General features: G+C 52.3%; 3 protein-coding genes across 5 annotated transcripts in view; 2 read left to right on the top strand and 1 right to left on the bottom strand.

The window, feature by feature from the left end:
- The window catches only part of LOC147646718 (maestro heat-like repeat-containing protein family member 6), a 19,725-nt gene extending 16,014 nt beyond the window's left edge, over nucleotides 1-3,711 (bottom strand). The window contains exons 1-9 of the mRNA XM_086873024.1: nucleotides 2,866-3,711; nucleotides 2,532-2,596; nucleotides 2,273-2,422; nucleotides 1,935-2,083; nucleotides 1,483-1,630; nucleotides 1,046-1,233; nucleotides 819-956; nucleotides 426-540; nucleotides 116-253 (exon numbers count right to left, since the gene is read on the bottom strand). Coding sequence (XP_086729150.1) covers nucleotides 116-253; nucleotides 426-540; nucleotides 819-956; nucleotides 1,046-1,233; nucleotides 1,483-1,630; nucleotides 1,935-2,083; nucleotides 2,273-2,422; nucleotides 2,532-2,596; nucleotides 2,866-3,247 — 1,473 coding nt within the window. The 5' untranslated portion in view covers nucleotides 3,248-3,711. The remainder of the gene's footprint in view (nucleotides 1-115; nucleotides 254-425; nucleotides 541-818; nucleotides 957-1,045; nucleotides 1,234-1,482; nucleotides 1,631-1,934; nucleotides 2,084-2,272; nucleotides 2,423-2,531; nucleotides 2,597-2,865) is intronic.
- Nucleotides 3,712-16,381: 12,670 nt separating this feature from the next.
- Nucleotides 16,382-22,941, top strand: LOC147646717 (uncharacterized). Of its 2 annotated transcripts, XM_086873044.1 has the most exons (14): nucleotides 16,382-16,663; nucleotides 17,020-17,091; nucleotides 17,463-17,534; nucleotides 17,737-17,808; nucleotides 17,896-17,997; nucleotides 18,414-18,521; nucleotides 19,208-19,279; nucleotides 19,470-19,541; nucleotides 19,629-19,730; nucleotides 19,939-20,082; nucleotides 20,452-20,523; nucleotides 20,827-20,928; nucleotides 21,558-21,723; nucleotides 22,255-22,941. In XM_086873044.1, the coding sequence occupies exons 1-14, from the start codon at nucleotides 16,567-16,569 to the stop codon at nucleotides 22,478-22,480; spliced, it is 1,479 nt and encodes a 492-aa protein (XP_086729170.1). In that variant the 5' UTR covers nucleotides 16,382-16,566; the 3' UTR covers nucleotides 22,481-22,941. The 2 variants fall into 2 exon arrangements, with proteins under 2 accessions (XP_086729170.1, XP_086729169.1); XM_086873043.1 differs by lacking the exon at nucleotides 17,463-17,534 and having other exon boundaries at nucleotides 16,418-16,663.
- Nucleotides 22,942-28,460: 5,519 nt separating this feature from the next.
- Nucleotides 28,461-62,477, top strand: LOC147646716 (maestro heat-like repeat-containing protein family member 7). 2 transcript variants are annotated; one of them, XM_086873039.1, is made up of 17 exons: nucleotides 28,461-29,266; nucleotides 29,395-29,445; nucleotides 29,650-30,443; nucleotides 30,713-30,777; nucleotides 30,887-31,036; nucleotides 31,226-31,374; nucleotides 31,679-31,826; nucleotides 32,076-32,263; nucleotides 32,353-32,490; nucleotides 32,770-32,884; nucleotides 33,057-33,194; nucleotides 60,196-60,372; nucleotides 60,509-60,664; nucleotides 60,823-60,924; nucleotides 61,306-61,408; nucleotides 61,689-61,745; nucleotides 62,036-62,477. In XM_086873039.1, the coding sequence occupies exons 3-17, from the start codon at nucleotides 30,065-30,067 to the stop codon at nucleotides 62,233-62,235; spliced, it is 2,265 nt and encodes a 754-aa protein (XP_086729165.1). In that variant the 5' UTR covers nucleotides 28,461-29,266; nucleotides 29,395-29,445; nucleotides 29,650-30,064; the 3' UTR covers nucleotides 62,236-62,477. The 2 variants fall into 2 exon arrangements, with proteins under 2 accessions (XP_086729165.1, XP_086729166.1); XM_086873040.1 differs by lacking the exons at nucleotides 28,461-29,266; nucleotides 29,395-29,445; nucleotides 29,650-30,443; ... (6 more) ...; nucleotides 32,770-32,884; nucleotides 33,057-33,194 and adding exons at nucleotides 55,285-56,234; nucleotides 56,439-56,977; nucleotides 57,077-57,232; ... (6 more) ...; nucleotides 59,558-59,672; nucleotides 59,845-59,982.
- Nucleotides 62,478-67,912: the final 5,435 nt, after the last annotated feature.

Raw genomic sequence — 67,912 nt, 5'->3', positions numbered from 1 at the left:
CAGGAGAGCTGGGAGGAGCTGCCTCAGCGCCCAAGGCAAAGGCCAGCCAAGGCAAGTGACAGCATTGCCCAGCCTCATGCTGCCCACACGGTTTCAGCTGCTGCCCCCTTCTCACCATGGAGGGACGGTCCCTTAGCAGGAGGAGAGCCCTGAGCACCTGGTGATGCATCTCTGTGGAGTTGTACCACAGGTACTTATACAAGATCTCCATTAGGCTGTCACCACAGTCACTCAAGTCCAGGCAATCTAGGAGCTGAAAGGCACAGGGCAGTGAGAGGGGAGCCGGCCGGCAGGAGCCTGGAAGTGCGCAGGGCTGGGCCCAGGCAGCAGCACAGGGCGCGGGTGCCGTCCCAGGCAGCTGTGGCTATGCCAGGGGATAGGGCTGGCAGGGAGCTGAGCGAGGTAGTGCTGGCCATCAGGCTCACCTCCACAAGGAATGCCATGGCAGAGACATCCCAGTGTGGCAACGGTTTGCTGAGCACCTCAAGCAGGTAGCTTAAGATGCCTTTACACAAGTGGGCGGATGCACGGCACATTACCCTGGAAGGCGGAAAACGGCACAAAGAGTCTCAGCAAGGGTGCGAAAAACCTCTCCCAGGACTGACTGACGCAGTTGTCATATTGCCCCAGCACCCTGTGAGGGGATTTGGGCCCTTGAGATGTGGCTGCTCCTGGGCACCCTCCTCTCGCAGCCTTTTGCAGTCTCCTTGGCCATCCCTCGGTGACGAGGCCCTCAAGCCCATGGCCACGGGGACTGTGGGGGACATCCCGGGCAGGCGGCACAAATGTCAGAGGCAGTGGGGAGAAGGGGGGCTCACCTGGCCAGCAGACCCATGGCATAGTGGTGGGTGTCAGCACAGAGCAGCGTGTCCCAGCCACGCTTGCGTTCCATTGCCACCACCACATGCTCCAAGTGGAGACTGCAGAGCAGGGCCTTCAGGGTCTGCACTGCAAACCTGTGTGCACAGCAAAGCCCAGGTGACGCTGGGAGCGCTGGCTCTGAGGCTGGGGAAGTGGCAGGGACAGGAGGAGTGGCATGGAGCACCTGTTGGGGCTGGTGGAGAGGCCGTGTTGCTCCTGGCATTCCTTCCAGAAGGTATGGACGTCTTCTGTCATATACAAAGTACTGAAGTACGTTTGGAAGAGGAGATGCACAAAGAGGCGGGGGAAATAGACTGTGAGGATCTGTGGGCAACAGGGCCCCTGGAGGATCTTCCACATCACCAGAGTTGCCTGTAGAGGACAAAGCAGCCCGAGACAGCGCTCAGTGCCGGGGCGTCCGTGTGGCAGGGCCTGAGCGTGGCAGGGAGAGGCCAGGGGAGACGCAGGGGGAGCAGCGGGCCTGGTGGCCCTGAAGCTGCCCCTAGGCCAGGTTTGTGGCCAGTGCCTGAAGCAGGGAGATGCAGTGGGGGAAGGAGGCAACAGAGCTGCTGGAGAGGCGGCCGGCCTTGCGGTGAGCAAAGGCCAGCTCCAGAAACTCACAGTCAGGGAAAAGACAGCCGTCTTGTCCCCATCAGAGGTGCCCAGGTTTTTCTGCGGCCAGCTCCCCACCACATTGATGAGGAGCGGTGTCACTTCCTCTGAAATCCAGGGCGAGAGCAAGATGGTCGTCCACATGGCCATAGCAGCTCTGCGGGGTCAGACACATCACCGTGGGCTGGGCAGCAGCGGGGAGCTGAGCTGGCCGCCAGCTCTGCCTGTGCCCACTGGCCCTGAGCGGCAGCAGCAGCCAGGCAGCCCAGCCCTGTGGGGACAGGCCCCTGAGGGGCAGGCTGGCAGCACCGCAGCAGGCTCGGGGGCCGACTTTGTAGCAGGGCTGGCAAAGGGAGCAGCCAGAGGGCCCTGGAAGTCTGTGTTGCTCACAGCCCAGGGCCGGGCTGTACAGGGTGATGGGCTGGGGAGCCCTGAGGCCTCGGGGCAGCTGGGCCCCATACCTGTCACACGTTGGGGCCACCCGCAGGAGAGTGATGGCCACATCATCGGGCTCTGCCTCGGCCACTTGCATCAGGGCCCAGTCCATCCTGTGCTCAGCAGCCTCATTGGCCATGAGCCACTGGTGGATGTACCTCACCACGCCGGGCACCTGGAGAAGGCACAGGGAGACTTGGAATGCTAGCAGAGGGAGTCAGCAACGTGCCCAGCTTCTTCCCCAGACAAGTGCTTATCTTCCAGCCCACTGCCATGGCCTCAAAAGCTTCAAGTGAGCAGCAGGCGTGGCTTGGGAAAGCCAAGCAATTGCTGGAGGATCAAAGGCTGGCCACAGGCTGCTTACTTGCTCTGGATTGAAAAGAGCCGTCTCTACAAGCAGATCCAGCTGGGCAGCGCTGCTCTGTTCTGCCAAGACCTCTGAGGATGCCTTGACCTCAGTGTCCATAGGTCTGGTGTCTTCCTTGCCAATTCTCTTGATGTATTGGTAAAGAAACTGTAGGAGAAGGGCAGGAAGACAGGGAAGTTGCATGGAGTGCTCCAAGTGCGGTGCTGGGCTGAGCAGTGCCAGCAGGCCCAGCGCAGGTGGGGATGGCTGCAGGTACCTGCGCTGCTCTGCGGAAGCGGCCACGGGCGGTGTCCTGCTCTTGTGTGCCGTCCATGGCTGCATCTGGCAAAGAGCAGCCAGAGCTGAGGGGCTGCGGGAGAGGCCGGAGAGCACAGCCCAGCCCTGCGTTCCCCAGGCAGGGACAGTCCTGGGATGCCCCAGGGGATGCAGCACGGCCACTGCTGCGGGGGCAGCCCCAGCCCCTTTTTTGTGCTGTCCATGGGTGTGTGTCCACAGGACAGTGTGGGATGGGATGAGATGGGATGCAATGGGATGGGATGGGGCCAAGATGGCCGCAGGCACCAGCCCTGTGGCCCAGCTCTGCCACTCACCCTCCTCCAGCGGCTGCAACTGCTGCACCTCTTCGGTCTCTGGTGCTGGGGCAGTTCCAGGGCCTTCTTCCTCGACCTCCTCCTCTTCCTCCTCCACCCAGGCCAGCTTGGGCACTCTTGGGGGTCGCTGCTCCCTATCTTCTTTCGGACTCTCCCATCCTTTCCATAGGAACAGCACCAGGGGATGGCATGGCATGGAATGGGATGGGGCCAAGCTGGCAACAGGCACTAGCCCTAAGGCCGAGCTCTGCAACTCACCCTCCTGTGGTGCCTGGAACTCCTGCACCTCTTCAGACTCCTGTGCCAGGACAGCTCCAGAGCCTTCTTCTTCCACCTCCTCAAGCCAGGCCAACTTGGCCACTCTTGGGGGTCGCTGCTCCATGGCAGTGACTGGATTTATGGCTGCTTGCAGGAGTGATGGCTCGGAAAAGCTCGGAGTCAGCAAGTCCTGCAGTCGTGCCTGGAAGGCACCTGCAAGACTCAAGTCCTGGCAAGACTGCAAGACAGCGAGTCCTGCACTTGGGTCTTGAGGGCTCCTGCCAGAAGGACAGGAGGCTCCTCGACAGGGATTGTGGTCTGGTCTCAAGGGCAGAGACTGCAGGGATGGGCGACACGTCGGAAAAGCTCCGGGTCACCAAGTCCCACGGTCTGCCCTCAAGAGAACCTTAAGAAGGAAGGCTCAGCAAGGCCACAGGTCAGCAAGACCTGTGGTCTGGCCTCGAGGTCACCTGTAGGAATAATCCTTCAGAAAAGCTCCAGGTCCGACACAAAGGAGTGCACTGTGCGGGGGCTCCTCACAGCACCGCTCTGGCGCGTCCTGACCCGTCGCGTGCACCGAGCACTGTGGCGTGGCCCTGTCACCGCCAGCTCCTATGGCAGCACGTGTCACAAAGGGCCCTTTGACATCTGCTCCCGTTGCCACCATCCCACGGTGACCGTGCTGCAGCGTGTCACAAAGGGCCCTTGCACACCCTGCCCTCCGCCCTGGGGTCGCCCCCATCCCCCCCAAGTGGCCCAGCTTGGAAGGAATCCCTTGCCCAAAGTGTCTAAGACAGCCTGACGGGATCTTTAGGAACAGCTTGTTAGAAATGAAATGGAGGCAAATTTATCAATAAGAATTTTATTGAAAACTTTGTAAAATTTTCTCATGCAAATGTCTTGGTTTTTGGAGACAGGTGTCTGCTAGGGAGGGCAGGAGCCTCCCTTGGAATGAAAAATGTAGACCCCCTCCCTCCGAATTATGATAATCTTGAAATCAAGGGGCTCTCAGGCAGAGATCTGGGGATAGGAATGACAGTTTTTTACTAATATTTATAACCAGGCAAACAAACAACAATAACTACAGCGTTAGCAAGGAAACAGAGCCAGGGACCCTGTGACAGCTTTCTGGGCTGAGACGGGAAAGGATGGAGGAGAGGCTTTGTTTCACAAACCCCCTCGGGTTGGCAGTCAGTGCTGGTGCTCCTGCAGGGCTCTGAGGAACACTCAGCTGGAACAGCAGGGATGAGCTGAGATCCCGGGCCAGTGGCTGAGGTGGATCAGCAGCTCCGTGGCGGTGGCTGGCACTGCCACACGTCCCGGCAGGACAGGGGGTGCGAGGCCACCAATGAAGAGGGAAGAAGGAGAAGAAGCAGCAGCTCCATCTGGGTGATGGCGAAATTCCCTTCTCCCCACCACAACAGCTCTGCACCCAAAGTGTTCTTCTCAGAAGCTGAAGAAGCCACCAAACTGTCCCCACCCTCCCCTTTTCCTGCCCCCTTCCCCCCCTGGGCCCAGCCAAACTCTTTATCTTTCCTCAAGCACCCACCAGGTACCTGCAGTTAAGTTTTCCCTGCAAGTCATGAGTAAAAATTCCACAGGCAAGCCAGAACTAAATAGAAAATAAAGGACACCTAACCCCCAACACCTGTAAGTTGTATCTTGAGAGTCAGCCAGGATCTTTGTTTGCCAGAAACACCTCTGAAGTTTAATCAAGGCATTAGTCATCAAAATTATTTTGAAAATTTAAAGATCAAAGTAGCCAAAATACTCAATGTAACTAATTGCTGGGTATGTTCTCAGCTCAGGTTGGGAGGAATGGGGTTCCCTCGGAGGGCTCACCCTGTGGGGTGGCCAAAACTCTGTCAATGGGCTCTGACTCGTAACGGATCCAGTGCAGGGACACTGACAGAAAACTGTGCTGTGGAACACAGGAATGCAATTATCAGTTTTACAGGATTGACTGAGATTTCCCTTCATGAGAAACCAAGCACTGTTCTAGTTGGAGGCCACAATGTGAAAGGATTTCTGTGCTTTACCATCACAAGCTTACTCATTCTTTTTCCCTCACCCTCATTCACGGTAGGAACAATAATTCTGTTGTCCATGGAGCTGGCACCTTTTGAATTCCAGAATAATGTCCCCAAGGTCCTTTGCTGTTCAGCTTTACTGCGCTGTCTGTGGCTAACAAGGCTTGCTGGGGTCCTTTTCCCTTCGGCTGGAGAGGTGCCGGGTCCCAGTCCCTGAGGGACAGCCAGGCTCCTGGCTGGAATTGGTGTGGAAGTCCCTCAGGGTCACATCAGCCTTCACATGGAGCCCTGTGGATCTGAGCATTTTCCAAAGGGGCCGTTGGGGCAAACAGGGAGGTTTGGTCTGGCAGGGTCTGTAAAACAATATCCCATCCCATCGACTTGTTCTGGCAGAGAACACTTGGCTGCAGGGACATATTCCCATTGTTCCTGCTCAGGTCTCAGGATTCCAACAGTGTTGTCTTTGCCCAGAGCTGTTCCTTCAGCTGGCTTGGGAGGGCCATTTGGCCTCTGGACCCACACTGTGGCTCCTTTATTAGGACTGCTGGGTCCAAACTCCTTTTATCCACAAATGGAGGCAATTTGAAGTGGATATCCTTTCTTCACAATTATTTTTCAAATTGCGATATCAATATTTCTTCTACCTTGTCATGGGGTTGAATAATCAAATCTTGTTCACTATTGTTTAACAGACTTACTTCAATTTCTCCTTGATAATCTGCATCAATTCCTCCTCCCATGACATGAACACTTTGCAAGGCCAAGCTCCAATGAGCAGTTATCAAACCAAAGTGTCCTGGAGGAATCTGAATTCTTATTCCTGTATTGTAAACTCTCATTTGCTTCTGATTTCTCCTAATGAATTCCAGTGCATGAAGGTCCAGCCCTGCAGCCTCTGGGCTGGCCCTGGCAGGGGCCATCACAGCCAGAACAATTTCCCAGGCAGTCCAAGTCTCACTGTCCATGGCTGTGTTTGCAAATTGGGTGCAGCCGTGCACACCCAGGGGTTTCCATTTCCCAGTGGGCCCATTGTTAAGGGCATGGAGCCCATCTGGGAGATGGGTTCTCCACCGGGACAGGTTCCCATCTCCTCGTTTTATCAGCTGCTCTTTGAACAGCCTCTTCAGCCATGGAACCAATCCTGCCATTTGTGGATAGTGTGGTACATGAAAAACCCAGCAGTTTTAATCACTGTATTTTTCACAGGAACAGACAAAGCATTCCACATCACAGCATCAGCAAGCCATATAAAAACAGCCAACTTCACCCCTTCCTCCTTTATTCTGTGTATACAATTCACAAAGTTTACCATTGACATTTGGGTCTTTGCTAGTCCTTTTTTGTAGGGTATTTAGTGTTACAGTGAGCAACCAAAGCTCACAGATTAGTATTGTCAACATTTTTTCACATTATCAATTTTTAATTTTGGATATAAATATATATTACTGATTATTATTGTTATCATTATTATAATTATTACTATTATTATCATTATTATTATCATTATCATCATCATCATTGTTGTTTTTGTTGTTTCACTTGCACAAACAAACCTGAGCTCAAGACTAAAACCTGCTGTACCTTCACATGGGAGCATTCCAAAAACAATTGTTCCTTCTCTTGGTGCTGTTTCCAATGTGCTGTTAACAAAATCCATCCTCATCTTCCCAAACTTACAAGTTCTTTTCCTTTTTCCACATGCAATTTTTGGCTGCATTCTAAGACTGATTTACTAAAATATGGATATGATCTGGTATCACTATCCAACTGAGACAAAGACTCTTGAACTGGTTTAGGGTTAAAAAGTGTATGATTATTAGCAGCGCTGGGCCGATGTGTCAGATCACCCCTTAATACACACGGCCCCGAATACAGGTGAATACAGGCTTTTTATTTCCAGAAATATGGAACACAAATGCATATTCATAACCCCGTTGCCACCCACACTCTGCTTCCTATGCTAATTAGGAAAAAAGCAATTAAGCATGCGTAGTTTGTTCCTTGAAATGGGTTGGTGGTCCTTTTATGAGGAGGGGTGAGAGAAGGGAGGGAAGGGATATGGCTCTTCCTCCTTCTGACCTTTCTACCTTTTCAATGCAAAGTGACAAATGGACCCTTGGCTGGGCTCCTAGTTTCATGTCTTCCAGGAGTTTCTGATTTCCAATTCTCTTCTGTTCTTCAAGTTCCTTACCAGATTCATTGCTTCTCATTATAAGCCCAGCTGAACAAGCATAGAGTTGACAGACAATTAGTTATTAGCCAACGATTAACCTCTAATTTTAGCAAAGTTTCTCTAGCTCCCTTTAATTTTAGCAAGGCCCATCTATTTATTTTGTTTAGATTTAGCAAGGCTTCTTTCTAATGAAGGCCTCGGCTTCTCTAAATTCTTAAATTCTTCAAAGTTTATGTCTCAGAGTTTTGACTGCTTTAAGGATCCAATGGAACCTCCATAGCCCCTGGCACCCCCAGAGTTCTGGCTGAGATGAAAAGATGAATGGGGAAATAAAGAAACACCTTCTGAAGCTGGTGATAGAAACTAAGATGCCGGCTCTTGCCACTGGCTTGGGCAAGAAGAAGGGCCAGACCCAGTGGGGATACTCAATTATCTCCCTTTGAACTGATGTTTAGAATTCCTTATCCTGGTAATCCTCAGCCTTGAGAATTACCTGGGGGTAGGGATAAAGGATATCTATTGGAAACAATATGTAGCCTGGATAGTGTCTCTTGTAAAAGCTCTTTGACAAGAAGCTCAGCTAGCACAGAGCCTGCCTTTAGACTTTGCTGTTCACAACATCCAGCCAGGAGATTGAGTCCTAGTGAAGGAGTAGAGAGAAGCAGCAGCAGCAGCAGCAAAGTAGGGTAGACCTGTGCAAGTGTTGCTGAGCACAGAAACAGCCGTCAGGAGAGCTGAACACGGGTAGAGCCATCCCTCTCGAGTCAAGGTCTCTAAGGCCCCAGAAATTCAGACATCTCAGCTAGAGGAGAAGCTCGGCAGGCTGCCACTGATGCTCCACAAGAGGGGACTGGAGCAGTAGCCAGGCCATCAACATCAGGGGAAGCCCCGTGTGCCTCCCACAGCCTGGCTGCTGAAATAGTTTGTGTGGGCATCCCTTCTCTCAAATCTCCAGTCATTAGAGGCCAATCCTCACTGTCATTGTTTTCTTTATGTTAAAGCTCTTTCTGTGCCTTCACTCGCCTCTACAGGTCGTGTAAAGACAACATGAAAGTAAAAGTTAAGTTAGGAAATTAAATTACACCATTAAAATGTCTGCCTTAATAATCTTACCTTGATATTGTCAGCCACTTGAAGTTGAAACCAAAAGTAGAAAAGTAATTTTTAACCATAAGAGAAGAAGTAGCAAATCCTTTTACCTGAAAAATTGTGAAGTCTGTGGAAGGCCAGGAAGATCTGAAGACTGGCCGTGGCTGCCCAGCACAGTCAAACCTAAACAACGAGTTAAGTCCATAATAAACAAGATTTTGAGATGAAGAACGAAGTCTATGGTGGCTTCATTCTTCTGAAAAAAGCATTTATTGTCTAAATAGAACAAGAAGCACATACGTGGGAAAAAGCATTTCTGACTAGACTTTAGGTTCAGAGTGTTAGACCCCCAGCTTCCCTCCTTATAATTGTTTCAGATATCAAGGCAAATAGAATCAAATGTTTGTTAAGTTCACCACCAGCAGCTAAGCAAGGTGTTCCTTTAATAATTACCAAAAAGATTTTGAAGGCTATAAAGCAGAGGGAAAAGAGAAGGTTTTTTGGAGCCCTTATTTTTAAGCTGCCCCCAAAACAATTCCATAAGCAGGACACGTGTTGTCCGTGATGATCAGTAGAAGTAGCAACACTGAAACAAAACTCAAATCCTTTGTAATAGGTTCTGGTCCAGATCCAACAAAACAGATTTAAATGGAACTGCAGGTAGAAGCCTCGTGTGAGAGCTTAGAAATGCAAACACTGTCAGCAGAAGAAGGGAGAGTGTGGCAAATTAACTGATAGCTAAAAGGTGGTGAAACAAATTACAAAAGCAATAGGAAAGTTAACTCATGTATCAGTCCAAACATGGAAAGAATGAGAATAAGATATGTTTTCGTGGTTATCTAGTAAACTGTGGGTTTAAGAAATGCTTTTCTTGTGCTGTAGCAACTCTAATCTTTTTAGCATGCATGATCCCTTGCTTAGTACAATTTCTTAAACGTGTGCTAAAAAGGATGCAGGTAGTAGCCATAGCTACTAATCCAGGAATAGCTACAAAAGGACAGAAATTGATGTCACTGCAAATAATTGCAAAACAAAAAAAAAATCGAGGAATAGGAAATAAAGTCAATGATAACTAAAGTTTGTAAAGACAATTAGTAAGAAATTTTTTTTAAAAAGAGAGGTTGAGAGGAATGAGAGATTTGTCTTTAGAAACAAGCTGTGGGTCTGCTGGTAAATAAAACTAGCACTGAGAGATAAAAGAAACAATGGGAAGGATTCCTCTGATTGATGAATGGAAAAAAGATATTTGCCTTTACAAACAAACTGTAAGTTTGCTGATAAATGAAATTTGATATTGAAAGATGAAAGAATCAATGGGGGAAAACCATAAATTCCATAAGAATTAAAAATGAAGAAGGAGGGTTATACATTAGAGGGGAATCTTCGGTATCAGGGAGTCCGGGGAGTCTGGACCTCTCAAGTACCTCAGCCAATGGGGAAAGAGACAGGGACGTGGCTGGGAAATTCGGATAAAAAGGAGGCTGTGTCCTCCAAAAATTTGAGAGACCCCAGGAGAATGGCCCATGGCCTCTCCCTTTATTCAAATCAAGTAAAAGGACTCCTCTGTCTCCTTTTCAGACATAAACCTCTGGTGTTTGTAGATGAATTTTCCTGACAAGGCCAACAACAGACTGGAATGGAAAAATCAGCATCAGAAACGTGTGAGATGGAAAAGTTTTGGCTGTTTGAGATAAAAAATGTGGACTAAAAATCTCTATGGCAAAGAACAACCTTTCTCACAAGGATTACTGTAGAAAAAGTGATGCAGGTGTTGGAATGACAGCCAGTGCCCTCAGCAAAGACAATTCCCTGTCCTGTGGGCTCCATAAACCACACGTGAACGTGGCACTCATCCTGATTAATCCCAAAGCACTTCTCTGCAAGAAGCACTAGAGAAGTGCATGGGGCAAGAGTTCTGCAAGTGCCAGGTTCTCGTGCAGCAGAAAAGTTGTAAAATCTGAAAGATTCTAGCAACCACAAAAAATCCATCATTTATGGCTTGTAAATATTTCAGTGAATCTCAGTTACTTCTGGGTAAAATCAAACACCAAGTAAGTTTCATAACAAAATCCCAGTTTGTCTGTTCCTGTTTGTGGCAGAGGATGAGGTTACAAGCTGGCCAGCTGAAGAAGCCAAGGAAAATCTCCACTTCCCTGTCATATTTTCCTACTGACACAGGAATGAAGACCAAGAATTTGGCTCAATGGAGGGGTAAAACCAGAGGATGGGTGAGGTTTTGCATCCTAAGACTTCCTTTGCTAGAGTACAAAGAGTTTAGCTGTGCGTGGATCTCCTTGCTAAACCTCTTTGTTTCCAAACTCCATTCCTCCATGGCAGAACTGAACAAGCTCCGTATGTCAGAGCTTCAAGTTCCAAGCTGTGCGCTGAGTTAATTGTAATGGATCCATTAGCAGTGCGTGGGGTTGCTGCCATGAGGAGCTCAGGTGGCTTCTTGAGATGAAAATCAATGTGCCGTTTGTCCCAGCTCCATGTGTCCTGGGACAGCCCTGGCTCCACGGGAGCACACGGAGTGTTCTCGTGCCATTTCTAAATGAAAACTGAACCTCCTCAAGAAGCCAGGCCAAAGTCACCAGACAGCAGTCACAAAAAGGAATTTAGGCACTTTGCTGGGTGTTGATCTAACAGCTACCACCTTCCCAAAGTCCAGGCTCCACTAAACAAGGCTCTTTCCTCTGTCAGCAGCCTTGCACTTGGTTGTGTTTGATACACGTACAGAAGAAGAAAAAGCCACTTGCACTGTGGAAACATGAGCTGCAGCTGTGCAGTAAGTTGTGCTCAGTAGCTGACCAGCTGATTTAATTCTGAGTGGGTATTAGACAGAACATACTACAATAAAATTTCACAGGACAGCTATCAAGTATCCAAAAAATGCAGTATTATGTTATTTTCTACCTCCAGTATTGCCAGCACACAGCTCAAGGAAGAAAGGTATTTACCAACCAGCACAAAAGAAAAAAATAAAAATGAAAAAAGGATTTTTAAGGATATCACAGCAATGGCCACCAGGCATTTTCCAGCTTTGCAGGATATCAGTTCAAAGTCAATCTAAACAAGCCAGCATATGTCTAGCAAGAAAGAAATCACAGTTCATGTGTGTTCCTAAACCTAAGCTTTGCTATATCAAGCATGGATGGTATCATTTTCCAGCTCTCAATAGAAGTGTCATAATTTATAAATAAACAAAACCTCATGCATAGAAATAGATTAGTAAGGTAGGTAGGTAGGTAGATAGATAGATAGATAGATAGATAGATAGATAGATAGATAGATAGTTATAGAAAGAAACATAGTTTGACATGGCAGATAGAGATATTTGAATGCACTTGCCTGTATAACTTTGTACAGAAAGGGATGGAGAAGTGAGAGGTTATTCTTTTCCACACATGGAAAACCCTCTTTTGTCCAGTAGAATCAGCTTCCTCCCTCAATGACCACCAGGCTCCCTGAAGACCCCACCAAGAAGGCCCTGTGATCCCCATGGTCTGTGTATGCAGCACTTCAAGAAAGTAATGCCTGCCTCTTAATACTACAGGGGTGTTCAAGAGATTTATTCCCAGACATGGTGACAAGATGAACGAACTGAAGCCAGTTACTGTAAAAGGCCTGAACCAGCAGCACCACAAAGCACAGCCAAAAGCAGCAGGTCCCACACGGTGTCCCACAATCATGGCCCGAGCGGCTGCAGATCCTCCTTCAACCCCGGCTGCATTGCAGTCCCACTGAGCACCAAGAAGAAAAGGGCCTTTGTGAGAGCAAGCAAACTTAACCCTCTGCCAGGACACAAATTCAGAGGGCAAAAAATTGAAAAACCCCACAGCATCAGCCACACTTCCCAATGAGAAGGGTTGGAACTCTCTGCCCCTCCACACTTCCCCAGCAGGTTTACAAAAGGAACTGGGATCTAAGCTGTGCCCTCCAAACCAAGAGAGCCAGCCTCCCTTCAGGGTGAGAAGTCATGGCCTCAGTTCTAGCCCTGGGGGCCTCCTGTGCCCCAGAGAATGGCTGTGGCTGTAAATGTGTGTTTGGCTGCAGCACAGGGCCAGGGTGAAGCTCGGCAGCCTCATCAGAGCCCACGGCCATGGCCCTTCCCTGCCGGGGCCCTCACCTGGCCCGGCCCGGCCCGGCCCGAGCAGCCCGGACTGGCCTCAAGGGATGGGCTCTGCCTGCCCGCTGTGCCCACAGGCCGGGCCCAAGGGCTCGCAAGAGGCTTCCTCCCAGCTCTGCAAAACCTCAGCCAAGAGTGTCCCCTTTGCTGTGCTGAGAAGAGGAAAAAACCCTCTCAATTTCACCCCACTGCACACCTCATGGGGGATCCCTGCACACCTTAGCAGAGAGCCCAAATTAGCCCTGGGTGCCTCATGAGGTGCAGGCCCAGGTGATGCCACTGAAGGAAATGTGCCCTCACAGCCCAGGGACGCTCAGCATGGGCTCCCCCAGCCCCTCATGGCCCCACCACTGGTCATGGCAGCCCCTGCCTGGCTCCTGCCTGCCCACACTGTGGGCACACCCGCCTGCTCCTGGACATGGAGCTCAGCAGGGGCTGGTGCCATGAGGGCTTTGCTGGTGGTACCAGCCAGACACTGAGGTGAAATCTCCATCTCTTTATTGGAACAAAAACCATAGGCCAAGCCCTGCTCTGGTGGACAGGGGCTGCCCAATTTCAGTCCTGGCCAGGTACCAGGGCCAGGGGGCTCAGGGGCAGAGGGTCTCACTTTGCAGGTGTGGGTCTTGGGACGCACTCAAGATGGGGATGGAGCCGCAGCAGAGCAGAGGGAGACAGAGGTGAAGAGTGGGGATGAGAGGTCAGCTTCTCGGTGATTAAAGTCTTTGGCTATTCTTCTGAAGGTGCAGAGGTGCTCCTGTGGAGAGAGGAGGTGGCTGAGGCCCCCAGCTGCTGCTGGCACGCAGGGACCCTCCTGCACAGCAGGGCCCAGAGCGGCCAAGGCTCCCCAGCACGGCTGGAGCTGCTGGCACAGCTTGGCCCAGCTGGACAGCTGCCCCTCAAGGCCCCGGCGAGCAGGGGATGGCTCTGGGCAGGGTCCCTGGCCAGGAGCGGGCCCCAGAGCGCCTCTGCCTTTCAAGGGCAATCTCGTCCCCGCTCTTTCTCCTGCCCACCTTGCTTTGCCTCTGCCCGCTGCTCCTGGGGCTGCTCTTGGCCAGGCAGCCTCAGTGGCAGCCAGCACTGGCTGCAGCCCCAGCGGGCTCCCCAGGACAAGGCCCAGCAATTAAGAGGCCAATTAAAGGCCTGGGCAGCAGCAGAACTCTTGGCAGAGTTATTTGGGCAACTAAGGACTAGTCACAAGTGCACAGCAGCCTCACTGGGAGTGCTTCCCGACTGCTTGAGGCCGAGATCAGCAAAACACTCACCGTTTTCTCTTCCAGCAATACCAGATTCCAGCATAGCACATCAGCAGGAAAAGTGCTCCACCAGCCACAATGGCCATTAACTTAGTCAAACCATGTGTTCCCTGGTAGAAAACTCTTCTCATGCTCTCCCAGATCTTCTGAGCATGTCTTGTGGTGCCGGCTGCATCTGTGGGAGCAATGGGCAGCGTGAGCCTGTGCTGTGCTCCACTGCTGAGCTGGCAGCACGCTGGATACGGCCAGGACGTTCTCTGTTTCCCCCAGAGCTGGGGCCTGCAGGCACCTTGCCACCCCTTGGCACAGGCTGTGCCCCCCAACAGAGCCCAGAAAGCTGAGAGCAGAGCCCGGGGGCTGCACAGCTGATTTGGGCAGTGGCTCCTTCCAGGGACACGGGCCAAACCCATCCCTGAGCAGCCACTGCCACTCCTGACCCTCCCTTCCCTGTGACAGCTCCCCCAGCCCAAGGAGAAAAAAAACCTGTCCAAAAGTTCCTTTGTTTATTCCCATTACCTGGAGGGTCCTGTATGTAGTAATGGTTGAGGATCTGATTCTTTTCAATGGTGTTTGTTTTTGGTTTTTTTTGATATTGAGACAGATGAGGCAGCCTTATTGGTTTTAGATTTTGTAGGTCTATTTTTTCTTAGTATGTTTGTTTTCTTATAAATCCACATGTTAACTTATTTTTATTTAGATATTTTTGTTTCCTAAGCAATTATCTTGACAATCTGTTGTTCACTTCTTAGTTAATGTTCTATCTATAAACAATTTTGACTCTGTTTTTATAGGAATAAAAAAGATCTCAGAAAGCTGTATTCTTAATTTTGTTCACATTCTCTCTCCCCGCTCCCAACATTTACTATGATACTTTTGGAAACATCCCTGACGGTAACTAGAGTTATTTGGGAAATGCTTGGCTTAACCTGGGAAATGGATTATTATTTTTGCTGCTCTAAACCTACATTGTTCCAAGCTTCACAGCCACTGTCCTGATGGATGCCTGTGTGAATTAAAACAATGTCTGTGAGGCAGCTGAAGAGCTCAGACTTCAGGGATTAAAATACCTTGGAGAAGGAGGAGGAGGAAAGGATAGAACAGCCTGTTTCCATGGCTGTTTTTTCATTTCTAGTATGCCAGAAGTATGGTAGGCTACACCTGTCTTCAAATGTCATTGAATTAGAGAAAAACTCTCTCCAGGGCAAATGATGCAACATTTTGCCTCACAATCCATCAGCCTTAATTACAATTAATTATATGGTCTTAATTATACTCTGATAAATTACGGTCTTAATTATAATCGGATTAGTGCAAATCAACATTGTGTGAGTGGCAAGAAGAATTTGCTTGTCAACAGATGAATATGTCCCACTGAAGAATGAACAAAATCTGCCTTTACTTGGAAGAAAGGAGACATGGAGCAATGCAGTATTTGGGTTTTATCCAGTGGTAAATGGGGCAAGAAGCTGTAACAGCTCACCTGTTTTACAGAACACAAGCACTGATACAGCCAATAGTGCACCCACACTGAAGGGATCTTCAGAACATTGCTTTATTTCTTAACAAGAAATGGGCAGCAAAATGCTGGCATTTATCTGAGCTGGAAGCCCTGTTCCTCTCCTGTTTCTCCTTGAGCACACTGTTCTCTGCAGACTTCACTGTGCAGCCCATCAATCCTCTCTTGGCCAACAGCTAAATGGCACAACTACCAAAACACAGGTGCCAGCATCATCACCCCAGCATTACTCCAGCACTGCTCTGCTGGTGCACAGCAGCACAGAATGGCTTGGCTTGGAAGGGACATTTAAAGGCCATCTAGTGCAGTCCCCTGCAGTGAGCAGGGACACCTTTGGATCAGGTTGCTCAGAGAATGAGCTTGAATGTCAGCAGGGATGGATGCCCACCTCTCTGGGCAACCTGTGCCAGGGTTTCAAAACCCACAGTGTAAAAAACATCTTCATTAGGTCTAGTCTGAATCTACTGTCTTTTAGATTGAAAACATTCCCCCTCAGTCTTGTCACAACAGGCCCTACTAAAAGTTCTGTCCTGTCTTTTTTACAAGCCCCCTTAAAGTACTGAAAGGTAGCAATCAGGTCTGCGTGGAGCCTTCCCTCTTCCAGGCTGAACACCCCCAGCTATCCCAGCCTGTCTCCAAAGCAGAGGGCCTCCAGCCCTCAGAGCATTTTGTCCCTCCTCTGGACTAGCTCCAACAGGACCATGTCCTTCCTGTGCTGGGCACCCAGAGGTGGATGCAGTACTCCAGGTGGGCTCACACCAGAGCAGAGGGGTGGTGGAATCACCTCCTTCAAGCTGCTGGGCAGCCTCCTTTGGAGGCACATGGCTGGCTCATGTCCAGCCTCTCTCCTTGCAGCAGCCACAAATCCTTCTCAGCAGGGCTGCTCTCCATCCCTTCATCCCCCAGCCTGTGAGATCAGCTGGGCTGGGACCCTGTCATAGCCCTTGGACAGAGCTGCTGGGCAGGATGAGCTCCTTGGTGAAGAAGGCAGATCCCACTCCCCACACAATTCCACCCTGGCCATGAGGTCACAGCAGCCTGTGGGGTGACAGCAGGCTGAGGTGACAGCAGGCTCTGAGGTCACAGAGGTCCCAGAGCCCCGTGGTTGCACAGCACCACGAGGACCGAGCAGTCAGTCCTTGACCACGACTGTTGCGGCAGCAGCGGCGGCGGCAGCAGCGGTGCTGACATTGGGACAGCGGTGTCAGGACAGCGGTGGCAGCAAGAGCTGCAGGACTGGCAGAGGGCAAGGCACCATGGCCTTTGCTCTGCGCCTCCTCCTCCTGCTCCTCCTGGCAGTGGCCCTGCCTGACAGGGCTGCCCAGGCTGCTCCACTGCGAGCACAGGGAGCAGGTGAGCCCGCGGCCTGGCTTCCCTTTCCTGGGACAGCACTTCCTTCTCCTGGGAAGAGTTGGGGATGGTTTTCCACAGGGCTTTAGGGAGGGTTTCCTCTGTGGGAGGGAGAGAGTCCCCAGGGGCCCTGGGCTGGTCCTGCTGCCTCCCCAGGGATGTTGCACAGGGCCTGCAAAGAGGGTGGAGAGTGACCAGAGCCAGCCCAGAGCTCCCCAGGCCCCTCTGCAGCTTTGGCCATGTCCATTGACATCTGGCTCCCACAGCCTTACCCAAACCCCTCGCAGTGCCCAGTTCCCTAAGGCAGAAGGGGATCCCAGCGCACCATGGCCATGGTTCTGATCTGTGCTTCTTTCTAGATTGGGATCATGACTTGAATTATTTGGGATCGGTGGTGAATGAGACTTTGAAAATCTCGGAGAATGCTGGAGGTAAGTTCTGAATTGCCACTTGTACTGACAGAATAATCTGTCAAGGTGGAAAGTGCTCACTTATGTGCCGTTTGTGTTAAGGTCGTGTGAGGGCTGAAGGATTCTGGGAAATTTTTCTCTGCTCCCTTCTGGAGCCTTGAGTGATCCCACAGCATCGCTGTCAGTGGGAGGAAGGAGCATTTAGCTGTCCATCTTCTACCTGTGTGCAATGCCAGTGTCTCCTTCCATGTGCTCTGTGCAGCCACGGAGAGGAGCAGAGAGGGAAGGGGCTGTGCCCAGGGCTTTGCCTTGCACAGCTCCTTTGCCAGCCCCAGGGAGCCTGAGGATCTCCTACAGCCACGGGAGCTCTTCTGTCCTGCCTTTCCTTGCAGCCAAGCCTCTTGCTGAAGGTGATCTGGCTTCCCAACCCACGTCCAGGACTGAGGCTCTGGGAGATGGCGAGGGTAGGTGAAGGCCTTTCCCCCTGGGAGAGCTGCCAGCTCAGAGCCCAAAGCTCAGCCAGGGCAGCATCACTGCAGGTGTCAGGACAGAGCCGTGCACGTTTGTGCCCCCGTCCTGTGCTATCCCCTCACCTCTCCCATGGCTCAGTGCTGCCTGTGCAGATGAGCAGAGGTGACAGAAGCTTCTGTGGCTGTTGAGTTACAGGTGTGCCTGCAGCGAGGACTTTCCCAGCTCCTGGGTTGGTAACTGTACGCAAGCCCGGCTCCCATCGCAGGGGTGAGTGGTGTGTCCCTCCTGACCCCACAGGCTGAGCACTGGTTTTCTGGGATCCATTCCTGCAAAGGGGAACTATTTTCACTTAAGGTCCTCCAAGTGGAAAGAACAAAGCTGCAGGACACCAGAAACTCCATGTGCTATCGAAACCCATGAGGAAAATGCTAAAGAAAATGCTGGAGGGAGGACAAGGTGGGTCCATGTCCCTCAGCCTTCTCCTGAGACTCAGCAGCCAGGGGCTTTCTTTGCACAGCGGGAAGCGGATCCATGGCAGCCTCGCTGCCCCACTGTTGCTTTCATGGCCTGCAAGGCTGTTTCCCAGCCTGGCCTGGCTGCAGCTTCTCCCCAGCCTCTGCAGGAAGGCATTTGGCATCAGCAGGCAGGGAGCCCAAAGTGCAGCAAGGGTCATGCTCACACTGAGATCCCCTGCAATTTCTCGGTCCCCAGGTAGATCAGAAAGGGCAGCTGTTTTGATAGTGTAGGCCCTGGCCAATGCCAAAAAATTTTCAGGGATTCTTGATCCTTAACCATGCCTTTGACAAGCATTGCCTCCTGAAGTTTCCCCAGTGGGGAATGGTTCCATCTGATCCAGCTGCCCCTTTCTGCAGAAGTGGACAGAGCGGCTGTGCTGAAGGTGGCGTTTCCCGGAGGAAGCAGTGGCCCATGGGCAGCCTCTGCTGCAGGAAGGGAGGCCATGCCAGGCACAGTCACAGGAGGTAATTGCTGTGCCTCTGGGCCTGAGCCCTGCTGAGGCTTGAGCTGCCATCTCTGCTGCTTGGCAGTGCAGGCACAGCCCGGCCAAGACCGGCACAGCCCAGAGGAATTATCCCCAGCAGGCTCAGGGCACGCAGCTACTGAGCAGTCCTGCTGGGGTCCATCCATGGGAGACATGTCCCAAAACCTGGCAGCAACTGCAAAGGGGTGCCCAGGGTGGGGAATGGGCAGAGGGGGAGGCCAAGGCTCCAGTGTGTCCTGAGAGGGCCTGGCTCTGCCCCCTTGGGCTGGGGGAGCTGTCCCAGGGAAAAGAGGGATGGAGACAGAGAGGAAGGTAGGAAGGGAGGGAGAGAGGGCAGGAGTGAGGGAGGGATAGTTGTGCAACTGCCTGCTGCAGTTTTTCCTCATTGCTTTAGCAAGACTTTCAGCTGTAGCCGTGAGAGAGCCCCAATGGGCCTTGGGCTGCTCCAGCCACCTCTTCCAGGGATGTTGCACAGGGCTTGCAAAGAGCTTGGAGAGTGACCAGACACCAACCCAGAGGTCCTCTGGCCCCTGTGCAGCTTTGGCCATTGTCCTTTGACATTTGGCACCCAGGGTCTTACCCGACACCCTTGCAGTGCCCAGTTGTCAAAAGTAGAAGGGGATCTCAGCACACCATGGCAGGGTTCTGATCTGGGCTCCCTTCTAGATTGGAATCACAACTTGCATTATCCAGAGGCCCTGCTGGATGATGGCTTGAAACGCTTGAGAAATGCTGGAGGTAAATTCTCAATGGTCCTTTCCTGGCAGAATAAGCAGTTTCAATGTCTTGGCACCACTGCAGGTGTCAGAACAGAGACATACACGTGTGTGCCCTCGCCCATCACATTCCCCTCACCTCTCCCGTGGCTCAGTGCTGCCTGTGCAGATGAGCAGAGATGAAAGAAGCTTCTGTGGCTGTTGAGTTACAGGTGTGCCTGCAGCGAGGACTTTCCCAGCTCCTGGGTTGGTAACTGTACGCAAGCCCGGCTCCCATCGCAGGGGTGAGTGGTGTGTCCCTCCTGACCCCACAGGCTGAGCACTGGTTTTCTGGGATCCATTCCTGCAAAGGGGAACTGTTTTCTCTTAAGGTCCTCCAAGTGGAAAGAACAAAGCTGCAGGACACCAGAAACCCCATGTGCCATCAAAACCCATGAGGCAAATGCTGAAGGAAATGCTGCAGGGAGGACAAGGTGGGTCCATGTCCCTCAGCCTTCTCCTGAGACTCAACAGCCAGGACCCCTGCTCTGGCCCTGTCACCCCCCACCAGGGATGTTGCACAGGGCCTGCAAAGAGGGTGGAGAGTGACCAGAGCCAGCCCAGAGCTCCCCAGGCCCCTCTGCAGCTTTGGCCATGTCCATCGACATCTGGTACTCACGATCTAACCCAAACCCCTTGCAGTGCCCACTACCCCAAGGCAGAAGTTGATCCCAGCGCACCATGGACGTGGCTCTGATCTGTACTGGCTTCTAGACTGGGATCAGGACATGGATTATCTGGAAGCCCGGCTAGATGACAGCTGGAAAGACTTGGAGAATGCTCGAGGCAAGTTCTCAATGTGCTTTTCCTGATGGAATAATGTCAAGGTGGCAAGAGCTCACTCATGTGCTATATCCCTTAACATAATCTCAGGGCTGAAGGATTCTGGAAGCCTTGCCCTGCTCCCTTCTGAAGCCCTGAGCGATCCCACAGCATCGCTGTCAGTGGGAGGAAGGAGCATTTAGCTGTCAATCTTCTACCTGTGTGCAATGCCAGTGTCTCCTTCCATGTGCTCTGTGCAGCCACGGAGAGGAGCAGAGAGGGAAGGGGCTGTGCCCCTGGGCTGTGCCTTGTGTGACTCCTTTTCCAGCCCCAGGGAGCCTGAGGATCTCCTACAGAGCCACGGGAGCTCTTCTGTCCTACCTTTCCTTGCAGCCAAGCCTCCTGGTGAAGGTGATCTGGCTTCCCAACCCACGTCCAGGACTGAGGCTCGGGGAGATGGCGAGGGTAGGTGAAGGCCTTTCCCCCTGGGAGAGCTGCCAGCTCAGAGCCCAAAGCTCAGCCAGGGCAGCATCGCTGCAGGTGTCAGGACAGAGCCGTGCACGTGTGTGCCCTCACCCTGCACGATCCCCTCACTACTGCTCAGAATTGGCAGCTTTTTGGAGGAGGGAGGGCCCTGGCCCTGGCCCAAAAGCCAAGGCATTTTTTGAACCTTATCCCCGTATTTGACAAGCATGAGGTCCTGAAAATGCCAGCACCCAAATCAAGAACTTCTCCATCTGGTTCAGCTGTGCCTCTTCCTTTCTCAAGGGATGGACCAAAAGACCATGCAGGTGGAGACGTTTCCCAGAGGAAGCAGTGGCTCATTGGCAGGAAAGAAGGCGATGCCAGGCACAGGCCCAGACACAGGAGGTAATTGCTGTGCTGGGCTCAGCCCTTGGCGGGGCTGTGTGCCAGCAGCTCTTCCCCTAGGGCTGGCCCTTGCATGACCCAGCAGCAGCCAAAGCTGGAGGCACCTCGGCTTCCAGGCCTCTGGAGCTCGTTTCCAGCTCCTGGGAAATGGGACTCATGCACCAACATCTATCCCAGTGCAGCTGCTCCCAGAGGTAGCCGTGAGCGCCCAGAGGCCCGAGGCACAGGAGCAGCCCCGAGCGGGAGCCCTGCCACGAGCCCAGGGCCACAGCCAGCCCTGGCTCCCAACTGGGCAGGGGCTGCACTGGCCCCTGACAGGGCCTGGCTCTGTCCCCTTGGGCTGGGGGAGATGTCATGGAGAAGGGAGGCTCAGGGGTGGCAGTGGCTGCTCAGGGATGGGTTTGGCCCGTGTCCCTGGAAGGAGCCACTGCCCAAGCAGCTGTGCTGTCCCTGGGCTCTGCTCCCGGCCTTCTGGGCTTTGCTGGGTGGCACAGCCTGTGCCAAGGGCCAACAAGGTGCCTGCAGGCCCCAGCTCTGGGGGAAACAGAGAACATCCTGGACATACCCACCATGCTGCCAGCTCAGCAGCGCAGCACAGCACGGGCTCTCACTGCCCATTGCTCCCACAGATGCAGCCAGCACCACAACACGTGTTCCCAATTCCCAGAAGGACATCAGAAGAGGTTTCTGTCAGGGAACACGCTGTTGGCCAGAAGTAATGGCAGGCCTGATTTTTTTGGTGCATTTCTTCGTTTTATGTGGTGTTGGAATCTGGTATTGCTGGAAGACAAAACGGTGAGTGTTTTGTTCATCTTTCCCTCAAACAGCTTCTTTTGAAAGTCTATTGTAGAATAGAAACATTCCCAGTGAGGCTGCTGTGGACCTGTAGATAGTCAGTGGTTGTCCAAATAACTCTGCCAAAAGTTCTGCTGCTGCCCAGGCTTTTAATTGGTCTCTTAATTGCTGGGCCTTGTCCTGGGGAGCCCGCTGGGGCTGCAGCCAGTGCTGGCTCCCACTGAGGCTGCCTGGCCAAGAGCAGCCCCAGGAGCAGCGGGCAGAGGCAAAGCAAGGTGGGCAGGAGAAAGAGCGGGGACGAGATTGCCCTTGAAAGGCAGAGGCGCTCTGGGGCCCGCTCCTGGCCAGGGACCCTGCCCAGAGCCATCCCCTGCTCGCCAGGGCCTTGAGGGGCAGCTGTCCAGCTGGGCCAAGCTGTGCCAGCAGCTCCAGCCGTGCTGGGGAGCCTTGGCCGCTCTGGGCCCTGCTGTGCAGGAGGGTCCCTGCGTGCCAGCGGCAGCTGGGGGCCTCAGCCACCTCCTCTCTCCACAGGAGCACCTCTGCACCTCCACATGTCCTGCCAAACACGTTAGTCTGGGAGACCTGCACCTGTCATCCTCCATCTCCAAGCCAGTGTCCATTGTCCCTGCCACAGCTCCATTATCAGCTTATTGCTGTGCCGCCACCACCCAGAACAGGACCCTCTGTCCCTGCAGGTGCTGGCCCTGGTGCCTGGCCAGGCCTGAATGTGGGCCCCTCCTGCCAGGGAAGGGCTTGAGCAACACCTTTGGGCTTCTGCTCTGGGCTCTGGCTGGTACCACCAGCACTGGCACAGCTGCTTGGCTGGCCACAGCCTTGGCTGGGCAGGCAGCGGCCGGGCATGGGGCACCATGTTGTCTATGTTTTTCATTTGTAGAGATTAGAAATTTTTAGAACTCTTTAGAATTATTATTGATAGAAAGTAAACCCCAAATATTTCTTCCCAATTTCCATAGTTGTTTAGTATTTTTCAAATTAGTTTTAGAATTCTGAAAAGGCAACCACGTTTTGTCTCTGCTTTTCATTCTTAGAAATTTGAAACTTTTAGAAATATTTAGAAATATTTTTTGTAGAAAGAAATCTACAAATATTTTTTTGCTTATTTCCATAGTAGTTCAGGATTTTTCAAGGTAGTTTTAGAATTCAGAAAAACTTGGAACATTTTTACACTTCTAGAATAAAAACTGAAATTGCATTAAATTGGTGATCTTTATTCTAGGAAGAACTAAGACACCCCAAAACACCCAGCCTACTGGAGAGGCTCTTTTCCTGCTGGAGATTTGTACCTAGTCTCAACAACTAACCTAAGACCTTTCCCCAGATATTTTTCGGGACTTCTGACAAGCTCCCCTCTTAGGCTTCAGAGGGAATCTTTGAGCACAGTGAGAATCCCCCGCTGTGCAGGAGGGTCCCTGTGTGCCAGCTGCAGCTGGGACCTCAGCCATCTCCTCTCTCAATAGGTGCCCCTCTGCAGCTTCACAAGAACGACCAAACACCTCCCTCAGGGACACCTGCACCACACATTTCACATCTCCATGCCCATGCCCAATGTCTCTGGCACAGCTGCATTACCAGCTTGCTGCTGTGCAGATGCTGCCACCACCCACAGCAAGGCCCTGTGTCCCTGAAGGGACCCGCCCTGCTCTGTGGCCTGGACTGAAGGTGGGTCCCTCCTGCCAGGGCAGGGCCCAGCACAGCTCTTCTGCTCCAATAAAGAGATGGAGCTCTCACCCCAGTGTCCAGCTGGTACCACCAGCAAAGCCCACACAGCACCAGCCCTGGCTGAGCTCCATGTCCAGGAGCAGGCAGGGCTGACCAGAGTGTGGGTGGCAGGAGCCAGGCAGGGGCTGCTGTGACCAGCAGCGGGGCACTGAGGGGCTGGGGGAGTCCGTGTTGAGCGTCCCTGGGATGAGGGCACATTTCCTTCAGTGGCATCACCTGGGCCTGGACCTCCTCCAGTGCCATGACCAGGAAAAGAGGAAACCATCAAGAGCATCTCCCGGGACACTGCCTGACCAGCAATGTCAGCAGGCAAAACCAAGGTTTTGTTTAGCAATGACCCTTTGAAGAAGTCAAAGATTGACAGTCAGGGCAGTCCAGTAGTACAGATGGGAGTACTTCCCTCTGGGAAGGGGCTCCTGTCACTTCACAGTCTCCATCCCCCGCCGGGAACCGCAGAACTCCGGCCAGCCCTGCTCCCCCCGTGCCCTTGTCTGACCTGGGGGGGAGGAGGCTGAACCGGAGCCCTGTGACCTCTTCAAAAGCCAGAAACCAAGGAGAAAGAGAAATTCCTGGGATTAAGGTTTAAAGGGTGGTGTTCACAGGTTGATGTCACTCTTCAATGGTTAAGACTACCGTCAGTTCTCAGAAATGGCCAGTTACTGGCCAGGAGGAAAAACTCCCATCAGCCTCCAGCAACCTTAACTTCCATAGCTGTTTCTCTTTTTTTTTAAATGTCAATATATCAAACACCACAGCAGTAACAGCCCCAGTGTTCCACTCTCTCTGACACCACAGCAGTGACAGCCCCAATTTCCTCCTCCCTGTTACACCTGTCGTGGTTTTAAAGCATTAGTTCAAAAATCACTGGAAAAATGATTCATTTCTTGCTGTGAGATGTGGATTATGAGAAGGGCAAAAGATGCTTAAAACTTAAAAGGAATAGAGTAAGTGTCGTGGTTTTAAAGCAGTAACTAAAAAAAATTACTAGAAAACTCACTTATTTCTTCCTATGAGATATGGATTAGAACAAGAGCAAAACAGGCTTAAAACTTCAAAGGAATAAATAAAGTTTATTAATAAAACTACAAGAATAAGAACACCAGAAAAAACTTCCAGAAAACACTTTTAACCCCCACTACTCACCATTCTCTTGTTCACATGATAACATAGAGACAAAAAACTTTGGAACTTTGGTGTTTAAAAAGTCCCAATTCCTGTTAGAGTCTTTTCATCAGACTTTGTATAGTAAAAGAAGTCTTCTGCTAATCTATGGAGTTTTTCACACGAAAACCATTTCTGTTATAGTTTTCTATTTTCCTGATGCCAGCTGCCCAGAAATCTGTCAGCAGTTCACTCCTCCCATTTCACATCACTCTGAGGTGTGTATGGGTCAATGAGTCTAGGGATGGCATTTTTAAGGATGAGTTATTCAAAGGCAAAAGTTCTCTTCATCTGTCTCTGTGAGCTTCCCTGGAAACAGAAGTTTTCTCTTTGCCTCTCAAAATGCATCAAATCTTCAACTATTACTTCTCCCCACTCTGTTCCAGCACCTCACTGTATCACAATTACTCCACCTCTTGCTCAAAATCCACACTTTGAACACTCCATTCCTCCCAATATACTCTGTCATGAATTAAAGGAGTTTTTTCAGGACACTATTGTCCATCTCCATAGCTTTAACAGACAAATATTTCAGCTTATAAAGCATCTCCTTATTCTCTCTTCCCCATCTAAAACTTAACTCTTTTCCTCTCTGTCTTTGGTAGTTTTATGATGTCTTCTTCATGTTGATTGTCTGTCTCTCTCTGTCTCTCTGGGAAAAAGGAGTAATCTGTATGTTTTATCCAGGTAGTAAAAGAGTTAAAGTCTTGGAAAGCTGCAGATGTTGATGGTGTCAGGTTTCAGTCCAGCAGCAGAAACTGCAAACCAAGCCAGGCCGGCCGGCTCCGTTTCTCCCCCGCCGCCCTCTGCGGCCTTGTCCGGCCTGGAGGGGGGAGGAGGCCGAGACAGAGCCTGTTACCTCGTCAGAAGCCAGAAACCAAAGAGAACAAGAGAGCCCTGGCTTTACATCTCAAGGTGGTGTTCACAAGTTGATCTCACTTTTCAATGGTCAAAACTGCTGTCAGTTCTTAGAAATGACCAATAATTGGTCACAAGAAAAGACTCCCATCAGCCTCTCGCAGCTTCAACTTCCTCCCAGCTCCCAAAGCTATCTTAAAGGTCAAGTCACTCCATGAAAAAGCCCTACCAAATTCATGAACCATCTCAAAAATCTCCACATATTTCCACAAAATTCAAGAAAAATCCCCCAAAATTCCCTAAATCTTTTCAATATTCCACAAAATTCCAGAAGCATCCCAAAAAATCTCCACAAATCTCCACAAAATTCAAGGAAAATGCATCAAAATTCTACACGTCTCCTCCAAATTCTACAGAATTCAAGAGAAATTCCACAAAAATATAGAAAAATCCCACACAATTCCCTAAATCTTCTCAAAACCCCTCCAATTCCAGAGACATCCCACCAAATCTCTACAAAATTCCACAAAATCTAAGAAAAATCCCACAAAATTCTTCAAGTCTCTTCAAAATCCCTCAAGATTCCAGAAAAATCCCATAAAATTATTTAAACTTTTGCAAAATCCCATAAAACTCAAAAAAATCTCAACGAAATTGCAAAAACTAAAAAAAATTCCTAAAATTTCCCCAAACTGTACTAAATTCCAGAAACATCCCACCAAATCTCCATAAATTTCCACAAAATCTAAGAAAATACCTTAAAATTCTTCATGTCTTCTCAAAATCCCAGAAAATTACAGAAACATCTCACAAAAATCTCTTGAATATCCAAAAAAATTCAAGAAAAATCCCACAAAATTCAAGAATAATTCCACAGAATTGCAGAAATCTTCTCAGAACCCCACTAAATTCCAGAAACATCCCACAAAATCTCCACATATTTCCACAAAATTCCAGAAAAATTCCTCAAAATTCTTCCTGTCTCCTCAAAATCTCAAAAAATTCTAAAAAAATCCCTCAAAATTCAAGTCTCCTTAATATCCCACAAAATTATGAAAAAATCCCACATAGTTTCCTAAATCTTCTCAAAACCCCACCAAATTCCAGAAACATCCCACAAAATCTCCTCAAATTTCCACTAAATTCCACAAAAATCTCACAAAATTCAAGAAAAATACCTCAAAATTTCCACAAAATATATTTAGAAAGAAAGATCCCACAAAATTATTTAAATCTGCTCAAAATCCCACAAAATTTCAGAAAAATCCCACAAAATTTGAGAAAAGTCACACAAAATTATTTAACCTACATTTGTCTTGGCAGTTTTAGATCCCGGCTGCTCTTGCCCCTCTTCTGCTTGCCACCTGAATTTTAGCAGTACAGCTGCAATTGCCTCTTCCAATCAAAGCTACCCACTGTGCTTTTGTGATGGGGAACTCAGGATTTTTGTTTCAGGCATCATGAGTAGCAGACATTAAAATGCTCCCAAGTCCCTGAGCACTAAGTCGAGGGGAATTAAAGCCACACAGGTCACATTTGCAGTGCTCAAACACAGCCCTGTTGCTGCTGCTGAAATAGAATCAACTGACAGAGGCCATCACTGAAATTGCCTCCACAGTGGCAAATAAAATGAAAAAATCCACCAGGAGAAAGAAAAACCAGAACTTCCCAATTCACTTCATTGTTTCTTCTGAGCAGCAGAAGAAAAAGGAACAGGGCACCTTTCAGGCAGTTCCACAAGCTCAGGGTTCTCATTTCCTGGGGAATCGGAGATGCAGTTGGTCTTGTTAAAAGGATAAAAGCAAAGGGAATGAATTGGGAATTATTAGGAAAAAATGACCCTTCTTACACACAAAGTTCACCAAGTCATTCCCTGCATTTCTCCTTTTCACAGTCTTTCTGTCATCCACTGAGAGGTCCAGCTTATCATGTTCTGGTGCTTATCATCCACTGATTGTGCTCTTGATTTCTACCACTGCAAAAGATATAGAATCATCTAAACTGAACACAGAAACAAACTCTCTCTGTCAGCCCATTTTCATGTTCCAGATCACTTTCAACATGTCCATGGGGCTGTTGGAATGATGAGCTCTCCACTGCTGGCTGCAGGCTCTGGAGATTCTTTCTCCACATTCAGCCAGGCCTGTATTCCCTCACAATTCCTGGTACCTCATCATGTTTTCTTTGGCTAGAAGAGTAACGATGAAAACCTTAGCAATGGCACAACTCTCCAGTGCACAAGGAAAAGAAAGAACAAGTTGTCAGGTTCTTCAACCATTTGTCCTGCTTTGCTGCAAGAGTTGTGCTGCACTCACAGTGTGGGGAGCCAAGAGAAGCTGCAGCTGGGGGCACATCTTGTGACAGGAGCTGCGCCTCGTTCTCCAGGACAGGTTTTTGGAAAGAACAGATGGGACTGTGGAGAAAATTCTGGGAAAACTGAAACAGCTTTTTAAAGAAATGAAAATAAAATCAAAAGAGACAACCAATATGTTTTTCTCTATTTTTCTCTATTTATTTTTATGTTCTCCTTTTCCATCTTGCACTGTTTCTCCATCCCATTCATTCCAAGTGGATCTCACCTCTAAGATTTGAGACTTGGCAAGTTTTAGACACTGTAAAATACCATGAGCTATACCCAGTTTGCCTTGCCCTGTTTTCCTTGGAAAGCAATGCTGGAGACACAAGTGCAGTGCTTGGCTCAGGTACAAATTCTGCATTCAGGGAATGTGCTCAGACAGTGTTTGACGCTCAGCAGGGACAAGGCACAGCAGCAGCCAAGGGCATTGCTGTGTCCCTGTGCAGGAGTCCAGACTCTGGCTCTCGGCTCACCAGGGCAAAGTTCCCGTGTTTGGCCAGGCTCAGGGGCTGCCCGGGGAGCGCGGGGCTCGGCGCGGGGCCGAGCGGGCAACGGACAAACGGACACGGGGACAAACGGCCCCGGTGCTTCAGTCACCGCGGCAGCAGCGGCAGCAGCGGCAGCAGCGGCAGCAGCGGCAGCAGCGGCAGCAGCGGCAGCAGCGGCAGCAGCGGCAGCAGCGGCAGCAGCGGCAGCAGCGGCAAGAAGAGAATTTAGCAATTTTCTGTCTTTCCTCTCCCTCTCCCGCAGTCCCGCATCCTCTCCTGGTCTCCCTTTCCCAGTGCTCCCTCCTCTCCAAGCCTCCCTCTCCCTGTGCCCGGCTGGGCCATGCCCCCAGCCTACCCCCGGCCCCAGGTGGGGCTGCCCCGTCCCCGTCCCCGTCCCCGTCCCCATCCCCGTCCCCGTCCCCGTCCCCGTCCCCGTCTGTCCCGCGGAGGTTTCCTCTTTGCCTGGCTCTGGCTGTGCTGGGCGGGCATCAGTGCCTGGGGCTGGGGCGGCATTGCCACCCTTTGGCTCCGCCTGCCCTGCCCTGGGCCCCAGCCCCGATGCAGGCTCCGGTTCCGGTTCTGGTTCGGGCCCCGGCCCCGGCTCCTCCCGGGGCCCGCGGAGGACACAGACGGCGCGGCCGCTGTCGCCGCCTCCGCTGCGGCTTCCCCGGTTCGAGCTCCGCCGCTCAGCGGTGCAGCCGCCGGTCCCGAGCCGCTGCTGTCGCGTTCCAATGAGGGAACGCCTGCGGATGCCCGGCCCGGGGAGGTCGGGGAGCGCTCGGGGGCCGTTCCTGGCCCCGAGCCGAGCGCTGACGGCAGCGTCTCTTCCCCAGGGAAGGCGCAGCAGGCCCTGCAGCAGCACTAGAGGATCGACCTGCTGCTGGGCCGCGGTGGCTTCAGCAGAGTTTTCGCGGCCACGAGGCTCTCGGACGAACTCCCGGTGAGCGGTGGGGCCGGTGGCGGGCCGAGGAGGAGGACAGGGCAGACGAGGAGGAGGGAGCAGAGGAGTAGGATGGAGCTGGATGTGGTGGACGGCGAGCTGAATCCGCTGTTCCCTTTGGCTTGCAGGTGGCCATCAAAAAGGTGCCACGGAACCGCGTCCGGCACTGGGGCGAGCTGGTGAGTGAGCGGGGCCAGCGGCAGAAGCCGGGGAGTGCCAGGCGGGGATGAGCTGGGGCCTGGAAGGGTGGGAGCCGCCAGGACACCTGGAGGGAGAGCGGGAATGGGGCCAGTGGAGGGTGCAGAGCATCCCGGGCTGGCTGAGAGCTTCCCAAGCCCTAGCACGGCCTCAGCCCCACTGACGGCACCGTGCTCCTCCCGCAGCCCGACGGCACCAGCGCACCTCTGGAGATCGTGCTGCTGGACAAGGTGTCCACAGGCTTCCCCAATGTGGTGCAGCTGCTGGAGTGGTTTGAGCTCCCCAACGCCATCGTGATGGTGCTGGAGCGCCCGGAGCGGTGTCAGGACCTGCAACATTTCATTCATGCACAGAGGTTCCTCTCTGAGGCATCTAAAATCCCTGGACTCTCTGCCCCTGAGGCCAGACCACAGTCCGTGACCAGGAGCCTCCTGTCCTTGTGGAAGGAGCCCTCAAGACCCAAGTGCAGGACTCGCTGTCTTGCAGTCTTGCCAGGACTTGAGTCTTGCAGGTGCCTTCCAGGCACGACTGCAGGACTTGCTGACTCCGAGCTTTTCCGAGCCATCTCTCCTGAAAGTAGCCATAAATCCAGTCACTGCCATGGAGCAGCGACCCCCAAGAGTGCCCAAGTTGGCCTGGCTTGCGGAGGAGGAAGAAGGCGGCCGTGGAGCTGTCCTGGCACAGGAGTCTGAAGAGGTGCAGGAGTTCCAGGCACCACAGGAGAGTGAGTTGCAGAGCTCGGCCTTAGGGCTAGTGCCTGTTGCCAGCTTGGCCCCATCCCATTCCATGCCATGCCATCCCCTGGTGCTGTTCCTATGGAAAGGATTGGAGAGTCTGGAGGAAGATATGGAGCAGCGACCCCCAAAAGTGCCCAAACTGGCCTGGGTGGAGGAGGAGGAGGAGGTCGAGGAAGAAGGCCCTGGAGCTGCCCCAGCACCAGAGACCGAAGAGGTGCAGCAGTTGCAGCCGCTGGAGGAGGGTGAGTGGCAGAGCTGGGCCACAGGGCTGGTGCCTGCAGCCATCTTGGCCCCATCCCATCCCATTGCATCCCATCTCATCCCATCCCACACTGTCCTGTGGAGACACACCCATGGACAGCACAAAAAAGGGGCTGGGGCTGCCCCCGCAGCAGTGGCCGTGCTGCATCCCCTGGGGCATCCCGGGACTGTCCCTGCCTGGGGAACGCAGGGCTGGGCTGTGCTCTCCGGCCTCTCCCGCAGCCCCTCAGCTCTGGCTGCTCTTTGCCAGATGCAGCCATGGACGGCACACAAGAGCAGGACACCGCCCGTGGCCGCTTCCGCAGAGCAGCGCAGGTACCTGCAGCCATCCCCACCTGCGCTGGGCCTGCTGGCACTGCTCAGCCCAGCACCGCACTTGGAGCACTCCATGCAACTTCCCTGCCTTCCTGCCCTTCTCCTACAGTTTCTTTACCAATTCATCACGAGAATTGGCAAGGAAGACACCAGACCTATGGACACTGAGGTCAAGGCATCCTCAGAGGTCTTGGTAGAACAGAGCAGCGCTGCCCAGCTGGATCTGCTTGTAGAGACGGCTCTTTTCAATCCAGAGCAAGTAAGCAGCCTGTGGCCAGCCTTTGATCCTCCAGCAATTGCTTGGCTTTCCCAAGCCACGCCTGCTGCTCACTTGAACCTTTTGAGGCCATGGCAGCGTGCTGGAAGAGAAGCACTTGTCTGGGGAAGAAGCTGGGCACATTGCTGACTCCCTCTGCTAGCATTCCAAGTCTCCCTGTGCCTTCTCCAGGTGCCCGGCGTGGTGAGGTACATCCACCAGTGGCTCATGGCCAATGAGGCTGCTGAGCACAGGATGGACTGGGCCCTGATGCAAGTGGCCGAGGCAGAGCCCGATGATGTGGCCATCACTCTCCTGCGGGTGGCCCCAACGTGTGACAGGCATGGGGCCCAGCTGCCCCGAGGCCTCAGGGCTCCCCAGCCCATCACCGTGTACAGCCCGGCCCAGGGCTGTGAGCAACACAGACTTGCAGGGCCCTCTGGCTGCTCCCTTTGCCAGCCCTGCTACAAAGTCGGCCCCCGAGCCTGCTGCCGTGCTGCCAGCCTGCCCCTCAGGGGCCTGTCCCCACAGGGCTGGGCTGCCTGGCTGCTGCTGCCGCTCAGGGGCAGTGGGCACAGGCAGAGCTGGCGGCCAGCTCAGCTCCCCGCTGCTGCCCAGCCCACGGTGCTGTGTCTGACCCCACAGAGCTGCTATGGCCATGTGGACGACCATCTTGCTCTCGCCCTGGATTTCAGAGGAAGTGACACCGCCCCTCATCAATGTGGTGGGGAGCTGGCCGCAGAAAAACCTGGGCACCTCTGATGGGGACAAGACGGCTGTCTTTTCCCTGACTGTGAGTTTCTGGAGCTGGCCTTTGCTCACCGCAAGGCCGGCCGCCTCTCCAGCAGCTCTGTTGCCTCCTTCCCCCACTGCATCTCCCTGCTTCAGGCACTGGCCACAAACCTGGCCTAGGGGCAGCTTCAGGGCCACCAGGCCCGCTGCTCCCCCTGCGTCTCCCCCGGCCTCTCCCTGCCACGCTCAGGCCCCGCCACACGGACGCCCCGGCACTGAGCGCTGTCTCGGGCTGCTTTGTCCTCTGCAGGCAACTCTGGTGATGTGGAAGATCCTCCAGGGGCCCTGTTGCCCACAGATCCTCACAGTCTATTTCCCCCGCCTCTTCGTGCATCTGCTCTTCCAAACGTACTTCAGTACTTTGTATATGACAGAGGACGTCGATACCTTCTGGAAGGAATGCCAGGAGCAACACGGCCTCTCCACCAGCCCCAATAGGTGCTCCATGCCACTCCTCCTGTCCCTGCCACTTCCCCAGCCTCGGAGCCAGCGCTCCCAGCGTCACCTGGGCTTTGCTGTGCACACAGGTTTGCAGTGCAGACCCTGAAGGCCCTGCTCTGCAGTCTCCACTTGGAGCATGTGGTGGTGGCAATGGAACGCAAGCGTGGCTGGGACACGCTGCTCTGTGCTGACACCCACCACTATGCCGTGGGTCTGCTGGCCAGGTGAGCCCCCCTTCTCCCCACTGCCTCTGACATTTGTGCCCCCTGCCCGGGATGCCCCCCCACAGTCCCCGTGGCCATGGGCCTGAGGGCCTCGTCACCGAGGGATGGCCAAGGAGACTGCAAAAGGCTGTGAGAGGAGGGTGCCCAGGAGCAGCCACATCTGAAGGGCCCACATCCCCTCACAGAGTGCTGGGGCAATAGGACAACTGTGTCAGTCAGTCCTGGGAGAGGCTTTTCGCACTCTTGCTGAGACTCTTTCTGCCATTTTCTGCCTTCCAGGGTAATGCGCCGTGCATCCGCCCACTTGTGTAAAGGCATCTTAAGCTACCTGCTTGAGGTGCTCAGCAAACCGTTGCCACACTGGGATGTCTCTGCCATGGCATTCCTTGTGGAGGTGAGCCTGATGGCCAGCACTACCTCGCTCAGCTCCCTGCCAGCCCTGTCCCCTGGCATAGCCACAGCTGCCTGGGATGGCACCCGCGCCCTGTGCTGCTGCCTGGGCCCAGCCCTGCGCACTTCCAGGCTCCTGCCAGCCAGCTCCCCTCTCACTGCCCTGTGCCTTTCAGCTCCTAGATTGCCTGGACTTGAGTGACTGTGGTGACAGCCTAATGGATATCTTGTATAAGTACCTGTGGTACAACTCCAGAGAGATGCATCACCAGGTGCTCAGGGCTCTCCTCCTGCTAAAGGACCATCCCTCCATGGTGAGAAGGGGGCAGCAGCTGAAGCCGTGTGGGCAGCATGAGGCTGGGCAATGCTGTCACTTGGCCTTGGCTGGCCTTTGCCTTGGGCGCTGAGGCAGCTCCTCGCAGCTCTCCTGCCTCCTGCTTCAGCTGCCCGAGTGCTTTGGGACAGCCCTTTGGCCTCTGGGCCCTGCGGCAGCTGCCCGGGCTTTCACACACTTGTGTTCTGCACAGGCCGAAAGAATTCAGAGCCTGACAGGAAGACTAGTGCACCTCCTGTGGGACTTGGACAGTGACGTGGCCAGGATGAGCATTGCTCTCCTGAGCTATATTTTCACGGATGAAGACACCCCAATATCCTGGCGCAGGGCCCTGCAGCTGGCTGAGCCGCTCCTGAAACTCCTGGACAATGTAAGGCTCTGTGCCCCAGCCACGGCCACTGCCTGCTGCCCGGACACTTTGTGCCCTGTGCATTTGCAGGCCTGCGCCAATGTGGGCCACAAGAAGCCAATGATGAGGTCATTTTTCCTTCCTTCCTTTCATACAGCCCCATAGCCAGGTGCAGCTGCTCTCCATGTCTCTCCTTCGAAGAGTGATGTCTTCAGCAGAAGAAGAAGGAAGAAAGCCCCTGAAGGAACGAGTGTACCAGAGCCTGCTCCCACTCTTTTTCCACTGCCAAGATGAGAATCGGCATGTGGCAGAGGTGAGGACTCCTGGGCTGCTGCTGCGCCTTGGCAGGGGGCTCAGCTGCCTCCTGCCCTGACGCAGGCTTGCAGGCTGCAGCCTCCTCCAGCCCTTGGCACTGGGACACTCCTGTGCCCTGCCTTGTGGGGCCATTTGCGGCTCTCTGCTGCTCCCCAGGCCTCTCGGACAACGCTCCTTCGCGCGGCTGACTTCCTGAAGAGGCCAGACCTGGAAAAAGCTGTCAGGAAGGAGAAACTGTGGAAGTTTGCCAGGCTCGTGGTAAGGACAGCCTGGAAGTGCCAGCCTCAGGCTAGAGAAGCCCCCTGGCCCCGGTGCTCAGTGTGTGGGGCTGGCAGCTGTGCCTCTGCCCACTGCTGCTCCCGGGGGCCGCACGGCTTCTTCTCTAGCCCCCTGTGGCCCTGAGCCGGGTGCCGATGGAGCCCCGGCCCAGCGGGGCTGAGGCCCGGACCGGCACGGCGGCTCCCCGGGCAGCAGCCGGCCCTCTGCCCCCTCCAGAGCCCGGCGCCAGCGGCTGCTGGCCGGGCCTCAGGGCTGGCCGGGCACGGGAGGCCGGGGCTGGCCGCAGGCAGCAGCGCCCGGGCGAGGGGCAGAGCCCGCGCCAACCCTTCCCTCCTGCCGCTCTCTCCAGCTGGCAGACCACAGGATCCCCTTGGCCGAGCACCTGCGCCGGGCCCTGCAGTACCTGCAGGACCCACAGGAGACCCTGCGAGCGGCGGCCATCAGGGTCATCGGTGAGTCCCGAGCCCGGGCTCCCTCCCCGCCCCGCCGCAGCTCGGCCCCAGCCCCGGCTGCTGCCCCGGCAGCGGCACCCGGGCCCGGCGCCCTGGAGCCCCGGCTGCCCTCGGGGCTGCTGCTGCCGGCCTCTGGCAGCCGTGCCCTTGGGCTGAGTCAGGGTGCGGCAAGGGCCCGGGCTGAGCCCTGCCGGGGCAGGAGGCCGTGTGGCCACAGGGCTGGCAGCGCCGCTGGCAGAGAGCTGTGCTGCTGGGACCCTGACAGGCTCTGTGTTCTCAGGGATGGCCGGGGAGCAGCTGAGGGGGCAGCACGCAGAGCTCCAGGTGTTGTGCAGAGGTGAGCCAGGACAGCGGGCTGACAGCGGTGGCTGTCGGGGGCAGCTGCAAGCCCTGGCCAGGCTGTGGAGGGCTCTGCTCCCTGTCCCGATGAGGGGCGGCGTGGGCAGAGCACAGTGAGATTTCAGGGCCACGTGGGGCATTTGTGGCCAGCAGCTTCGGGCTGACCCCCTTGGTCCCTGCTCCCTCCTGGCCAAGGCAAGAGCCGGCTGGCATGGCCCTGGCAGGGGGCTCTCGCTGGGCCCCCACAGCTCTGGGATCTGACCGTGGCTCTGTTCGTCTCTCTTGCAGCCCTCGAACGCCTGACGGAGGACAGAAGCGGTGCCGTGTCAGACCTGGCACTTGAGACTCTGTATGTCCTCCGGGCCATCCAGAGTGCCCGATACTCCATTCTCCAGAGGATGCAAGACCAAATCCTCAGGGCATGGAGGACACGGCCTCGTCTGTCGGGCTTGGGCTGGCTGCGCTGCTGGAGATGTGCTCAGCACTGATTTAGGACGTTCTGTTTGCTGGGGCCACCTGGGCAAGCCAGGATTTTTAATTTCATAAGAATTGTTTTCTTCTGTTTTTTTCTTTTTAATATGTAAATAATATAGGATATGTTAGGGCTGAGAGGCTCTATCTTCTGGGGCCACATGGGCCCTCTGTTATTTTTTGTTTCATAGAGATTGTTCTTTTCTTCGTTTCGTTTCCATCTAGTATGTAAATAATATAGGATATGTTATAAACCACAAGAGTCCCAAGACCTTTCTTTTGCTGCCCAGGGTGTGAGGGGCATAGGGGAAGAGAGGGAAAAGGGTTCTTGTGTTCAGCAACCTGCCGGGGCGTGCAGTGGTGCAGGGGAAATGGCCAGAAGCCCCTTGGCCTTTGGTGGTTGTGCTGAAGCCACAAGCCCTGTGGCAGGCAGGAAGCGCCATCTGTGTCCTGCTGCCCGTGTGTTGCTGCCGTGATGGCTGAGGAGCTGCTGGAGCTCCTGTGGGGCTGCGGCGCTGCTGCCGGGCCAGGCTGGGGGAGCCCCTGAGGGCACGGGGTGCTGGGAGGCCGTGAAGGGATGAGGGGCTGCGGAGGCCCAGATGGGACAAGGCAGTGGCAAGGCACGAGGGGGATGTGTGAGGGAGTGGGTGGCAGGAGGTTCCAAGGGGACAGAAGGCCCTGGAGGAGCCGGGGTGGTGGGAAGCCCTGAGGAATTGGGTGTCAGAGGCCATAAGCAGCCCCCAGACAGCCGCCTGGTCCCTGACACCCGGCTGCTCCGGTGCTGCCCCAAAATGTCCCCCAGGCCTGCAGCAGAAGGCCTGGAGGCTGGGACACCACCCCAGCGGGAGGGTGGGGACAGCCCGAGGTGGCCAGGCTGGGCTGGCTGGGGACATGGAGGGCAGGGGGTGCTGCCAGGCCACGGCCACTGGGTGCCTCCAGGAAGGGGCAGTGGGCAGAGGCAGGGCTAACGGCCAACCCGGGCCCTCGCGGCTGCCCAGGCCACGCTGCTGTGACCGAGGCCCCCCTGACACAGAGCTCGGGGCCCACAGAGCTGCTGCCACCATGGGGAGGGTGGCGATGTCTCCTCCGGCAGGGCTGCCCAGTGGCTGCTGCCCAAGCGGCTCTGGAGCCCACAGAAACAGCAGCAGAGTGTGCCCAGGAACAGCAGCAGCCCCAACGTCGGCACCTGCGCACTGAGGCGTCCGCAGCAGCCGGGTGCCAAACAGGGGGAGGCTGTGGGCACAATTGCCTTTGCTTTGGCAAAAGGCTTCAGCAGAGTTGGCCACAATGGCTTTCTCTTCACTTGCAGCCTCACAGCAATGCTTGCCAGCTTCAGCTGCAGCCTGTGCCCGTGGCTGACTTGAATGGCCGTGCTTGAGGCCGAGCTCGCCTTCCACACTCAGGTGTCCCAAGGCAGCGGCATTGGCGCCATCCTGAGAAAGAGAGAGAGAGAGAGAGAGAGAGAGATAGAGAGAGAGAGTCTGATGGGGCAGGAGGCCTGTGCTGCAGCTGCCCTCCCTCTCTTCTGTCCAGGCACCTTAAAGATACATGAAACCAAATCCTGGACTTGCTTGGAACAAAGGAAGAAGCAGCATGCGCTGAAAAAAAGCAGGGACTTACACAGCTCAGTTTTGCTCTCCACTTGGGCAATCCCAGAATCCCTGAGCACTTGGTGTTGCAAAGTAGCATCAACATCATCCAGTCTCCAAGCACACTTCCATGGGCACAGGTGGTATGCAGGCACAGCTGTCACTAGAACTGGGAGAACACTTTTCCATGTTGACCTTTTCCTCTCCTGGATTTCAAGCAAAGATGAAAAAATCATCTGGTGAATGACAGGTGAATAGTGTAGCTCACAGAACTAGGAGTAGGAGTCTCCAGTGGCCCATGGTGTGTCCATTCAACCATTGTTAGATTGTCCAGTTGGAGCTCAGCGCGGTGCAGCCCGGGCACGGGCACCAGGCTGGTCCATTTCAGCATCCCAAAGTCTTGGTGGCTCCCTGTGCACCCACTGTCTCCTGAATCCATTCTTGAATTCCCAGTTACTGCTGTGCCGGACATGAGAACACAGGAGCAGCTTGTTTGGCTCATTCTTGCCTTTGCTGCTCCTGCCTAAAGGAATCATCAGGACTATATGCTGATGGAATGGGATCGCCGAACAGCAGGGACTTTGTCTGTAGTGTCTGAAACTAAAACCTTGTCTGACTGTTCAGACACTCTAAAATCCAGGGTGAGAATGACAGCTTTGGTATGGAAGAATCCTAGAAATCTTGACTTGTGATTTTTCTAGTCAAGGATTTTAATGCCAATGTGGAAACTACCAAAATATTCAAACTTGTTTTCATTGGCAACCCCTTTGAAATGGCATCAGCACACCTCCAGGGGACAGGGTATGACAGTGGGGACAGTACTAGGCAGCGCATGGCTTCAGATGTGGGAGGTAAATATATTGCCTGGGTACCGCCTGAAGTTCAAGTTTTCCCAGGGTTTGGATTGACTCGTCATTGCAGGTAACTTTAATCAATGCAAAAGGATATAAAAGCAGAGTTTCTGGAGAATGTGCACTAGGGAGGAAATAGGGAGAAAACCTTGAACACAGGCAGCAGGCTCTGGAAAAATTTAAAAAATTAAAACTAAATATAGTTGTAGCTCTGTGACTGTTCAGGCAGGACTCTTTGTGTCTGGAGGTGATCGTAAAATATTTTAAAATCTTAGGAAATTCGGGAACTCAGGAAGAAAGTTAGGCTTGCTAAAGATCATGTGAAACTGCACCTGTGTAATCAATATATGATAAATGACACAATTGTTAGATGTGATTAGATATAATTATTGTTTAAAGAACATGAGGAACAATGTTAGGGGGCTGGGGTGGGATCACGAGAAATCCATGCTTGGGTAAAAACAATGCATACAATAGATCAATGTAAGTTTAATAATTAATATCTAAGCTGTATAACGATAGAGTATAAAACATGTTCAACTCAAAAGCAAGATGGGTCAGATTTGGGTCTGTGTACCCCTGACACCCAGAGTTCTTCAATAAAGCACCTGCATAGAATCATTCTGTGATGATGTGTGTTCCAGATCTCTAACAATTTCATCAGATTTTACTGGAATTGTGTGGGACATTTCTGGAATTTTGTGGATTTTTTTTGTAGAATTTTGTGGGATATTGATGAGATTCAGGGAAATCTGGGATTTTTCTTGAACGTTGTGGACATTTGTAGACATTTTGTGAGATGTCGCTGGAATTTTGTAATGTTTTGAGAAGATTTAAGGAATTTTGTGTCATTTTTCTGGAATTTTGTGGAATTTCTCTAGAATTTTATGGGGTATTGAGGAGATTTTGTGAGATGGTTCTGGAATTTTGTGGGATATTGAGTTGATTTAGGGAAATTTGTGGGACTTTTTGTGAATTTTGTGGACATTTGAGGAGATTCTGAGGGATGTTGCTGTAATTGTGTAGGTTTTGAGAAAATTTAGGGAATTTTGCGAGGTATTTTCTGGAATTTTGAAGATTTCTCTGCAATTTTGTGAGATTTGGAGGAGGCCTGAGGAATTTTGAGGAGTTTTTCTTAGATTTTGTGGAAATGGATCGAGTTTTTTTGAGATGTTGCAGGAATTTAGATGAGTTTTGAGAAGATTTAGTGAATTTTGTGATATTTTTCTCGAATTTCATGGGGCTTTCAAGAATTTTGTGGGATTTTTCTTGAATTTTGTGGAAATCTGTGGAGATTTTCTGAGATACTGCAGAAATTTGGTTCGGTCTTGGAAAGTTTAAGGAATTTTGTGGGTTGTTTCTGGAATTATATGGAATATTGTAAAGGTTTAGGGGAATCTGTGGGATTTGTCTTGAATTTTGTGGATGCTTGTGGACATTTTGTGGGATGTTGCAGGAATTTGGTTGGGTTTTGAGAAGATTTAAGGAATTTTATGGAATTTCCTGGAATTTTGAGGATTTCTCTAGAATTTTGTGGGATTTGGAGGAGATTTGAAGAATTCTGAGGGATTTTTCTAAGATTTTGTGGGAATCTGTGAAGATTTTGTGAGACGTTGAAGGAATCTGGTTGGGTTTTGAGAAGTTTTTAGGAATTCTGTGGTATTTTTCTGTAATTCTGAAGGGCTTTTCCAGAATTTTGTGAGGTTTTTCTGGAGTTTTGTGGAAAATTGTGAAGATTTTGCGGGATGTTTCAGGAATTTTGTGGGAATGTGTGGGATTTGGAGACTTGAAGAGTTTTGAGGAATTTTTCTTAGATTTTGTGGAAATTAGTGGAGATTTTGTGAGAAGTTTCAGGAATTTGGTTGGATTTTGAGAAGATTTAGGGAATTTTGTGGGATTTTTCTTGAATTTGCTGGACATTTGTGGCAATTTTGTGAGATATTTCTTGAATTTGGTAAGGTTTTGAGAAGATTAAGGGAATTTTGTGGAATTTTTCTGGAATTTTGTGGAGCTTTTCCAGAATTTTGTGGGACTTGTAGGAGACCTGAAGTATTTTGAGGGACTTTTCTTAGATTTTCTGGAAATTTGTGGAGATTTTGTGAGATGTTTCAGGTATTTGGTTGGGTTTTGGGATGATTTAGGGAATTTTGTGTGGTTTTTCCTGTATTTTGTGAACATTTTCTGGGATTTTTCTGGAATATGGTAGAATTTCTCTAAAATTTAGTGAAAATTTGTGGAAATTTTGAGGAATTTTGCTTAGATTTTGGGGAAATCAGTGGAGATTTTGTGAGATGTTTCTGGAATTTGGTAGGGTTTTGAGAAGATTTAAGGAATTTTGTGGTGCTTTTCAAGAATTTTGTGGGATTTTTCTTGAATTCTGTGGATATTTGTGGTCATTTTGTGAGATGTCTCTGGAATTTGGTAATGTTTTGAGAAGATTTAAGGAATTTTTTGGAATTTTCCTGGAATTTTGAGGAGTTTCTTTTGTATTGGTTTAGATTTGCTAATTTCATTTTTCCGGCTAATGCACCCAATAAATGTCGTGTTTTTGAGGCAGTAACTAAAAAATTACTAGAAAACTCACTTATTTTTTGCTGTGAGATATGGATTAGAGCAGGAGAAAAACAGGCTTAAAACTTAAAAGGAATAAAGAAATTTTATTAACAAACTACAAGAATAAGAACACCAGAATAAACCTCCAGAAAACCTCTTTCTCCCCCACTACCCAACCATTCCCTTGTTCACATGGCAACATAGAGACAAAAAACCTTGGAACTTTGGTGTTTAAAATGTCCTAATTCCTGCTAGACTCTTTTCATCAGACTTTATATAGTAAAAGAAGTTTTCTTCTGCTAATTTGTGGAGTTTTTCACAAGAAAACCATTTCTGTTATAGCTTTCTATTTCTCTGATGCCAGCTGCCCAGAAATCCTGTCAGCAGTTCACTCCTCCCATTTCACATCACTCTGAGGTGTGTATGGGTCAATGAGTCTAGGGGTGTCATTTTTAAGGATGAGTTATTCAAAGGCAGAAGTTCTCTTCATCTGTCTCTGTGAGCTTCCCTGGAAACAGAAGTTTTCTCTTTGCCTCTCAAGGCTGCAAATCTTCAACTATTACTTCTCCCCTCTGTGTTCCAGCACCTCACTGTATCACAATTACTCCACCTCTTGCTAAAAATCCACACTTTGAACACTCCATTCCTCACAATATACTCTGTCATGAATTAAAGGAGTTTTTTTCAGATCACTATTGTCCATCTCCATAGCTTTAACAGAAAAATATTTCAGCTTAATTAAAGCATCTCCTTATTCTCTACCTCTTCTGAAGCTTAATTCTTTACTGTCTCTAATAGTTTATGAAGTCTCTTTACATGTTGATTCCTCTCTTTTTCTCTCTCTGGGTAAAAGGATTAATCTGCAAGTCTCATCTGGGTAATGAAAAGGTTAAAATCTTGCCCAGGCTTTGTAGATGGTTCTGTGATCTCTGCCGGAGCAGCGGCTGGAGCTGTGTGCGCTGGAAGATTCTTCATGGCTGCTCTGGAGAGTGTGGTCACTGTCTCAGCCCGCCGCAGCTCAAGAGCTTTTTCTTTCTTTCCTGGGCAGTCTGTGGTGAATTCAGTCGCAGCAAAAAGTGCAGCCGAGCCAGGGAGCGGCCTGGCCCGGCCAGAGCCCGGGGCAAGCCCCGCAGGCCCCATCTCCCGGCCGGGAGCCGCGGCAGGCCCAGCCCAGCCCCTGCCCGGGCCGCATGGGCTGGGCCGGGGACGGGAAGCCAGCTGGAGCTCAGTTACCTTTCACAGCCAGCAAACCAAGAGACAAAGAAATTCCCAGCCTTAGGGCTTAAGCTGCTGTTCACAGCTTGATCTCACTTTGCAGTGCTTAAAACTGCTGTCAATTCTTAGAAATGGCCAGCTGTTGGCGAGGAGACAAACTCCCATCAGCCGCCAGCAGTTTGAACTTCCTTAGGTGTTTCTCTTTGTTTTCTTCATTGCCAATCTATCACAAAACCCGACCAAATTCCAGAAATATCCCGCAAAATCCCCACAAATGCCACAAAATGCCAGAAAAATCCCTCAAAATGCTTCAGCTCTTCTCAAAATCCCACAAAATCCCATAAAAATCCCACAAAATTCCCTAAATCTTCTCAAAAGTCTACCAAATTCCAGCAACATCCACCAAAATGTCCTCAAATGTCAAAAAAAATCAAGAAAAATGCCCTAAAATTCTCTAAATATTTCCTTTATCCCACAAAATTCATGAAACATCTCACAAAATCTCCACAATTTTCCACAAAATTCCAGAGAAATCCCACAAAATTCTTGATACATCCCACAAAATTCCCGAAGAATCCCAAAAAATTACCTAAATCTTCTCCAAACCCTTCCAAATTCCAGAGACATTCCACAAAACCTACACAAAAATCCACAAAATTTCAGAAAAATCCTACAAAATTCCCTAAATTTTCCCAATACCCTAACAAATTCCGAAAACATCCCACAAAATCTACAGAAATGCCAATATTTTTGAAAAATCCTACAAAATTCCCACAGCTCCTCAAAATCCCAAGAAATTCTTGAAAAGCTTTAGAATATTCCAGAAAAAATCCTACAAAATTCCCTAAATCATCTCAATATCCCAGAAAATTCTAGAAACAACCCAGAAAATCTCCACAAATGTCAAAAAAATTCAAGAAAAATCCTACAAAATTCCTTAAATCTTCCCAGAACCATACCAAACTCCAGAAGCATCCCACAAAATCTAAACTAACTCCCACTAAATCTAAGAAAAATGCCTCGAAAATCTTCAAGTCTCCTCAAAATCTCACAAAATTCTTGAAAAGCCCCACAAAAATCCAGGAAAATCTCACAGAATTCCCTACATTTTCCCAAACCCCTACCAAATTCCAGCAACATCCCATAAAATCTCCACAGATGCCCATAATATTGAAGAAAAATCACACAAAATTCCCACAGCTCTTCAAAATCATACACAATTCATGAAAATCCTTAGAATATTCCAGAAAAAATTCACAAAATTCTCTCAATTTTCTCAAAACTGTCGTTTTGATTGGGAACGGCTTTAAAGAACGACAATGGACTCTCAAGGGAGTCACGACATGAGAATTCCCAGTTTATTGCTTCAGCCCTGTCTTATAGACAGATACGTGGAAAGTACAGAAAGGAAACTCTTATTGGTTAACAAAGTGCTACATCACCATCATTGGTCAGGGGCACTTGCCCCCCTGACTCTCTCCTGCAAGGAGAAACAACAGGCTGCAAAACAACACCTGCAAGGCTGTTTAGTATCTCTGAGAATTGTTTTAATTCTTTCTCATGAATTTCTCAGGCTAGCCTTCAGTCAGGCCTGAGAGCTATGTGGCCTGTAATAACTACAGGCACTCTGGTTCAAATTTAGCATCCATAACTCACCCTTTTCTGTTAAATAAAAAAGCAGTGTTTGTTCTATATTCTACTGGGCCCTTGTAGAATAAAGAACAAACACAGCTCAAGAGGTTTTTTGCTAGAACTTTGAATGGATGCTGATGTAGAATTAATTTAGAATTTTGGTTTATGTTTTGGTATTTAGGATTTGTTCTCTTTGCAAGGACTTGATGGTTGAGTCTAACATTTCTAATTCAGTGAATTAATACACACACTATACAAAACTATATACAACATTGTTAGTCTGTTCGAATTGACAGTCTAACATGTCAATAGAGTAGTTTGAAAGAACACTAAAGTGATAAAAACAATGCACAATGCAATTTATATGCAATTTATGCTGCTTTGATCCCCTCTTCTTATCCCGCTTTTTTTTATTTTCTTTTTTCAAATACAATTGTGGGATTTTTGAGGGATTTATGAAGTTTTTATTGTTGTTCCTGTTATTGTTCGTCGGGTTTGAACAGTAGTTCATGAATTTCAGGAAGGTTTAGGGAATTTGAAGTTACCATCTCTTCACGGCTGTTTGTCAGTTCTGTAAACACAAAATTTAAAAGATACAAATTAGTGAGTAAGTTTGGGTCCCGCAGGGACTGCAGGACTGAATGGATGCTGGCACGGCTCAGGCCACTGGAGCCGATGGACTCATTGAGGCATCTCCTCGGGTCGGTGCAGAAGGTCCCAGTGGAGTGGCCCGCCGTTGTCTTTCTCTCCCCCCGCCACCTTTATGGGTGCGGGGGGGCCGCTGCTAGAGCTCAGATTGAGAGCGCAGCACGGCAAGTGCTCTCTCTCTCTCCCGCGCCTCCCCGCTGGAGTGCGGGGGGAGCGTGAGGGCGAGCCGTCTTGCGCACGCAAGGTTCGCCGGCCCCCCGCCCCGCGCTTTCTCGCCGGTGCTTCGGACGCGCGGGGGGGGCGATGCCTGCCACGGGCCTGGCCCCGGCCCCAGATCTGGGCTTGAGTTCGGGTTTTTCGGGGTTCTCGCGGCCGGCGGCAGCGGGCAGGCGCAGGGGGAAGGCGAGGTTGTTGTTTTCCTTCCCCCCGCCGCTCCTCTGCCGGGGGAAGCCGCGCGCCCCGCCGCGTTGGTACCGGGGGGATTGGTTCGCGCACGCGCGGGGCGAGCGAAGCTGCCGGTCCCCCCCGCCGTTTTTCTGCCGGGGGGAGCTGCGTGCCCCGCCGCGTTGGTACACGGGGGGTCTGTTTGGGTGGGCCCCTCCCCCCCCCGGCGGCGGCCCGCCGTGTTTCGGAGCTGCGCTCGGACTCTCCAGCGGCTCCCCGCGCGCCGGGCGCGGGGGAGTTGAGCGCTGACTCTCTCCCCCTCCCCCGCCGCGCTGACGGGCCGCAGCGGGGATGTCTGCGCTTCTGTTCGCGGCACAGAAGGAAGAAGCTCGGCCAGCGTGGAGGGGCTGGAGAAAGGAGGTTCTGCGGTGGCTGGCGGTGGCGCTTTTGGCGCCGGCGGAGGCTCTGCGGGTGGCACAGGCGGAGGCGGGCAGTCTCTGCTTTCCTGCCGCTTTCCCGTTGGCAAAGCTCGCGCGCCAAGCTCCGCGGATGGCGGCCGCTCAAACCTCTCTGGAGAGGGAGATTTTCGGGCTGTAGATTGCTCCCGCTCGCCGCTAAAGTCATCTGAAGGTCTGGGCAGAGCTAAAAGAGCACTATGCAGCTCATCTACGGTTTCATCTCCCGGTCCCTTATCTTGTACAACGGAGGAACGTTCGGCATCAAAGTTTCTCCTCCCAGTTTCACTGTCCTCAGACTGGCTCCGTTTCAGCGCTTTAAAAAGCGCTCCCCAGGTGGCCGCCAGGCCACCCACGCTGGTATCTCCGTTAGTCAATTCCGACCATAAATAGTCACCTATCGACGACCAAGTCTCGAGATCAAAGGCATTGTCCATAGTTATATCAAAACCTTGCTCTTTCACCCACTGAAATAAAGCACGCATGGCATCTTCAGAAACACTGAGTCCCATGCAGGGCAGGGCATCCTGCCATGCAAGGTAGGCAAGCTGTTCATCAGCTGAAGTACAGTTCCCCATTATGAGGACTTTATCTTGGCGGCTCCGCGAATGCAATTATGCACACGCTATCGGCTCAGACCCGGGATTTTGAGCTCTGCTTCACCAAGATAGGCCGTTCCAAGCCCGCTCACCGGCAGGTCTCCACTATCCCGCTGGTTTCCAGAACCAGCTTCCTCTAGGAAAGCCCGGAAGAATTCCACTTACCCCTCTAGGGGGAAGGGCTGGCTTTTTCCCGCTCGCTGCTTACCCTCAGGGGATTAGCAGAAGTCACGTCGGTTGCTTTCTGACCTCGGGGGTCGGCTGCAGTTTATGTCGGGTTACCGGACCTCGGGGGTCGGTTCAACTTCACGTCGGCGGTCACCAGATGTCGTTCCAATTGGGAACGGCAAGAAAGAACGACACGGGACTCTCAGGGGAGTCACAACATGAGAATTCCTTAGTTTATTGCTTCAGGCCTGTCTTATAGACAGATACGTGGAAAGTACAGAAAGGAAACTCTTATTGGTTAACAAAGTGCTACATCACCATCATTGGTCAGGGGCACTCTACCCCTCTGACTCCCTCCTGCAAGGGAAAACAAGAGACTGCAAAACAACACCTGCAAGGCTGTTTAGTGTCCCTGAGAATTGTCTTAATTCCTTCTCATATTTTTCCCAGGATACTTTCTCAGGCAGCCGGAGGAGCCATGCGGCCTGCAATTTGTACAGGCACTGTGGTTCAGATTTAGCATGCATACAGACATCTCTTCCAGGGATGTTGCACAGGGACTGCAAAGAGCTTGGAGAGTGACAAGATACCAACCCAGAGGTCCTCTGGCCCCTGTGCAGCTTTGGCCATTGTCCTCTAACATTTGGTACCCAGGGTCTTACCCGACACCCTTGCAGTGCCCAGTTGTCAAAAGTAGAAGGGGATCTCAGCACACCATGGCAGGGTTCTGATCTGGGCTCCCTTCTAGATTGGAATCACAACTTGCATTATCCAGAGGCCCTGCTGGATGATGGCTTGAAACACTTGAGAAATGCTGGAGGTAAGTTCTCAATGGTCCTTTCCTGGCAGAATAAGCAGTTTCAATGTCCTGGCACCACTGCAGGTGTCAGGACAGAGACATACACGTGTGTGCCCTCGCCCATCGCGTTCCCCTCACCTCTCCCATGGCTCAGTGCTGCCTGTGCAGATGAGCAGAGGTGACAGAAGCTTCTGTGGCTGTTGAGTGTGTGTCTACAGGTGTGTCTGCAGCAAGGACTTTCCCAGCTCCTGGGTTGGTAACTGTACGCAAGCCCGGCTCCCATCGCAGGGGTGAGTGGTGTGTCCCTCCTGACCCCACAGGCTGAGCACTGCTTTTCTGGGATCCATTCCTGCAAAGGGGAACTGTTTTCTCTTAAGGTCCTCCAAGTGGAAAGAACAAAGCTGCAGGACACCAGAAACCCCATGTGCCATCAAAACCCATGAGGCAAATGCTGAAGGAAATGCTGCAGGGAGGACAAGGTGGGTCCATGTCCCTCAGCCTTCTCCTGAGACTCAACAGCCAGGACCCCTGCTCTGGCCCTGTCACCCCCCACCAGGGATGTTGCACAGGGCCTGCAAAGAGGGTGGAGAGTGACCAGAGCCAGCCCAGAGCTCCCCAGGCCCCTCTGCAGCTTTGGCCATGTCCATCGACATCTGGTACTCACGATCTAACCCAAACCCCTTGCAGTGCCCACTACCCCAAGGCAGAAGTGGATCCCAGCGCACCATGGACGTGGCTCTGATCTGTACTGGCTTCTAGACTGGGATCAGGACATGGATTATCTGGAAGCCCGGCTAGATGACAGCTGGCAAGACTTGGAGAATGCTCGAGGCAAGTTCTCAATGTGCTTTTCCTGATGGAATAATGTCAAGGTGGCAAGAGCTCACTCATATGCCATATCCCTTAACATAATCTCAGGGCTGAAGGATTCTGGAAGCCTTGCCCTGCTCCCTTCTGGAGCCCTGAGTGATCCCCCAGCATCGCTGTCAGTGGGAGGAAGGAGCATTTAGCTGTCAATCTTCTACCTGTGTGCAATGCCAGTGTCTCCTTCCATGTGCTCTGTGCAGCCACGGAGAGGAGCAGAGAGGGAAGGGGCTGGGCCCAGGGCTGTGCCTTGCGCAGCTCCTTTGCCAGCCCCAGGGAGCCTGAGGATCTCCTACAGAGCCACGGGAGCTCTTCTGTCCTGCCTTTCCTTGCAGCCAAGCCTCCTGGTGAAGGTGATCTGGCTTCCCAACCCACGTCCAGGACTGAGGCTCTGGGAGATGGCGAGGGTAGGTGAAGGCCTTTCCCTCTGGGAGAGCTGCCAGCTCAGAGCCCAAAGCTCAGCCAGGGCAGCATCTCTGCAGGTGTCAGGACAGAGCCGTGCACGTGTGTGCCCTCACCCTGCACAATCCCCTCACTACTCCTCAGAATTGGCAGCTTTTTGGAGGAGGGAGGGCCCTGGCCCTGGCCCAAAAGCCAAGGCATTTTTTGAACCTTATCCCCGTATTTGACAAGCATGAGGTCCTGAAAATGCCAGCACCCAAATCAAGAACTTCTCCATCTGGTTCAGCTGTGCCTCTTCCTTTCTCAAGGGATGGACCAAAAGACCATGCAGGTGGAGACGGTTCCCAGAGGAAGCAGTGGCTCATTGGCAGGAAAGAAGGCGATGCCAGGCACAGGCCCAGACACAGGAGGTAATTGCTGTGCTGGGCTCAGCCCTTGGCGGGGCTGTGTGCCAGCAGCTCTTCCCCTAGGGCTGGCCCTTGCATGACCCAGCAGCAGCCAAAGCTGGAGGCACCTCGGCTTCCAGGCCTCTGGAGCTCGTTTCCAGCTCCTGGGAAATGGGACTCATGCACCAACATCTATCCCACTGCAGCTGCTCCCAGAGGTAGCCGTGAGCGCCCAGAGGCCCGAGGCACAGGAGCAGCCCCGAGCGGGAGCCCTGCCACGAGCCCAGGGCCACAGCCAGCCCTGGCTCCCAACTGGGCAGGGGCTGCACTGGCCCCTGACAGGGCCTGGCTCTGTCCCCTTGGGCTGGGGGAGATGTCATGGAGAAGGGAGGCTCAGGGGTGGCAGTGGCTGCTCAGGGATGGGTTTGGCCTGTGTCCCTGGAAGGAGCCACTGCCCAAGCAGCTGTGCTGTCCCCCGGGCTCTGCTCCCGGCCTTCTGGGCTTTGTTGGGTGGCACAGCCTGTGCCAAGGGCCAACAAGATGCCTGCAGGCCCCAGCTCTGGGGGAAACCGAGAACATCCTGGACATACCCACCATGCTGCCAGCTCAGCAGCGCAGCACAGCACGGGCTCTCACTGCCCATTGCTCCCACAGATGCAGCCAGCACCACAACACGTGTTCCCAGCTCCCAGAAGGACATTGGAAGAGGTTTCTGTCAGGGAACACGCTGTTGGCCAGAAGTAATGGCAGGCCTGATTTGTTTGGTGCATTTCTTCGTTTTATGTGGTGTTGGAATCTGGTATTGCTGGAAGACAAAACGGTGAGTGTTTTGTTCATCTTTCCCTCAAACAGCTTCTTTTGAAAGTCTATTGTAGAATAGAAACATTCCCAGTGAGTCTGCTGAGGACCTGTAGATAGTCAGTGGTTGTCCAAATAACTGCCAAAAGTTCTGCTGCTGCCCAGGCTTTTAATTGGTCTCTTAATTGCTGGGCCTTGTCCTGGGGAGCCCCGCTGGGGCTGCAGCCAGTGCTGGCTCCCACTGAGGCTGCCTGGCCAAGAGCAGCCCCAGGAGCAGCGGGCAGAGGCAAAGCAAGGTGGGCAGGAGAAAGAGCGGGGACGAGATTGCCCTTGAAAGGCAGAGGCGCTCTGGGGCCCGCTCCTGGCCAGGGACCCTGCCCAGAGCCATCCCCTGCTCGCCGGGGCCTTGAGGGGCAGCTGTCCAGCTGGGCCAAGCTGTGCCAGCAGCTCCAGCCGTGCTGGGGAGCCTTGGCCGCTCTGGGCCCTGCTGTGCAGGAGGGTCCCTGCGTGCCAGCGGCAGCTGGGGGCCTCAGCCACCTCCTCTCTCCACAGGAGCACCTCTGCACCTCCAGATGTCCTGCCAAACACGTTAGTCTGGGAGACCTGCACCTCTCATCCTCCATCTCCAAGCCAGTGTCCATTGTCCCTGCCACAGCTGCATTATCAGCTTATTGCTGTGCCGCCACCACCCAGAACAGGACCCTCTGTCCCTGCAGGTGCTGGCCCTGGTGCCTGGCCAGGCCTGAATGTGGGCCCCTCCTGCCAGGGAAGGGCTTGAGCAACACCTTTGGGCTTCTGCTCTGGGCTCTGGCTGGTACCACCCGCACTGGCACAGCTGCTTGGCTGGCCACAGCCTTGGCTGGGCAGGCAGCAGCCGGGCATGGGGTACCATGTCATCTTTGTTTTTCATTTGTAGAAATTAGAAATTTTAGAACTCTTTAGAATTATTATTGATAGAAAGTAAACCCCAAATATTTCTTCCCAATTTCCGTAGTTCTTTAGGATTTTTCAAACGAGTGTTAGAATTCTGAAAAGGCGACCCCGTTTTGTCTTTGCTTTTCATTTTTAGAAATATGAAACTTTTAGAAATATTTAGAAATATTTTTTGTAGAAAGAAATCTACAAATATTTTTTTGCTTATTTCCATAGTAGTTCAGGGTTTTTCAAGGTAGTTTTAGAATTCAGGAAATCTCGGAACATTTTTACACATCTAGAATAAAAACTGAAATTGCATTCAATTGGTAATCTTTATTCTAGGAAGAACTTAGACACCCCAAAACACCCAGCCTACTGGAGAGGCTCTTTTCCCGCTGGAGATTTGTACCTCGTCTCAACAACTAACCTAAGACCTTTCCCCAGATATTTTTTGGGACTTCTGACAAGCTCCCCTCTTAGGCTTCAGAGGGAATCTTTGAGCACAGTGAGAATCTCCCGCTGTGCAGGAGGGTCCCTGTGTGCCAGCTGCAGCTGGGACCTCAGCCATCTCCTCTCTCAATAGGTGCCCCTCTGCAGCTTCATAAGAACGACCAAACACCTCCCTCAGGGACACCTGCACCACACATTTCACATCTCCATGCCCATGCCCAATGTCCCTGGCACAGCTGCATTACCAGCTTGCTGCTGTGCAGATGCTGCCAGCACCCACAGCAAGGCCCTGTGTCCCTGAAGGGACCCGCCCTGCTCTGTGGCCTGGACTGAAGGTGGGTCCCTCCTGCCAGGGCAGGGCCCAGCACAGCTCTTCTGTTCCAATAAAGAGATGGAGCTCTCACCCCAGTGTCCAGCTGGTACCACCAGCAAAGCCCACACAGCACCAGCCCTGGCTGAGCCCCATGTCCAGGAGCAGGCAGGGCTGACCAGAGTGTGGGTGGCAGGAGCCAGGCAGGGGCTGCTGTGACCAGCAGCGGGGCACTGAGGGGCTGGGGGAGTCCGTGTTGAGCGTCCCTGGGATGAGGGCAAATTTCCTTCAGTGGCATCACCTGGGCCTGGACCTCCTCCAGTGCCATGACCAGGAAAAGAGGAAACCATCAAGAGCATCTCCCGGACACTGCCTGACCAGCAATGTCAGCAGGCAAAACCAAGGTTTTGTTTAGCAATGACCCTTTGAAGAAGTCAAAGATTGACAGTCAGGGCAGTCCAGTAGTACAGATGGGAGTACTTCCCTCTGGGAAGGGGCTCCTGTCACTTCACAGTCTCCATCCCCCGCCGGGAACCGCGGAACTCCGGCCAGCCCTGCTCCCCCCGTATCCTTGTCAGACCTGGGGGGGAGGAGGCTGAACCGGAGCCCTGTGACCTCTTCAAAAGCCAGAATCCAAAGAGAAAGAGAAATTCCTGGGATTAAAGTTTAAAGGGTGGTGTTCACAGGTTGATGTCACTCTTCAATGGTTAAAACTACTGTCAGTTCTCAGAAATGGCCAGTTACTGGCCAGGAGGAAGAACTCCCATCAGCCTCCAGCAACCTTAACTTCCAAAGCTGTTTCTCTTTTTTTTTAAATGTCAATATATCAAACACCACAGCAGTAACAGCCCCAGGGTTCCACTCTCTCTGACACCACAGCAGTGACAGCCCCAATTTCCTCCTCCCTGTTACACCTGTCGTGGTTTTAAAGCATTAGTTCAAAAATCACTGGAAAACTTATTCATTTCTTGCTGTGAGATGTGGATTATGAGAAGGGCAAAAGATGTTTAAAACTTAAAAGGAATAGAGGAGTGTCGTGGTTTTAAAGAAGTAGCTAAAAGAAATTACTAGAAAACTCACTTATTTCTTCCTATGAGATATGGATTAGAACAAGAGCAAAACAGGCTTAAAACTTCAAAGGGATAAATAAAGTTTATTAATAAAACTACAAGAATAAGAAGACCAGAATAAACCTCCAGAAAACCCCTTTATCCCCCACTACCCAACCATTCTCTTGTTTCCATGACAACATAGAGACAAAAAAACTTGGAACTTTGGTGTTTAAAACAGTCCCAATTCCTGTTAGAGTCTTTTCATCAGACTTTGTATAGTAAAAGAAGTCTTCTGCTAATTTGTGGAGTTTTTCACAGGAAAACCATTTCTGTTATAGTTTTCTATTTTCCTGATGCCAGCTGCCCAGAAATCTGTCACCAGTTCACTCCTCCCATTTTCACATCACTCTGAGGTGTGTATGGGTCAATGAGTGTAGGGGTGTCATTTTAAGGATGAGTTATTCAAAGGCAAAAGTTCTCTTCATCTGTCTCTGTGAGCTCCCCTGGAAACAGAAGTTTTTTCTTTGCCTCTCAAGGCCTCAAATCTTCAACTATTACTTCTCCCCGCTCCATTCCAACACCTCACTGTATCACAATTACTCCATATTTTGCTCAAAATCCACACTTTGAACACTCCATTCCTCCCTATATACTCTGTCATGAATTAAAGGAGTTTTTTCAGGACACTATTATCCATCCCCATAGCTTTAACAGAAAAATATTTCAGCTTATAAAGCATCTCCTTATTCTCTCTTCCCCATCTAAAACTTAACTCTTTTCCCCACTGTCTTTGGTAGTTTTATGATGTCGTCTTTATGTTGATTGTCTCTCTCTCTCTGTCTCTCTGGGAAAAAGGAGTAATCTGTATGTTTTATCCAGGCAGTAAAAGAGTTAAAGTCTTGGAAAGCTGCAGATGTTGATGGTGTCAGGTTTTAGTTCAGCAGCAGAAACTGCAAACCAAGCCAGGCCGGCCGGCTCCGTTTCTCCCCCCCCGCCCTCTGCGGCCTTGTCCGGCCTGGAGGGGGGAGGAGGCCGAGACAGAGCCTGTTACCTCGTCAGAAGCCAGAAACCAAAGAGAACAAGAGAGCCCTGGCTTTACATCTCAAGGTGGTGTTCACAAGTTGATCTCACTTTTCAATGGTCAAAACTGCTGTCAGTTCTTAGAAATGACCAATAATTGGTCACAAGAAAAGACTCCCATCAGCCTCTCGCAGCTTCAACTTCCTCCCAGCTCCCAAAGCTATCTTAAAGGTCAAGTCACTCCATGAAAAAGCCCTACCAAATTCATGAACCATCTCAAAAACCTCCACATATTTCCACAAAATTCATGAAAAACCCCCAAAATTCCCTAAATCTTTTCAATATCCCACAAAATTCCAGAAGCATCCCAAAAAATCTCCACAAATCTCCACAAAATTCAAGGAAAATGCATCAAAATTCTTCACGTCTCCTCCAAATTCTACAGAATTCAAGAGAAATTCCACAAAAATACAGAAAAATCCCACACAATTCCCTAAATCTTCTCAAAACCCCTCCAATTCCAGAGACATCCCACCAAATCTCTACAAAATTCCACAAAATCTAAGAAAAATCCCACAAAATTCTTCAAGTCTCTTCAAAATCCCTCAAGATTCCAGAAAAATCCCATAAAATTATTTAAACTTTGGCAAAATCCCATAAAACTCAAAAAAATCTCAACAAAATTGCAAAAACTAAAAAAAATTCCTAAAATTTCCCCAAACTGTACTAAATTCCAGAAACATCCCACAAAATCTCCACATATTTCCACAAAATTCCAGAAAAATTCCTCAAAATTCTTCCTGTCTCCTCAAAATCTCAAAAAATTCTAAAAAAATCCCTCAAAATTCAAGTCTCCTTAATATCCCACAAAATTATGAAAAAATCCCACATAGTTCCCTAAATCTTCTCAAAACCCCACCAAATTCCAGAAACATCACACAAAATCTCCTCAAATTTCCACTAAATTCCACAAAAATCTCACAAAATTCAAGAAAAATACCTCAGAATTCCCACAAAATATATTTAGAAAGAAAGATCCCACAAAATTATTTAAATCTGCTCAAAATCCCACAAAATTTCAGAAAAATCCCACAAAATTTGAGGAAAGTCCCACAAAATTATTTAACCTACATTTGTCTTGGCAGTTTTAGATCCTGGCTGCTCTTGCCCCTCTTCTGCTTGCCACCTGAATTTTAGCAGTACAGCTGCAATTGCCTCTTCCAATCACTGCTACCCACTGTGCTTTTGTGATGGGGAACTCAGGATTTTTGTTTCAGGCATCATGAGTAGCAGACATTAAAATGCTCCCAAGTCCCTGAGCACTAAGTCGAGGGGAATTAAAGCCACACAGGTCACATTTGCAGTGCTCAAACACAGCCCTGTTGCTGCTGCTGCTGCTGAAATAGAATCAACTGACAGAGACCATCACAGGAATTGCCTCCACAGTGGCAAATAAAATGAAAAAATCCACCAGGAGAAAGAAAAACCAGAACTTCCCAATTCACTTCATTGTTTCTTCTGAGCAGCAGAAGAAAAAGGAACAGGGCACCTTTCAGGCAGTTCCACAAGCTCAGGGTTCTCATTTCCTGGGGAATCGGAGATGCAATTGGTCTTGTTAAAAGGATAAAAGCAAAGGGAATGAATTGGGAATTATTAGGAAAAAATGACCCCTCTTACACACAAAGTTCACCAAGTCATTCCCTGCATTTCTCCTTTTCACAGTCTTTCTTTCATCCACTGGGAGGTCCAGCTTATCATGTTCTGGTGCTTACCATCCACTGATTGTGCTCTTGATTTCTACCACTGCAAAAGATATAGAATCATCTCAACTGAACACAGAAACAAACTCTCTCTGTCAGCCCATTTTCATGTTCCAGATCACTTTCAACATGTCCATGGGGCTGTTGGAATGATGAGCTCTCCACTGCTGGCTGCAGGCTCTGGAGATTCTTTCTCCACATTCAGCCAGGCCTGTATTCCCTCACAATTCCTGGTACCTCATCATGTTTTCTTTGGCTAGAAGAGTAACGATGAAAACCTTAGCAATGGCACAACTCCCCAGTGCACAAGGAAAAGAAAGAACAAGTTGTCAAGTTCTTCAACCATTTGTCCTGCTTTGCTGCAAGAGTTGTGCTGCACTCACAGTGTGGGGAGCCAAGAGAAGCTGCAGCTGGGGGCACATCTTGTGACAGGAGCTGCGCCTCGTTCTCCAGGACAGGTTTTTGGAAAGAACAGACAGGACTGTGGAGAAAATTCTGGGAAAATTGAAACAGCTTTTTAAAGAAATGAAAATAAAATCAAAAGAAACAACCAATATGTTTTTCTCTATTTTTCTCTATTTATTTTTATGTTCCCCTTTTCCATCTTGCACTGTTTCTCTATCCCATTCATTCCAAATGGATCTCACCTCTAAGATTTGAGACTTGGCAAGTTTTAGACACTGTAAAATACCATGAGCTATACCCAGTTTGCCTTGCCCTGTTTTCCTTGGAAAGCAATGCTGGAGACACAAGTGCAGTTCTTGGGTCAGGTACAAATTCTGCATCCAGGGAATGTGCTCAGACAGTGTTTGACGCTCAGCAGGGACAAGGCACAGCAGCAGCCAAGGGCATTGCTGTGTCCCTGTGCAGGAGTCCAGACTCTGGTTCTTGGCTCACCAGGGCAAAGTTCCCATGTTTGGCCAGGCTCAGGGGCTGCCCGGGGAGCGCGGGGCTCGGCGCGGGGCCGAGCGGGCAACGGACAAACGGACACGGGGACAAACGGCCCCGGTGTTTCAGTTGCAGCGGCAGCAGCGGCAGCAGCGGCAGCAGCGGCAGCAGCGGCAGCAGCGGCAGCAGCGGCAGCCGCGGCAAGAAGAGAATTTAGCAATTTTCTGTCTCTCCTCTCCCTCTCCCGCAGTCCCGCATCCTCTCCCGGTCTCCCTTTCCCGGTGCCCCCTCCTCTCCAAGCCTCCCTCTCCCCGTGCCCGGCTGGGCCATGCCCCCAGCCCGCCCCTGACGCCAGGTGGGGCTGCCCGGTCCCCGTCCCCGTCCCCATCCCTGCCCGTCCCGCGGAGGTCTCCTCTTTGCCTGGGTCTGGCTGTGCTGGGCGGGCATCAGTGCCTGGGGCTGGGGCGGCATTGCCACCCTTTGGCTCCGCCTGCCCTGCCCTCGGCCCCAGCCCCGATGCAGGCTCCGGTTCCAGTTCTGGTTCGGGCCCCGGCCCCGGCTCCTCCCGGGGCCCGCGGAGGACACAGGCGGCGTGGCCGCTGTCGCCGCCTCCGCTGCGGCTTCCCCGGTTCGAGCTCCGCCGCTCAGCGGTGCAGCCGCCGGTCCCGAGCCGCTGCTGTCGCGTTCCAATGAGGGAACACCTGCAGATGCCCGGCCCGGGGAGGTCGGGGAGCGCTCGGGGGCCGTTCCTGGCCCTGGGCCGAGCGCTGACGGCAGCGTCTCTTCCCCAGGGAAGGCGCAGCAGGCCCTGCAGCAGCGCTACAGGATCGACTCGCTGCTGGGCCGCGGTGGCTTCGGCAGAGTTTTCACGGCCACGAGGCTCTCGGACGAACTCCCGATGAGCGGTGGGGCCGGTGGTGGGCCGAGGAGGAGGAGAGGGCAGAAGAGGAGGAGGGAGCAGAGGAGTAGGATGGGGCTGGATGGGGTGGGCGGCGAGCTGAATCCGCTGTTCCTTTTGGCTTGCAGGTGGCCATCAAAAAGGTGCCACGGAACCGCGTCCGGCAATGGGGCGAGCTGGTGAGTGAGCGGGGCCAGCGGCAGAAGCTGGGGAGTGCCAGGCGGGGATGAGCTGGGGCCTGGAAGGGTGGGAGCCGCTAGGACACATGGAGGGAGAGCGGGAATGGGGCCAGTGGAGGGTGCAGAGCATCCCGGGCTGGCTGAGAGCTTCCCGAGCCCTGGCACGGCCTCAGCCCCATTGACGGCACCATGCTCCTCCCGCAGCCCAACAGCACCAGCACACCTCTGGAGATCGTGCTGCTGGACAAGGTGTCCACAGGCTTCCCCAATGTGGTGCAGCTGCTGGAGTGGTTTGAGCTCCCCAACGCCACCGTGATGGTGCTGGAGCGCCCGGAGCGGTGTCAGGACCTGCAACATTTCATTCATGCACAGAGGTTCCTCTCTGAGGCATCTAAAATCCCTGGACTCTCTGCCCCTGAGGCCAGACCACAATCCGTGACCAGGAGCCTCCTGTCCTTGTGGAAGGAGCCCTCAAGACCCAAGTGCAGGACTTGCTGTCTTGCAGTCTTGCCAGGACTTGAGTCTTGCAGGTGCCTTCCAGGCACGACTGCAGGACTTGCTGACTCCGAGCTTTTCCGAGCCATCTCTCCTGCAAGTAGCCAGAAATCCAGTCACTGCCATGGAGCAGTGACCCCCAAGAGTGCCCAAGTTGGCCTGGCTTGCGGAGGAGGAAGAAGGCGTCCGTGGAGCTGTCCTGGCACAGGAGTCTGAAGAGGTGCAGGAGTTCCAGGCACCACAGGAGGGTGAGTTGCAGAGCTCGGCCTTAGGGCTAGTGCCTGTTGCCAGCTTGGCCCCATCCCATTCCATGCCATGCCATCCCCTGGTGCTGTTCCTATGGAAAGGATGGGAGAGTCTGGAAGAAGATATGGAGCAGTGACCCCCAAGAGTGCCCAAGCTGACCTGGGTGGATGAGGAGGAGGAGGAAGAGGAAGAAGGCCCTGGAGCTGCCCCAGCACCAGAGACCGAAGAGGTGCAGCAGTTGCAGCCGCTGGAGGAGGGTGAGTGGCAGAGCTGGGCCACAGGGCTGGTGCCTGTGGCCATCTTGGCCCCATCCCATCCCATTGCATCCCATCTCATCCCATCCCACACTGTCCTGTGGAGACACACCCATGGATAGCACAAAAAAGGGGCTGGGGCTGCCCCCGCAGCAGTGGCCATGCTGCATCCCCTGGGGCATCCCGGGACTGTCCCTGCCTGGGGAACGCAGGGCTGGGCTGTGCTCTCCGGCCTCTCCCGCAGCCCCTCAGCTCTGGCTGCTCTTTGCCAGATGCAGCCATGGACGGCACACAAGAGCAGGACACCGCCCGTGGCCGCTTCCGCAGAGCAGCGCAGGTACCTGCAGCCATCCCCACCTGCGCTGGGCCTGCTGGCACTGCTCAGCCCAGCACCGCACTTGGAGTACTCCATGCAACTTCCCTGCCTTCCTGCCCTTCTCCTACAGTTTCTTTACCAATACATCAAGAGAATTGGCAAGGAAGACACCAGACCTATGGACACTGAGGTCAAAGCATCCTCAGAGGTCTTGGTAGAACAGAGCAGCGCTGCCCAGCTGGATCTGCTTGTAGAGACGGCTCTTTTCAATCCAGAGCAAGTAAGCAGCCTGTGGCCAGCCTTTGATCCTCCAGCAATTGCTTGGCTTTCCCAAGCCACGCCTGTTGCTCACTTGAAGCTTTTGAGGCCATGGCAGCGTGCTGGAAGAGAAGCACTTGTCTGGGGAAGAAGCTGGGCACATTGCTGACTCCCTCTGCTAGCATTCCAAGTTTCCCTGTGCCTTCTCCAGGTGCTCGGCGTGGTGAGGTACATCCACCAGTGGCTCATGGCCAATGAGGCTGCTGAGCACAAGATGGACTGGGCCCTGATGCAAGTGGCCGAGGCAGAGCCTGATGATGTGGCCATCACTCTCCTGCGGGTGGCCCTAACGTGTGACAGGTATGGGGCCCAGCTGCCCCGAGGCCTCAGGGCTCCCCAGCCCATCACCCTGTACAGCCCGGCCCAGGGCTGTGAGCAACACAGACTTGCAGGGCCCTCTGGCTGCTCCCTTTGCCAGCCCTGCTACAAAGTCGGCCCCCGAGCCCGCTGCCGTGCTGCCAGCCTGCCCCTCAGGGGCCTGTCCCCACAGGGCTGGGCTGCCTGGCTGCTGCTGCCGCTCAGGGCCAGTGGGCACAGGCAGAGCTGGCGGCCAGCTCAGCTCCCCGCTGCCGCCCAGCCCACGGTGCTGTGTCTGACCCCACAGAGCTGCTATGGCCATGTGGACGACCATCTTGCTCTCACCCTGGATTTCAGAGGAAGTGACACCGCTCCTCGTCAATGTGGTGGGGAGCTGGCCGCAGAAAAACCTGGGCACCTCTGATGGGGACAAGACGGCTGTCTTTTCCCTGACTGTGAGTTTCTGGAGCTGGCCTTTGCTCACTGCAAGGCCGGCTGCCTCTCCAGCAGCTCTGTTGCCTCCTTCCCCCACTGCATCTCCCTGCTTCAGACACTGGCCACAAACCTGGCCTAGGGGCAGCTTCAGGGCCACCAGGCCCGCTGCTCCCCCTGCGTCTGCCCCGGCCTCTCCCTGCCACGCTCAGGCCCTGCCACACGGACGCCCCGGCACTGAGCGCTGTCTCGGGCTGCTTTGTCCTCTGCAGGCAACTCTGGTGATGTGGAAGATCCTCCAGGGGCCCTGTTGCCCACAGATCCTGACAGTCTATTTCCCCCGCCTCTTTGTGCATCTGCTCTTCCAAACGTACTTCAGTACTTTGTATATGACAGAGGACGTCCATACCTTCTGGAAGGAATGCCAGGAGCAACACGGCCTCTCCACCAGCCCCAACAGGTGCTCCATGCCTGTCCTCCTGTACCTGCCACTTCCCCAGCCTCGGAGCCAGCGCTCCCAGCGTCACCTGGGCTTTGCTGTGCACACAGGTTTGCAGTGCAGACCCTGAAGGCCCTGCTCTGCAGTCTCCACTTGGAGCATGTGGTGGTGGTAATGGAACGCAAGCGTGGCTGGGACATGCTGCTCTGTGCTGACACCCACCACTATGCCGTGGGTCTGCTGGCCAGGTGAGCCCCCCTTCTCCCCACTGCCTCTGACATTTGTGCCTCCTGCCCGGGATGCCCCCCACAGTCCCCGTGGCCATGGGCCTGAGGACCTCGTCACCGAGGGATGGCCAAGGAGACTGCAAAAGGCTGTGAGAGGAGGGTGCCCAGGAGCAGCCACATCTCAAGGGCCCAAATCCCCTCACAGAGTGCTGGGGAAATATGACAACTGTGTCCATCAGTTTTGGGAGAGGCTTTTCGCACCCTTGCTGAGACTCTTTCTGCCATTTTCTGCCTTCCAGGTTAATGCGCCGTGCATCCGTCCACTTGTGCAAAAGCATCTTAAGCTACCTGCTTGAGGTGCTCAGCAAACCGTTGCCACACTGGGATGTCTCTGCCATGGCATTCCTTGTGGAGGTGAGCCTGATGGCCAGCACTACCTCGCTCAGCTCCCTGCCAGCCCTGTCCCCTGGCATAGCCACAGCTGCCTGGGACAGCACCTGCGCCCTGTGCTGCTGCCTGGGCCCAGCCCTGCGCACTTCCAGGCTCCTGCCGGCCGGCTCCCCTCTCACTGCCCCGTGCCTTTCAGCTCCTAGATTGCCTGGACTTGAGTGACTGTGGTGACAGCCTAATGGAGATCTTGTATAAGTACCTGTGGTACAACTCCAGAGAGATGCATCACCAGGTGCTCAGGGTTCTCCTCCTGCTAAAGGACCATCCCTCCATGGTGAGAAGGGGGCAGCAGCTGAAGCCGTGTGGGCAGCATGAGGCTGGGCAATGCTGTCACTTGGCCTTGGCTGGCCTTTGCCTTGGGCGCTGAGGCAGCTCCTCGCAGCTCTCCTGCCTCCTGCTTCAGCTGCCCGAGTGCTTTGGGACAGGCCTTTGGCCTCTGGACCCTGCGGCAGCTGCCCGGGCTTTCACACACTTGTGTTCTGCACAGGCCGAAAGAATTCAGAGCCTGACAGGAAGACTAGTGCACCTCCTGTGGGACTTGGACAGTGACGTGGCCAGGATGAGCATTGCTCTCCTGAGCCATATTTTCCTGGATGAAGACACCCCAATATCCTGGCGCAGGGCCCTGCAGCTGGCTGAGCCGCTCCTGAAACTCCTGGACAATGTAAGGCTCTGTGCCCCAGCCACGGCCACTGCCTGCTGCCCGGACACTTTGTGCCCTGTGCATTTGCAGGCCTACGCCAATGTGGGCCACAAGAAGCCAATGATGAGGTCATTTTTCCTTCCTTCCTTTCATACAGCCTGATAGCCAGGTGCAGCTGCTCTCCATGTTTCTCCTTCGAAGAGTGATGTCTTCAGCAGAAGAAGAAGGAAGAAAGCCCCTGAAGGAACGAGTGTACCAGAGCCTGCTCCCACTCTTTTTCCACTGCCAAGATGAGAATCGGCATGTGGCAGAGGTGAGGACTCCTGGGCTGCTGCTGCACCTTGGCAGGGGGCTCAGCTGCCTCCTGCCCTGACGCAGGCTTGCAGGCTGCAGCCTCCTCCAGCCCTTGGCACTGGGACACTCCTGTGCCCTGCCTTGTGGGGCCATTTGCGGCTCTCTGCTGCTCCCCAGGCCTCTCGGACAACGCTCCTTCGCGCGGCTGGCTTTCTGAAGAGGCCAGACCTGGAAAAAGCTGTGAGGAAGGAGAAGCTGTGGAAGTTTGCCAGGCTCGTGGTAAGGACAGCCTGGAAGTGCCAGCCTCAGGCTAGAGAAGCCCCCTGGCCCCGGTGCTCAGTGTGTGGGGCTGGCAGCTGTGCCCGTGTCCCCTGCTGCAGCCGGGGGCCGCACGGCGTCTTCTCCAGCCCCTTGTGGCCCCGAGCCGGGTGCCGATGGAGCCCCGGCCCAGCGGGGCTGCGGGCCGGGCCGGCATCGCGGCTCCCCGGGCAGCAGCCGGCCCTCTGCCCCCTCCAGAGCCCGGCGCCAGCGGCTCTCAGGCTCTCAGGCTCTCAGCCTCAAAGCTGGCCGGGCACGGGAGGCCGGGGCTGGCCGCAGGCTGCAGCGCCCGGCCGAGGGACAGAGCCCACGCCAACCCTTCCCTCCTGCCGCTCTCTCCAGCTGGCCGACCACAGGATCCCCTTGGCCCAGCACCTGCGCCGGGCCCTGCAGTACCTGCAGGACCCACAGGAGACCCTGCGAGCGGCGGCCATCAGGGTCATCGGTGAGTCCCGAGCCCGGGCTCCCTCCCCGCCCCGCCGCAGCTCGGCCCCAGCCCCGGCTGCTGCCCCGGCAGCGGCACCCGGGCCCGGCGCCCTGGAGCCCCGGCTGTCCTCGGGGCTGCTGCTGCCGGCCTCTGGCAGCCGTGCCCTTGGGCTGAGTCAGGATGCGGCAAGGGCCCGGGCTGAGCCCTGCCGGGGCAGGAGGCCGTGTGGCCACAGGGCTGGCAGCGCCGCTGGCAGGGAACTGTGCTGCTGGGACCCTGACAGGCTCTGTGTTCTCAGGGATGGCCGGGGAGCAGCTGAGGGGGCAGCACGCAGAGCTCCAGGTGTTGTGCAGAGGTGAGCCAGGACAGCGGGCTGACAGTGTTGGCTGTCGGGGGCAGCTGCAAGCCCTGGCCAGGCTGTGGAGGGTTCTGCTCCCTGTCCCGATGAGGGGCGGCGTGGGCAGAGCACAGCGAGATTTCAGGGCCACGTGGGGCATTTGTGGCCAGCAGCTTCGGGCTGACCCCCTTGGTCCCTGCTCCCTCCTGGCCAAGGCAAGAGCCGGCTGGCATGGCCCTGGCAGGGAGCTCTCGCTGGGCCCCCACAGCTCTGGGACCTGACCGTGGCTCTGTTCGTCTCTCTTGCAGCCCTCGAACGCCTGACGGAGGACAGAAGCGGTGCCGTGTCAGACCTGGCACTTGAAACGCTGTATGTCCTCCGGGCCATCCAGAGTGCCCGTTACTCCATTCTCCAGAGGATGGAAGACCAAATCCTCAGGGCATGGAGGACACGGCCTCGTCTGTCAGGCCTGGGCTGGCTGCACTGCTGGAGGTGTACTCAGAGCTGACCTGAGAGGCTCTGTCTTCTGGGGCCACATGGGCCAGCCAGGATTTTTTTATTTCATAAGGGTTGTTATTTTCCTTTTTTCTCTTCTTTTTACTATGTAAATAATATAGGATATGTTAGGGCTGAGAGGCTCTATCTTCTGGGGCCACATGGGCCATCTGTTATTTTTTTTCATAGAGATTGTTCTTTTCTTCGTTTCGTTTCCATCTAGTATGTAAATAATATAGGATATGTTATAAACCACAAGAGTCCCAAGACCTTTCTTTTGCTGCCCAGGGTGTGTGGGGCATAGGGGAAGAGAGGGAAAAGGGTTCTTGTGTTCAGCAACCTTCCGGGGCATGCAGTGGTGCAGGGGAAATGGCCAGAAGCCCCTTGGCCTTTGGTGGTTATGCTGAAGCCACAAGCCCTGTGGCAGGCAGGAAGCGCCATCTGTGTCTTGCTGCCCGTGTGTTGGTGCCGTGATGGCTGAGGAGCTGCTGGAGCTCCTGTGGGGCTGCGGCGCTGCTGCCGGGCCAGGCTGGGGGAGCCCCTGAGGGCACGGGGTGCTGGGAGGCCGTGAAGGGATGAGGGGCTGCGGAGGCCCAGACGGGACAAGGCAGTGGGAAGGCACGAGGGGGATGTGTGAGGGAGTGGGTGGCAGGAGGTTCCAAGGGGACAGAAGGCCCTGGAGGAGCCGGGGTGGTGGGAAGCCCTGAGGAATTGGGTGTCAGAGGCCATAAGCAGCCCCCATGCAGCCGCCTGGTCCCTGACACCCAGCTGCTCTGGTGCTTCCCCAAAATGTCCCCCAGGCCTGCAGCAGAAGGCCTGGAGGCTGGGACACCACCCCAGCGGGAGGGTGGGGACAGCCCAAGGTGCCCAGGCTGAACTAACTGGGGACATGGAGGGCAGGGGGTGCTGCCAGGCCATGGCCACTGGGTGCCTCCAGGAAGGGGCAGTGGGCAGAGGCAGGGCTGGTGGCCAGCCCGGGCCCTCGCGGCTGCCCAGGCCACGCTGCTGTGACCGAGGCCCCCCTGACACAGAGCTCAGGGCCCACAGAGCTGCTGTCACCATGGGGAGGGTGGCGATGTCTCCTCCGGCAGGGCTGCCCAGTGGCTGCTGCCCAAGCGGCTCTGGAGCCCACAGAAACAGCAGCAGAGTGTGCCCAGGAACAGCAGCAGCCCCAACGTCGGCACCTGCGCACTGAGGCGTCCGCAGCAGCCGGGTGCCAAACAGGGGGAGGCTGTGGGCACAATTGCCTTTGCTTTGGCAAAAGGCTTCAGCAGAGTTGGCCACAATGGCTTTCTCTTCACTTGCAGCCTCACAGCAACACTTGCCAGCTTCAGCTGCAGCCTGTGCCTGTGACTGACTTGGATGGCCGTGCTTGAGGGCGAGCTCGCCTTCCACACTCAGGTGTCCCAAGGCAGAGGCATTGGCACCATCCTGAGAAAGAGAGAGAGAGAGAGAGAGAGAGTCTGATGGGGCAGGAGCCCTTTGCTGCAGCTGCCCTCCTTCTGTTCTGTCCAGGCACCTTAAAGACACATGAAACCAAATCCTGGACTTGCTTGGAACAAAGGAAGAAGCAGGATGCACTGAAAAAAAGCAGGGACTTACACGGCTCAGTTTTGCTCTCCACTTGGGCAATCCCAGAATCCCTGAGCACTTGGTGTTGCAAAGTATCATCAACATCATCCAGTCTCCAAGCACCCTGCAATGGGCACAGGTGGTGTGCAGGCACAGGTGTCACTAGAATTGGGAGAACACTTTTCCATGTTAACCTTTTCCTCTCCTAGATTTCAAGCAGAGATGAAAAAATCATCTGGTGAATGACAGGTGAATAGTGTAGCTCACAGAACTAGGAGTAGGAGTCTCCAGTGGCCCATGGTGTGTCCATTCAACCATTGTTAGATTGTCCAGTTGGAGCTCAGCGCGGTGCAGCCCGGGCACAGGCACCAGGCTGGTCCATTTCAGCATCCCAAAGTCTTGGTGGCTCCCTGTGCACCCATTGCCTCCTGAATCCATTCTTGAATTCCCAGTTACTGCTGTGCAGGACATGAGAACACAGGAACAGCTTGTTTGGCTCATTCTTGCCTTTGCTGCTCCTGCCTAAAGGAATCATCAGGACTATATGCTGATGGAATGGGATCGCCGAACAGCAGGGACTTTGTAGAGTCTAAAACTAAAACCTTGTCTGACTGTTCAGACACTCTAAAATCCAGGGTGAGAATGACAGCTTTGGTATGGAAGAATCCTAGAAATCTTGACTTGTGATTTTTCTAGTCAAGGATTTGAATGCCAATGTGGAAACTACGAAAGTATTCAAACTTGTTTTCATTGGCAACCCTTTTGAAATGGCATCAGCAGAGCTCCAGGGGACAGGGTATGACAGTGGGGACAGTACTTGGCAGCTCATGGCTTCAGATGTGGGAGGTAAATATTTTGCCTAGGTACACATTTATGTTCAAGTTTTCCCAGGGTTTGGATTGACTCGTCATTGCAGGTAACTTTAATCAATGCAAAAGGATGTAAAAGCAGAGTTTCTGGAGAATGTGCACTAGGGAGGAAATAGGGAGAAAACATTGAACACAGCCAGCAGGCTCTGGAAAAATTGATAAAAATTAAAATTAAAAATAGATGTAGCTCTCTGACTGTTCAGGCAAGACTCTTTGTGTCTGGAGGTGATCGTAAGATGCTTTAAAATCTTAGGAAATTCGGGAACTCAGAAAGAAAGTTAGGCTTGACAAGCCCTGGGAAAAGTAGGCCCTGGAAATGTTAGGCCTTGTGCTTGCTAAAGATCATGTGAAACTGCACCTGTGTAATCAATATATGATAAATGATAGAATTGTTAGATGTGATTAGATATAATTATTGTTTAAAGAACATGAGGAACAATGTTAGGGGGCTGAGGTGGGATCACGAGAAATCCATGCTTGGGTAAAAACAATGCATACAATAGAACAATGTAAGTTTAATAATTAATATCTAAGTTGTATAACGATAGAGTATAAAACATGTTCAGCTCAAAAGCAAGATGGGTCAGATTTGGGTCTGTGTACCCCTGACACCCAGAGCTCTTCAATAAAGCACCTGCATATAATCATTGTGTGATGATGTGTGTTCCTGAACTCTAACATTTTGGTGACCCAGATGGGACCTTGTGAGTGCTGCTGAGCGAGCTCGCGACCCGATCCTGCTCCAGCCGGCACCGAGGGATTCTCGGGGAGCCCATCGGCCGCGACCGTCTGCGCTGCTCACAGTGTCCCCAGGAGAAGAGGTAAGGTGCTTTCACTTTGGTTTGGGTGCCTGCCAATAAGACGCAGCAAAAGCTGCGCTTGGTTGGGCTAAAGGAATTCCTGTTGGGATTGCCTGGGCGCCGTCCGTCAGACGACTGCGAAAGCGTTGCAGGTTCGGCATTTGTGGTGTATTGTAGTTGTGACATGGAGAAGCTTAAAGGGGTTTTGGGCAGCAATGCTCTCATAGCAGGTACTTCTCCTTTGGGGTGCTTATTAGCACATTGGAAACAAGGTCACTTTGGGGAAGAATTACATAAGGCTGAATTGATTTTGGTGAGATCTCGCCACAGAAAAAGATCCCAGTGACCCCATCTTGTCTGTTGGTAGCTATAACCTCCTCTCCTCTCTTTCTTTACTTTGTTTTCTTTATCTCTCTCTGTCCCGCACTCTCCTCTATCGCATAGCCCTCGTTATCGCTAAAATAAATGTACATTATTGTTGTTGTGATTTAAACTGAAATCCCTTGTGTCCTTTTTGCACTCTGAGATCAAAGAAACTTCTCGCGACTCCCACTGGCGTTAGCGAATCGTGACATTTAAACTGGAGTCATGGACAGGATTTCTGACAGACAGAAGGGGCTGCAGGTTTGTTGTGCAGTCTGTATTAGGGGAAAGATGTTTTGCTCCAGCCGCACCCAGCCCAACACTCCCAAGAGAGTGAGCGGTGTCTAGAAAGCAAGGGGGGCAACTCGAATTTCCCACAAACTGCACACGCCGAGGTGAAAAGCACCCCATGCTCACTTGAGGGCTCTGTCTGCAGAATTTCACAAATGATCTCTTAGTGCAAAAGGGCGGGAATGTTTTTGTTGTTGTTGTGTGTGTGAATTTTGAGTGCTTGGTGTAGCAAAGAGACAGTCAGAATTTTAAACTGAAAGAGTGCCTCCTGAGCAGATTTGGTCTTTTTACCCATATAGGGAAGCAAAAAGCAGTGTGTGTGTGTGTGTGTGTGTGTGTGTGTGTGTGTGTGTGTATAATTGAAGTTTATACCTCTGTCGTGGTTTTAAACCAGTAACTAAAAAATTACTTATTTCTTGTTGTGAGATATGGATTAGAACAAGAGCAAAACAGGCTAAAAACTTAAAGGGAATAAAGACAGTTTATTAACAAACTACAAGAATAAGAGTACCAGAATAAACTTTCAGAAAACTCCCTTATCTTCTACATCTTAACTATTTCTCTGTACACATGACAACATAGAGACAAATAACTTTAGGACTCTAGTGGTGAAAAACAGTCTTAATTCTTGCTACAGTCTTTTCATCAGTCTTTGTAGAGAAACAGAAGTCTCTTTCTGTTAGCTTACAGAGTTTCTCACAAGAAAACTATTTTTCATCATAGTTTTCTATTTCTCTAATGCCAGCTGCTCGGAAATCTGTCATTAGATCTTCTCCTCCCATTTCACATCTCCAAGGTGTGTATGGGTCACAGAGTTTAGGAATTTTATTTTTAAGGATAAGTTATTCAAAGGCAGAAGTCTTCTTTATTTGTCTCTGTGAGCCTTCCTGGAAAACAGTTTTCTCTTTGCCCCCCAAAGCTTCAAAATCTTCACTCAACTCAACTCCAGCAACTCACAGTATCACAAGTACTCCCTCTCTCTTCTGCTCAAAAGTTACACTTTGAATATCTCATTCCTCCTAATACTCTTATCATGAATTAAAGGAGTCTTTTTATACTATTACTGTCCATCTCCATAGCTTTAATAGAAAGATATTTCAGCTGTAAAGCATCTCCTTATTCTCTCTTTCTTATTTAAACTTAACTCTTTTCTTCACTGTTTTTGGTGGTTCTATGCTGTCTTCTCTATGTTGATTGTCTCTCTCTGTTTTTCTGAGAAAAGGAGTAATCTGTATGTTTATCCAGGTAGTAAAAGAATTAAAAGCTTTAGGAAAACTGCAAGAGTTCATGGTGTTAAGTTTCAGTCTAGCAGCTAAAACTGAAAACCAAGCTTGGCTGATGAGCGCTGCTTCTTTTCCCCCTCCTCTCCTCCACCCCGCGGCCTTGTCGGCCTGGAGAGGGGGGGAGGAGGCCGAGACAGAGCCTTGTTACCTCCTCAGAAGCCGGAAACCAAAGAGAATAAGAGAATTCTGTCTGTACTTCTTAAGGGGGTGTTTACAAGTTGAATTCACTTTTTAATAGTCAGATCTGCTGTCAATTCTTGGAAATGACCGATAATTGGTCAGGAGGAAAAACTCCCATCAGCCACCAGCAGCTTCAACTTCCGCTCTTACTAAGCTGTCTTAAAGGTAAAGCTACCCCATGACACCCCATTTGGCTGATGTTAGGCCAAACCATGCGGATTTAGCGCGCAGTTTAGGTCCCTTGGGATGATTTTGCTTTTCTCCTTTGTTTATTGAAATTTCAGCAGTTTTAACACTTTTTTCCCCAGCTTTTTTATCAAAATCTTCATAAA

This window comes from Cyanistes caeruleus, unplaced genomic scaffold, assembly GCF_971803275.1.
Source record: "Cyanistes caeruleus unplaced genomic scaffold, bCyaCae1.hap1.1 HAP1_SCAFFOLD_81, whole genome shotgun sequence".
Taxonomy (NCBI): Eukaryota; Metazoa; Chordata; class Aves; order Passeriformes; family Paridae; genus Cyanistes; species Cyanistes caeruleus.
Note: the sequence above shows the minus strand (reverse complement) of the source record. Positions and strands in the feature narration are given on the sequence as shown.

What these genes read in the sequence shown, in the direction of transcription:
- LOC147646717 (XM_086873044.1), top strand. Translation starts at nt 16,567, where the DNA reads ATGGCCTTTGCTCTGCGCCTCCTCCTCCTGCTCCTCCTGGCAGTGGCC. An exon ending in AATCTCGGAGAATGCTGGAG is followed by an intron (nt 17,092 to 17,462) that starts GTAAGTTCTGAA and finishes CTTTCCTTGCAG; the next exon opens with CCAAGCCTCTTGCTGAAGGT. An exon ending in GCCAGGCACAGTCACAGGAG is followed by an intron (nt 18,522 to 19,207) that starts GTAATTGCTGTG and finishes GCTCCCTTCTAG; the next exon opens with ATTGGAATCACAACTTGCAT.
- LOC147646716 (XM_086873039.1), top strand. Translation starts at nt 30,065, where the DNA reads ATGGAGCAGCGACCCCCAAGAGTGCCCAAGTTGGCCTGGCTTGCGGAG. An exon ending in GCCGTGGGTCTGCTGGCCAG is followed by an intron (nt 32,491 to 32,769) that starts GTGAGCCCCCCT and finishes TCTGCCTTCCAG; the next exon opens with GGTAATGCGCCGTGCATCCG. An exon ending in GCTCCAGGTGTTGTGCAGAG is followed by an intron (nt 61,746 to 62,035) that starts GTGAGCCAGGAC and finishes TCTCTCTTGCAG; the next exon opens with CCCTCGAACGCCTGACGGAG.